Genomic DNA, 72,089 nt, shown 5'->3' with positions numbered 1-72,089 from the left:
TGGATATATCCACCCTTGCCAAGACTCTAAGGTTCATCACCCCAGGGGTCCCTGGCACTGCCCTTTTATAACCACATAGACCATTCTCCTCCCCCAGTTAATTTCATAACATTTCATTAAAACAAAAATCTTGCTTGGAATATAAAAATGGGGCAGCAGTGGAGCCTTTTCTCATCAGACTAAATGTGTGACTCCCAAATCGAATCCAGCAATGGTGCTCTTGTGTGTTCATCCTAGAGAACCAGACACTCACTTTTATACAAAATCCGGTGACAGGGATCCCTGGCCCCGAATCCATGCAGCCTGTGCATTGATCCCTACCAAGAAGCAGCAGCAGCACAGCAGAGCTGTGGAGCCGGGAGCATGGACCCGGGTGGCTGAGGTGCAGGTGGCAGCAGGGGCCAGGGACTCACAGGTCCCACCAAGCCTGTGTGGGCCTGGCAGGTGAGCCAAAGCATGCTGACCTATCATCCCGCCACAGCTGGGCCAGGCCCTATGCACACACCTGCTCCACACAGCACTGCAGCTCCAGACCCCAGGAACCCCTCCACGCCTGCACGATGCATGACCTCACCCTCCTGGTTCCCAAGAAGCAGGGAGAAAATGGAAGTAAAGCAAACCTGAATGGGACTCGGGGCTGATCAATAGTGTTGGTACGTCACAAACCCTAATTAGCATGATTCTGGGCCAATAACATTGGTACTTTTTTTTCAAACCCTAATTAGCCTAAGTTTGGACCAATCACCTTGACCCCAGTGCTATATAGACCCCTAGACTGCCACTCTCCAAGGGCAGCCCTGTCTGTCCCCTTTCGTCCTGTGGGAGTTCTGCTTCTATGCACAGTTGAATAAAAACCGACTCCATATTCTTACACCACTCAGCCTGGTCTCTGGATTTCTTTCTTCAAATTCATGAGACAGGATGCTCCAATCCTGGAGGACAACGTCCACCATTAATTGCTGACCGCTCCTTGGCTGCAGAGGTTGCAGCTTGTGCAGACCCCACCTGCCAGCAGAAGGGGAGAAACTCCAGCTTCACTGACACCTGGGTTTCCCAGAAGCTTTATTTGTAATAGTCAAAAACTAGAGACAGCTCAGGTGTGCTTCAGTGGGTGCAAACTGTGGCATGCCCTCTCATGAAATGCTACTCAACAATCACAAGAAATGAACCACTGTACATAAAATAACTCACAGGAAGCTCAAGGATATTTTTTCCAATTGAGAAAAATCAACCCCAAAATATTACATACTTTCTGATTCCATTTCTATATCATTCTTGGAAAATGGATCTTAGAAATGTACACGGAGCAGTTTTTGATGATTTTTTACCCTGGCTTTGGAAAAGGTTAGACCTTCACAGCTACAGCCATCAACCTGTGGGTCCAGCATGGCCTGCAAAAGCATCTCATTGGCCACCTTAACCTATTTCCTCTCTATCATCCCAAAGCTATCTAATTTATGCCTACTCTGGGTGAGATACGAAAGAGCTACAAAGAAATTCAAGATCCAACTGTGGAAGTTTTAGTTTTATGCAATTTGTCTGGATTCAACATGAGTTAGCTAGAATTGTCTTTCATGTGCCCCTTCCACGTATACAGCTGGCCAAAAGAGGGATTCTGCCTGGGATGTGCAAAGCAGAGAGTCATTGTGGTTCTCTGTGGATACAAGCAAACACAGAACTGTTCTCCGTCCCTCTGCATCCACCTCTTCTTGCTGACCTCCAGAGGCCGCAGGCCAGCAGAGGCTCCAGTTAAACTCTTCCGTCTTGACCACATGGTCTGTCTACGTTCCCATGGGTAGGCCAGGAGGGGAGATCACTTCCACATTTTAACTCTGTGAATCTGTGCATCAATCTCTGCCATGACTCCTACTGCTGCCCCTGAGGGCACTGGGGACCTTTGGCTGGACTTCACCTCAGAAATGGTGACCCTCCACACTTTCCCACCTGGGCACTCCACCGACCTTCCCAGTGCCCTGCGCTGACCTGCCCCTATGGCATTCAGCAGCCTCTTCAGCCTCCCAATTCCCCACCCACTTCCACCCAGCTCCTCCCTCCACGCCGCCAGACCAGGTCGCTGGAGTGACTCTCTCCTTCCACACTGTGGTTCTGCTCTCCTGAAGGGACTCTGCCCTGCAAACCTCATTAGGAAGAAAACCCCATGACCGCCAAAGGACCACAGAGGACAAGACCCAAGAGGGGGCAATTTCTGAGGACAGGAGACAGATGATCCCAGGAGTCGCTGAGATGGACATGCACGGACTGGATGTGAGCAGGGGATTCTGGAAGTCGGGGGGGAAGGAAGGGGTGACATACAGATACGGAGACTTTACGTTGTTATGTTGTTCACTCGGTTACTCAGCAGTCACCTGCTGTGTCCTCCCTACACAAAGCCCACAACCCTCCAGGACTAGTGACTGCACAGGAAGCCCCCAGGATGCCCGCGGGAAAGCAGAGAGACCACGTGGTCCAGAGGGAAGAATGAAATCCAAGCCTCTGGAGCCAGCAGCTGGTTTTCCTGGGACAAGGGAGGGTATTGAGCCCATGAAAATTCATGGTCAAAGTCATGGCTGAAGGCTCCCAGAAGGCCTCCCAGAGTATCCTGGAGGAGGCTGGCCCTTCCATGGGCTCTTGTCCTTGTATTGACAAGGGTCCTCCAGGGATATTGCAACCTGCATTTTGCCCTGTGTTGCAGGCAGGACATCTGTGGGGTGAATGCTCCATCAGTCACTCTCTCAGGTAGTCTTGAGAAAACCCCTCACCCTGCACCAGGGGAAGGAATATAGCTGCCCAGAAACCCTGGGGAACCCCTTAGACCTGCCCTGGGGAACTTGCCTTTGGCCTTTCGATTGCATTGCCTTACCACCGGAGCTCCACAATCCCAAGATCTGCTGGATGGACCAGCAAGATGCAGATCTAAGAGCGGAGAGGGAATCCATTCCAAGAAGCTGGCAGGCGGGACCCAGAGGTGCCACTGGTGTGAGTTATACCCTGAAGTCTGGCAGAACTGAGAACCAGAAAGAGCTCACCTTTCCATCAATTCTGAAGGCAGGAGAAAGCACTCAAGCCCCAGCATAAAGAAGTGATCAGGCAAAAAGAGTATTTCATTTATTTTTTTATTTTACTTGGGCATGGGTCAGGCCTTCTGTTCTAGTCTGGCCTTTAACTCACTGGATAAGACCCACCCACATTAGTAAAGGGTGAACTTGCCTTACTCAGTCTACCAAATAAAATATCACTGGCATATACCTTCACAGAAACACTCAGAATGATGTTTGAGCACGTATCTGGGTACCCCATGGCCGATCAAGGTGACACATAGAAGAAACTAACAAAACTTGAATTTCACTGTAATTTATAATCTACCATAATCCGATTTTCCAGTAATCCTGTGTTCTGGTTTTCTATTGCTAAATCACAATACACACCCCTCCTCCAAAAAGAACAGCAGCAACACCATGAAAACAATAGAAACAAGCTTAGTGTCCTCAAATAATCATTTTATACTGCCTGTAATTTTGTGGATCAGGAAACAAAGGGCCTCTCAGCTGGACAGCTGGGTCCTGAACTACATGGCTTTAGCAGGCTGAGTGGACAGGCAGGCCCCTGCAGACTGCTCACTCAGTGTTCCCAGCACCGTGGTCTCACCTGTGCAGGAGAAGGAAGGAGGAGGCCAGGCGCTAGATCCCGGGCTGCCAACCCTTCACTTCTTCCTAATCCTCTTGGTTCAGGTTTTACCAGTGTTGCCAAAATCTGAGGAGGTGGAGAAATGGACTCTGTGGGAGGGAACTGAAGAAGATCATGTGGTCCAGGAGACCCTGCCCTCACCTATAGAAAGTGGAATCCGCCACCTCTGTTTTGTGAATTAGAAACCTCATCTGACCAGGCAGCCACAGGTTTGCCACCCGAGCCAACAGGTCACCAGAGGGGGGGGGGGGGGTGTGTGGCACAGCAATGACAACAAACATTGAATGAGTGTGGAGCAATTGGCAGATCTGTTGGAGGGATTTAGAGAATCAGTTAGACTTTTAATTTGAGTCAACACCAATGGGTAGCCTGGCAGACCTATCAACAGGTTTGTTTTCTAAACTCACATTAGGAATTGTATTGCATTATCTTTACAAACCTCAGTCAACACTTAGCTGCAAAGAGGGCTAGTCTATAGGCTCTGCAGTAACATGGCGTTAGACCTCCTTCCCACATGGGAGTGGACATGCTGCTGACTGGGCTGCCGTGCCCCTCTCATGGCCATATGGGAATGCAGGTGATAGTCTCTGCCTAGAGGAGAGGTGGGACCCCAGCAGGGGCACTACCCTGTGGTTTGCTAAAAGAAATAAACAAATAAATAAATAAAAATTTAAAAAAGTTACAGCCAACATCCAGGACGTGTCACCTGCCCCAGCTGGCTTCCTCGGGATCACCTGAGCTTCCTCTCAATATGGATGCCTGCTGCAGACACCTGATACCTGAGTCAGACTTGCCCACCCTTCCAGAGGACATGGTGGGCCAAGAGGGCCCCTGCCTCACTTGCTGTCCCTGTAACACAGAATGGAAGGGGTCCTGTCACTGTCTAAGAAGGGGATTTTTACTTTTTCTGGCTGCTTGCTCTGTGAGACACCGGACTCAGGAAGGAGGGGCAGGTTTTATTTCTCACCTCCCCTGTGGGCACTGTGTCACGGGGGCGGGAATAGGCAGAGGGACTTGGGACCCTGCCTCCTTGACGGGGTGAGTGAGTCACCAGCCAGGGGGGTCAATCATGGGTTCAGAAATTAGTCATCAGCTCTGAAAACAAGAGGACGGCGGGTTCCATCCCTGGGTGGACAGGGGCACAAAAAGTTGGCGAAAACAACCACAGGCACAAGCAGACTCCGAGGTCAACTCCACGGGGCCCCGGCTCAAGTTCAAACTTTCAACATCAGAAAGGAGCGAGGCCTGCAGGCAGAGGAGGAAAGAAGACGTTTGGAGGGAGACAGGAGGACGGACGCAGCCGCCCCGGTTCCCACACAGAACGTGATCAGCTGTCTCTTCCCTGCAGAGCCCCAGTGACCAAAAGCCGCACTCAGGCCTCTGACCACACCTGACTGAGCACCCAGGAATCTCAACCCAGTGGCTCCAATTCACCCCAGTTGGAGGGCGAATGACTTTTGGATCCCTTCTCCTGGGATCAGCCAGGGTGCTGTGAGGTCACTGGGGAGGGCCACCCAGCCCCCGGCAATGGAGCCTTTCCCTTAAGACATGAGGACCAGCCGGGCTGAGCTCTGCTGTGTCGCTGGGGTATTTTTAATCCTCTGCACTTAATCTGATTTTCAGTTGGCATGCTTTCAGGCAGAAGTTTCCTATTAAAATATGCTAAAATTGTGTCTGAAAGGCATGATCACTGTCCATAGAAAACTCTTCTCCAAGGCCCTGTGACCCCTCAGGCTGCCCAAGACTCCACAAGCACAGGAGTCTGGCCCAGTGGGTGAGAAGCTCTGGCAGAGAAAAGAGGAACAGAAGGAGAGCAGGCCGTCCTTCTTCCCTCCTTTGGGCCAGGCAGGTGCAGGGGATGGTGGACATTCCAACTGACCCTAACGCTGCAGGTTCTACCCATTCTTTGAAGGACATTAAAAGAAAATGCTGGAGTTTGGATGCGACCCAGCTGGACAAGCCATTCTTTTAAAGCTCCCTGCTGAAACGTACAAAGGGAAGGGGATTACCATGGTGCTGGATCAAAGCAATGAAGTGAAAAGAAACAGACACTCTGTGCTCAGAGAGAGGTTCCTCATCCAAACTCTGCTTCTCTGGCCAGCAAGAGAGCTGCCCCCAAGTGAAGGGCAGTTCTCAGCTCACCTGAGTGCAGGCGGTTCTCCGTTATCCAGGTAATGGATGATTCCCAACCACCCAGGCTACAGGTGCTTCTCAGTCACCCAGGTAACAGCGTGGAGCTATCATGTCAGGTGGGGGAGCCAAACTCTCAGGCAGGAGGGATCTGATAGCAGCCCAGCTCTCTCTGCCCTGCACAGGATCACTATGCTCAATCTCTAATTTCAGAGCTCGGCATTTAAAAGGTCAAGTGCTTTCTAAAGTGTTTATTTTCTCTGCAGTGCTTGCGACCTGATTGAAGTGACAGCCCTGCGCTGTTCCCTGTGCCCACACCAAGCCTGCTGCACTCTGCAGAGGTTATTTTTTACCTGCCTTGAAAAGGAAGTCTGAAATTAATAGCATTCGAGAACTTATTCTTTCATAATCTGGTTTCAACCTTGACTTCTGGAACCATGAAAATATGTAGCCACTCAGGAAAAAGCACAGGTGTCCCCTTCTGTGCCAGGCCTTGGCGGCCGTGGGAGTCACCTCTTAAACATTTCGTAAGAGACACCCGGCTCTCCCCACCTGCGTGCCATCAACCCCCAGGGCACAGCCTTCCCAGGGCTCTGAATTCTGAGCCCATCCTGCAGGACTCTCAGGCCACCTCTGTCCTATCTCTTGTTAGCTCCTGCTCTTGGCTTTCCTCAAAACTCCAGGACCCCCTACCTTCTGCTGTAGCTCTCTAGGATCTCCCAAGGGCAGGGCTGAAACCCACCTTTTGTTCCCCAAACAGAGGATTCTGGGGCCTAGTGTTCAACAGAGCCTTACTCGGGGTTGTAGAAAATATGGAATTGCAGCTTCTGAAAGGAAGATCAGCCACTGCTCAGCAGAGCGCTCTAGTCCACCCTCAGGGCCCAGCCCTGGGCACCCTCCAGTCCTGCTCCTTCTAGTGGCCTTACTGTCAGGATCCCCTGAACCTCCTCCTTGGTGAGAACCTTGAACCTGACATGTCTGTCCAGGTGCTGTACATCCAGATTTTGCAACTCTACACTCCAGGAGCAGGTGGAGAGGGAATCCAGCCACATGCTCTTCTAGCAAGGCCCTTGAATTCCTGGACCACAAAACCAAAACATTTCTCCCAGGGGGGCCATGGGCTTCCCACCCTAGACCCCATGGAGCCATTGACATGGTCAAGCCGGGCTCCTCACGTCCAGGCTGCTTTTAGGTCATTCCCTCAACTTTCTGCCTCCCAAAAGCAGAGGCAAAGCCTCATGTCAAAGGAAGTCCCACCTCTGTCCATGACAGATGCTCTGGAGGGGTACTTGATGATAGTATGTTTTCATAAAGTGACAATAGCACTAGCAATAGGAGACATGGGAAGACATTTTGTCACAGGTCAGCTGTTTGGGAATGGGGGTGGGGCAGGAGTCCCATGGTCTATCCTCAGGGCACATGGCCCACCTCAACAAGATGGGACTTCCATGGAGAAGGCCACCAAGCCACCATGTCAGGCCTTTCTCACCCTGCTTAACGTTGGTCTTCTTGGCACTCTCCTCCTTCCCCCCAGGGGTGTCCCTGGTTGGCCACCCATCCCCCATCCTTGCCTCCTTTGGTGGCTTCCTGCCTGTCCTCTCTGGGGCCTGCTGCAGCGTGATGGCACCTTGGTGGATCCCACCCCAGGGCCAACCGCAGCCCCACCCCAGGGCCAACCCCAGCCCCATGACAATAGGGCAAAGACAGATGGCAGCACTGCTATCTACAGGCGCCTCCCCTGAGACCCCAGACCCACAAAGGACATTGAACGGATGGAGCATCCCTCATCCCAGAATCCAAAATCCAAAATCTTTCAAGCACAGCCATGGTGCTACAAGTGGAAAATTCACACCTCACCTCCCATGACAGGGCGCAGCCGAACCATACAGAATGACCTTTTCACTCTGTGTATACGGTATATAGAAGACATGAAGGAATGTCACGTTCAGACCTGGGTCCTGTCCCCAGAATGTCTCATTCTGTATATTCAAATATTCCAGAATCCCAAAATACAGAAAATCTGAAACAGTTCTGTTCTTCAGCGCTTCAGATAAGGGCCACTCCACCCAGAGGCACGTCACTGTCTCTGCCCACAGACTCACATAGCCCTCCACCACTGGGTCTCCTCTAAGCCCCTGGGCAGTGTCTCCCTCGTCCGTCACCATCTCCAGTTTCAGACTGCTGCCCCACGTGTGCTGTGGCGCCTCTGAAAACAATTCAGCAAAACTGACTGCCCCTGGAGGCTGGCCCCACCTACCTGTCCAGAGGCCTCGCCCCCCTGTACTCTTTATTCTCCTCCCCACGAGGCCATTCCCAGCGTCTCCCATTCAGCTGGTAAGTGGATGCAAAATGCATTTGATGTAAGGGTTTGTTCTGTGTGGAGGGCAAGGAAATGAGCCATCAAGGACCAGGGCTGGGTGTTAGGCTTGAGTATTCCTTGAACTGGGAAAGATTAGGAAGGAACCATTTGGGGAGCATGTGGGGAAGTGAAGATTCTGTTGGGCCACATTAAGTATGTGATCGTGGTTGGGTCCATGTTTTCTTTCCTTCATGGAGAGTGAACTCAGCATCTCATGCGTGCTACACATCCTCCCACTGAGCTACACCCTCAGCTGTGGATTTCCAAATAGAGGTACAAACAAGCAATTCATCCATGTGTGAGCTGTTCAAGGGAGAGGCTGACGTGCAAGTACGTATTTGAAGTTACAGACATTCAGATGACATTGAGGGACTGGAGGGGATTCCCTGGGGAGCCCAAGACCAAAGCCTCCCAGAGTTCACAACTGTGGGCAGAATGGACCACAGAGGAGGAGGAGGCCAGAGCTGGAGTGAATCACTGATGAGGAAAACTGAGGGCTTGTTATCCTGGAGTCCATGAAAGAGCCAGCTCAGATGCTATGAAGACATGAAGTCACTCAGAGGAGGTCTTCTGTATCAGTCAACAGGGCCACGATAGCTGCGACCTTCCCAAGCAGGGGCCAAGTACAGTGTCTAAGAACATTTTGTGCTGCTATAACAGAATAACACAGATTAAATAATGGTTAATGAGCAGAAATGTATTGGCTCATTCTAGAGGCTGGAAAGCCTGAGATCTAAAGACCAGTTTGGGGTGAGGACTTTCATGCTGCCCAATCCCATGGTAGAAGGCAGAAGGGCAAGACTTTCATGCTGCCCATCCCATGGTAGAAGGCAGAAGGGCAAGACTTTCATGCTGCCCATCCCATGGTAGAAGGCAGAAGGGCAATACAGGGAGATGGAGAGAGAATGAGGGAGGGACATGGGGGTGTTTTAGTCAGCCTTTTCACTGCTGTGACTAAAGGATCTGACCAGCACAACTGTAGGGGAGGAAAAGTTTATTTGAGGGCTCAGAGGTCTTAGTCCAGAAAAGGCCAGCTCCATTCCTCAGGGCTCGAGGTGAGGTGAGAGATGACAGGAGAGAGTGGTGGAGGAAAGCACTTCACATTGGTGATCAGAAAGCAGAGAGAGATTCCAGCTCCAGACACAAAACATGTCCCCCATAGCCACGCCCCCGGTTAACCACTTCCTCCAGCCACACCCCACCTGCCTCTAGTTACCACCCAGTTAACCCCATCAGGGATGGATTAACTGATTGGGTCACGACTCTCACAACCCGATCATTTCTCCTGAAACGTCTTGCGTTGTCTCACATGTGAGCTTTAGGGGGACACCTCATATCCAAACCATAACAGGGGGACTCACTCTTTTCTATGAAACCCACTCCCATGGTATCAGCATCAGCCATTCACTGTGCCCTGTGGCCACTCACTTCTCCTTAGGCCCATGGCCCACCCTGTTGCATGGGGGTTAAGTTCCCAACACATTAAGCTTTCTGCATGGGGTGGAGTTGGGTGGTGCACATTCAAGCCATAGCATATGGGATGGAAGTGGGCCCTATCCCCCAGGAAAAGAATGAACTATCGCTATTTCCATGCAGAGGTAAACCTCCCAACTGACCTGGAAGATGGAATGAAAGCCAGAGGAGGAGCCTGTGTGGAGCCCACATCTGCATCTGCAGGTTCTAGGCCTTCATTTCCTGAACCTAACAATAGCATGGAGATCCCTGGCAAAGAATTAACTTCCCTTTTATTTCCAAGAAGTTCCACCCTTTGAGGGGAATCTTTGGAGTTTGAAATATGCACAGTTTGCCCCAAACCTTCTTAGCCAAACCTCTTCTGTCACTCCCAGAGCACTGTAGACTGCTAGACACGTGCATATCCAGATCCTGAAGGTGGCTGGCTCTCTGTTATTGTTTTCTCTTTTAATGAGGAAAACAGTGCTATGCTTTCTGGGCCTGGGGCATTATTATTTTATAGCAACCAATGGCCAGAGTTTCCAGGTTTGCTCACAGTCACTTTTAAAAATATCATAAAACAGCCCCAAGCCGTGGTGCACACCTGTAATCCCAGGAACTCAGGAGGCTGAGGCAGGAGGATCACACATTCGATGCAAGCCTCAGCAACTTAGTGAGGCTATAAGCAACCTAGTGAGATCCTGTCTCAAATAAAATATAAAAGGGGCTGGGGATGTGACTCAGTGGCTAAATACCCTTGGGTTCACTCCCTGGTATCCCCTCCCCCCCCAAAAAAAAAACAACCAACAGTTATAAAACACATCATTTTGTAGGTTCCTTATCTGTTTCACCTCACCAGGATAACACGGAATTCTACCAATATTTTAAGTTCCTGGTACAGTTACAAGACCAACAAGATCAACCAGACTTCTAGAAGGCTCCTGGGAATGTCAAGTGCTCTTGTTAGCTTTGTAGAAGTGGCATACGAGTCCCATTTCAAGTCGCAGTGGCTGCGACCCTCTGAGAACATCATTCACTCCCAGGAGAGGACAGGCTGCAGGAAACCTGCTCCCTCAGCATGGCCACTGTGGCTCTGTCTCACTACCTCTTTGAGTGACACTGTGTATCTCTGGGGTGCCTCTGTTTCTGTCTATAGCAGAAGGAGCGTATTCATTCAGCCTCCAGTTTCATTGGTGGGACTGAATTATTTATGGCCAGAGCCAGAGATGCCAAAGCAATTCACCATGTGTCATTCATTCCTCTGTGGTCCCACCCAGACTGGGGGTGCAGGCGAGAAGACACAGCGAGGCAAAGATGTTCCACATGTCCTCACGCTACAGCCGAAAGGGGGTGCATAAGAACCATCTGAGATGTGTGTTCATTGCAGGTGACCTCCAAGATCTGCTGAATCAGGTGGGAACAAGAGAAGTGCTGTCAGTCCCCACCGGGTGGGCCACTAGCCACAGCTGGAGAATCACAACCCAGCAGAGGGACAGGGAGCATCCCTCCCCACAGCCTGGATCATCCGGGGACAGTGCTGGATAATAGTGCCAGGAATCCCACATGTCTGTTTCCCAAGGGTGCTGGAATCTCTAAGGCCCCTGACATGATCTCAGAGGCTCTTCCAATTGGTCCCATACCCCACCAATAAATGACGAGGAATGATATAAAGTCAATGTCTGTGGGACTCAGCTGGCCTCCCAATGGAATTACCTATTTTATAAAAACAGATGACAAATTTAGGAACGGGCAAAAAATCAATGGGAGCTTCAGAAATGTCAGAGTGTGGGATTGTATAGGATTCATTGCAATCATAGGTGTTGCTCAGATGAGAAATGGGGAAAGATCGCAAGAAACTGTGTTAGTCAGTTTTCGTCACTATGACAAACACCTGAGGAAAGCAACTGAGAAGAGAAAAAATTGATCTTGGTTGATGAGTTTGGAAGCTTCAGTTCTTGGTCAGCTGGCTCTAAGGCAGAAGCATCATGGTGGAAGGGCATGGCAGGGGAATGCTCCTCAGTTCATGGCAGCTGGGAAGCAGAGCGGGGTTGCGGGGAGAGGTCAGATCAGGAACAAGACATACTCCCCAAGAGTACAGCCATCATGACCTGCTTCCTCCAGCCACATCCCATCTGCCTACAGTCTCCACTGGCTCCCAGTGGCCCACTCAAATTATTAATCCATCAGGGGGTTGATCCACGGAGGAGGTGACAGTCCTCAGGGTTCAATCACTTCCCAAAAGCTGTGCCCCTGGACATTGCTGCACTGGGGACCATGTCTTCAACACATGAGTCTTGGGGGGACATTCCACATCTAAACCCTAAGAGGAGGCATGTCCTTGGTCCTTCCTGGCAAGTGAGCACAAGGGCATCTGTGCTGGACCACATCTGGGGTTAACAGTAGCTGTCAGGGAGATGAGGTCACCAACTGGTGGACACTGCCCTTCATCCTGCTGGTCCAGCAGGGCCTGTTCGCAGGCAGCTTGCTCAGCCCACTGGCCAGGATCGCTCAGCCAAAGACGGGTCGAGTTGGAGCAGAGGAGCTTGTCTCCTGTGCTACTCACCTGCCCTGATGCGTTGGTCCTGTCTTGATGCTGAAATCAACAACAAACATTTATCCTCTCGCACTGATGTGAGCGAGGCAGGCAGGTGCCACTTGCCTGGAGGGCTCTGAGTCAGGGTCTCAACTGTGGTTTCAGGCTAGCTATTAGCTGGATTTCTTTTTTGGAGGGGGGTACTGGATTGAACTCAGGGGCACTCAACTACAGAGCCACACCCCCAGTCCTTTTTTGTATTTTATTTAGAGACAGGGTCTCCCTGAGTTGCTTAGTGCCTCATTTTTGCTGAGGCTGGCTTTGAATTCTCGGTCCTCCTGCCTCAGCCTCCTGAGCCACTGGGATTAAGGTATACACCACCACCCACAGCTGTGAGCTGGATTTTAACTAACAGCCAGTGATACTGCAATTGAAAATAAGAAAAATGTATGTGAGTAAAAAGAAATACGTATGAGTAAGAAAAACCCTTTGTGTTTTCCCGTTTATCAGGCACACAAATACTGTATTCTTCCATTCATATGAAATTTCCAGAAAAATCAAATCTGTTAGAGACAGAAAGTCGCGATTGCCTGGTGCTCCCAGGGTGTGGGGGAGGTGATTATTCCAATGGGTAGAGGGCTTCCTTTTGGGACAGAAGCATTCTAAAGTTAGATCCTAGTGATGGTTGCACAACTCCATAAATTCACCAGAAATCATAGAATTATGCACTTGAAATGAGTGAAGCTTATGGGAAATAAAATATATCTTGTAAAAACAATTAAGAGAAAGAAGAAGAAAGGGTTGTTCGCCAGGCTATAGGCATCTGGGGCCCTCACTGGAACTACGTGATCTGCGTCCAAGACAGCACTGTCTAGCTGGCCTGAGGACCCTGACTGTTGGCAGGAGGCCTCCGCTCCCTGCCCTGTGGGCCTCTGTGTAGGGTTGCGTGAGTGTCCCCACAATACAGCAGCTGGCCTCGCCAAGAGCAAGGGATCCAAGAGAGAGACCACGCTGGAGACGGCAATGTCTTTAGTAATCTCATCTAGGAAATCACACGCCATCACTGTTCACAAATAATTAAACTCAGAATTATCCGCGGCTCTCCAGAGAAACAGAAGCTATGGAATGTGTTCCTATAGAAAGGGATTTATTTGAAAAAAAATTGGCTCACATAATTTGGAGGTGGGCCAGCCCCACAATCTGCAGGATGAGTCAGCAAGAGGGAGACCGGATAGTCAATGATGTACCCCAGACCATCTGTGAAGGCCGAGAACTGGAGGAGCCAGTGACACAGGTCAGCCCAACAGTCAGCAGGCTCTAGACCTGCCTTCAAGTTGGGACACTGGTGTTTTTCATTTTTTTTTTCATTTTTTTAGGAAGAACTGATAGTTCAGTTCAAATAAAAGAACTGATGTTTCCGTTTAAATTAAAGAAAGAAAGAAAGAAAGAAAAGAAAAACACCAACGTCCCAACTTGAAGGCAGCCAGACAGGAGGGATTTCCTTTCACTCATGAGGAGGTCAACCTTTTGGTTTTATTCTGGCCTGCAACTGATTGGACAAGACCCAACCCCACCTTGGAGAGGGCCCTAGGCTTCCCTCAATGTACCCTTGAAATGTTATTCAAAAATGTCATCCAAAAACCACCCTCACAGGCACCCAGAATAACGTTTCACCAAATACCTGGGCTCCTATTAGCCCATGCAAGTGGACCCCTAAATCAACTATCAACCCTCTCCTTCTCTATCATTACATCAGCATGGACTGATAACAACTCCACGCTCCCACACAGGTGTTTACCCACCCATCCTCCCCCATGTCAACGTGTGAGTTCCCAGAGGCCTTGTCACTCTGCCTGTGGTTACCTGGAACCCGCCCCCCAACCCTTAGCTGTCCTTCCTACCACCACACACAACAGTAGAGCCCTACTGGGTTTTGCTGAGATGTTTAAAGATTTTAAATAGTAAAAAACATCATGCTTTCCCTTCCAGAATGTTCTGTGTCAAGAACCCTAGCCAACACTCAGACATTTGCTGTCTGTTATCGGTGATCTACTTGGACATCACAGCTACAGGGCCAAGTTCATGCCTCTCAGTGGGGCCAGAACTCTTCACCATCACAAGCTCAATTACAGCATTTTCTCATACTATCCTCAGAGAGTGGACATAGTTATGCTTTCTGAGGCTACACAGGTCCAAAATAACATTTCATACTGGACCTTGAGTTCCATTTTTTCTTAATATGATTTATTTGAATAACAATTTATTTTTAAGGGAAAACAAAGAAATTGTCATTTTTTTTTATTTTCCAATGTTATTGATGAAGATTCTGATGTGAATCTTCTCCATTTTTTTCTTGTAGGTAAACCTGCTTTTTAAAAAGGTTCTGAGGTTTTATAGGTTATTTACTTTATTTTACCAGGGAATCACTGGAATCCGTGTAAAGATGGGCCTTGACTCAGTGAGACTGTTGGGGTCAGGTCTCTCTTGCATGGGTTCCTCGATGACCCCCTTGTCCATCGGACCCTCTCGCCACGTCAGACTCCTGCTCCTCGGAGCTGGCATCTGGAACCTGGCACCTCTCGTCTTCCTGTTCATAATTCCCACTGGCTCTTTCTGGCTTCTGCTTTGTGAGAGGTTTGGTCCATTTCTCTTTCAACCCAGAGACTTGGGCTTCATTCCTCTGCCAAAGTCTTCAAACTCAGAATCCATGTGTTTGGGGCTCATAAAATCCTTTTGTGATATAAACTCATCTCCTCTTGTTCTTACCCAAGTTTGCAAACTGTCCCTTCTGTTCTGCCTGGAGAGATACCACAAATCTTCATCTCTCTCCCCCAACTTCATCCTTCAGTGCTAAATCTACCCAGCACCATTGCAATTGCTTTGCCCGCCCAAAGCAGTAAGGTGCCTGTAGAAGAGGGCGTGGAGAGCCCCAGCTGGGTGACCAACCAGGAGCGGTCCAGAGAGGGGCTGCTGTGGCAGGCAGAAGGGCGAGACACGCCCCTCACAGCCCACGTGAAATCCTTGGGCCAAATTTAGGGCTAGCCTCTTCCCCTGTCTCCTTGGAGGACATGACCAGGTGCTACTTTCTTCTTCTTTGTTTTTTATTCCTTTTTAAAATCTCCTTTTTGGTTCTTTTTAGTTATACATAACAATAGGACTTATTTTGACATCATGATAAAAGCAAGGAATAGGTTTTGTTGTAATTCAGTCCTCAGTTCTTTGCCTTTCCCTCCTGCCTCCCTCCCCGATTTCCTTCCCTCTACTGATCTTTTTGCTATTTATAGGTTTCTTAGATCAGTGTGTTGTGGATATCCAAGGGTGATGAGATTCATTGTGGTATATTTATATGTGAACATACAATAAGTCAAGTCAGATCCATTCCACTGTCTTTCCTTATCCCATCTTGCACCCTTCCCTCATTCCCCTTATCCACTCCACTAATCTTTCTTCTATTCTTTTTTTTTTTTTTACATCCACCCACCTCCATTGTGAATTAGCTTCCACATATCAGAGAAAACAGTTGACTTTAGACTTTTAGGGCTTGCTTATTTCATTTAGCATGGTAGTCTCCGGTTCCATCCATTTACCAGCAAATGCCATGATTTCATTCATCTTTATGGCTGAGTAATGTTCCATTATGTATATATATACACACCACATTTTCTTTATCTCTCTGTTGGAGGGCACCTTGATTGGTTCTATAGCTTGGCTATTGTGAATCATGCTTCTATAAACACTGATGTGGCTGTGTCCCTGTAGTATGCCGATTTTAAATCCTTTGGGTATTCACCAAGGAATAAGATCACTGGGTCATATGGTGGTTCTATTCCTAGTTTTTTGAGGAATTTTTGTACTGCTTTGCAGAGTGGTTGCACCAATTTGCAGTCACACCAGTAATGGATGAGTGTACCCAGTTCCCCACATTCTCACCTACATTTATTGCTACTTGCATTCTTGATAACTGCCATTCTGGACACCTTCTTCTAAGTGGACCCTGGGTGTTCCACTTTATTGTGAACAGGAATAAAACGTACCATTTGGTGACAGCTTCACAGGGAAGTGACCATTCTACTCTTCAGAGTGCCAGTATTTGAAGGGATTTGATAAATTTAGCCTTTGGTAGGAAAATCTCATAAGCCTCAGTTTTCCACATTTTCCCAGAATACTTTGGCTTCTGAAGAAAAGCCTCCGCAGTCCCAGACCCCAGAAGCCACCCCATGAATTAGTGTGATTGAGTGTCATTCTCTCTGATTTGGATCAGACTCCTGCAGGGCTCTGATTACACGAGGAAGGAAAATGTCACAGAAGACAGTCCTTCTGGGAAGCCAGGGCCCATGGGAGAAGGAGGAGCTCTCCTCGGGGCTCTGCAGGGGAGAGAGGCCCCTCTAAGCCCTCCCACCATGTTAGGTTACAGGGTGGGCCACCCCAGGACAGGGTGTGCTTCAAAAAGCAGAGGAGGTCTGTGATGCCATGCTCTGGGCTCCATGGGGTGAATAGTGGTATTTTGCTGTCCTTTTTCTGATGTTCACAAACAAATAAAATAGAGGGTCAATTTGTAGCTTAGCCAGAATAAAACCACATCCCCGCCCCCCCAGAAGATACTGTTGACCCTGTTCATCTGATTATCATCCCACTAGAGGGGTTTGTTGAAAATCTGACAATAAGTGAATCACACTGTACATTCTCTGGACTTCCAGCCAACCCTCAATCCTCTCCCAGAGGAGGGGATGTTTTGGGGCATGTGCCACACCAACACTGTGCACATTGTCACAATCCTTGGAGAATGGAGGCAGACAGAGCCAGGTTGTTCATAAGGCGTGAAACGTGTCCTGAGCCCTCCCAAAGCAGTCAGTTCCTATGGAGGTCTGTGTCCACTTATCCTTCTGCCTGTGCAAATCGATGGTCATTGAGAAACTTGAAGCCACTTAGAAGCCCCTGTGGGGCCTTCAAGAAGCTGACCACAAGGTGTGTGTTGTTAATCAGGCCTCAGGGGATCTGCAGGCCACAGGTTCACATCCTGATGTTAAACCAGGCACAATGGCGCACATCTGTGATTCTAGCAATTCAGAAGGCTGAGCCAGAAGAATCACAAGTCTGAGATCAGCCTCAGCAATTTGGTGAGACCCTGTCTTAAAATAAAAAATAAAAAGTGGTAGGGATGTAGCTCAGTGGTGGAGTACCCCTGGGTTCACTCCCCGTGTGCTGCAGGGGTTCAGACTCTGGGAAACAGATTCGGGACCCTGACATTTGGAAGAAGATACAAGGAACAGTTGGGGTGGTGGTCCTGCTTTATTTGAAGGTGGCAACAGCCCCCTGAGTCTAATAGGCCTTTTTTAGGTGCAGGGAAAACAAGGAAGGACCGATGCCAAGGGGTTGTATAAATCAGCGCATGCTCACCAGCAGATATTTATGACCTGGAGTCCAGATGTTGAATCAGGGTGTGTATGACTTGACTCCATAGCTGGCCAGACATCTCAGTGAGGGAGGCTAACCATACCCATCTCGGGCCTGCCCCATACATTGGCACTGCAAAATAAATAAGCAAACATCCCCATGTTACGAACTTCAGTAGAGTCAGGACTGTGAACATCCTGTCGTGAATTGGGGTGCATCTCTCGCCTGCTGCTGGCCGTGCATGCGAAGCTCTCAAAGTTCATGAAGAATGCATTTCAGGCGGTTTGGTTTGGAAAAGTTGACCTCTCTGGGAAGTAAGAGCTTTTCCAGTACCTCACTCTGGCCCAGGTGTTCAAAAGTCCACTGGGAAGTTCCATGTCTACTTCAAAACTGGGCATGCTTAGTTTGATTGTTTGACAGAGATAAATAAGCTTGCCCTGCCTTCGCCTGCTGTAGTCCAGGGGACGGTGGTGTCCACCAGGGTCTGCTGGTGCACTCAAGTGGAACGTGGTCTGCAGATTCACCTTTGCACCTGTGTGTGCACAGGCAAGGAGTGTGTGCAGAGCTGGAGGTAAGTGGATGTCCTCCAAGTGCGAACCATCATGTGACTGGTGTCACAGCTGAGACCATTTTTGTATTTGCACAAAAGAGAAGGAAGAAAAAAGAGGAACAAGCAAGAGCCTCACTCACCTGACCACTCAGCTAAGGGGACTTGGGGGACCCCGTGCTTTTCCAGCAGGCTCTCTCCACCAGTTACCTTCTGATTCTGGTGGAGGAACACAGGATGGAGTGGTTTCTGAGTGAACAGATGACGTAGGAGGGCTGGTGCTCAGTTAAACTGCATTGGGCCTGAGTGGGCCTCCACACTTGAGCCTTGGGCCAACAGGAGGATCTGCTGCCTAATTAGTGTGTCAGCTAACTGGAAGCCTGACCTAGGAGTACAGAGAGGTCCCGACTTTGACTTTGGTGGGTCGACTTCTCTTGGCCGAGGCATGATGTAAGGACTGTTGGGTGTCGTGTCTGAATATAAGATTTTGGGGATGGATTAATCCAGTGTATCCCACTAAGTAGCAGTCCACAGACCCTTCCACATGGCAGGAAGCTCAGAGAGGATCACCTACCCCAGTGGCCTGGGCTTCCCACACAAATCTAGGTTCTCCCTGAAGACTATCAATGGGAAATCTCCGACTCTGCAAAAAAGGACAGGTTCCCCCTACTCTGACAACCAGCAGTCAACACAGGAGAGATCTACAACCAAGTGTGTGCATGTGTGTGTGGTGTATGCGGTGGAGGGTGATCTTTCACATGAAGCATGAAATCAGTTGTGCAGAGGACACCATCTGGGCGTGACACCATCTGGGCATCTCATCCAATTCTGACACCATCTACTGAAATATAGCATCAGACGCTGCAGGTTTGGGGGCTCAGTTCCCAAGACCCCCACCCTCCACTTCAGACGTCAGTCCCAAATCCCTACCTGTGACGCATGCTGCAAATTGGGGTTCCCACAGCCCTCTGCTCAGGTTCGATTAATTTGCTACGGAAGCTCATGAAACTAGGGAAACACTTCCTCACCTTTACCACTTTATTATAAAGGGTGCTGATGAACATAAAGCATATTGATGAACACCAGGTGAGGAGATGCCTAGGGCAAGGAACAGGAAGAGGAAGAGCCCGTGTGCCGCCTGAGAGCCGTTGTCCCCCAAACCTGAATGCATGTGTGGAACTTTCATTACTCAGACATGATTCATTACATCATGGGCCACTGATAGAATTTCTTAGGACCAGCTCCCATTGTGAAGCCACCTACAGACCCTTGGTCACTGGTCAAGTCAGTATCATATAAAAAGACACATCACTTTGAAGATTTCCAGGCATTTGAAAGAATGGGTTTTAGAACATGACAGAAGAACAATTCTGAGATGTCCTCAATTTAATGACAAAGGCCAGAGGATGGAAGGGGAAGAGATAAGGGGAATTAATGAGTTAGAGACTCAGGCCCAACCAAGCTGGATAAAACCTTGACTTAAAGCCTCAGGTGGCCGTCCAGCCACCAGGTGCCACCAGTGTCCTGCTGACAGAGGAAGTGTCCAGACCATTAACCCCAACCAATCCAGAAGCACCAGAACTTCACCCGGGACTGTGCTCCTGTCCAGAGCCACTTTGCATCACCATGCCCATCTTACCCGCAGGTTTAACATGAACGATTATGTCCCCCCACTGGTATCTCCATTATAAAAGTGCTCTGGGTGGCCTTGGTTCAGGCCACCCAGTGACCTGCCCCTTTTCTGGCAAGCATCTGTGGTGGCTCAATAAACCCTCTCATTTCTGGGAAGCCTCACTCTCAACAATTTGAGACCAAAAAAACAAACAAACAAAAAAAAACAGTGCTTTTACCATTATGTAATAAATGCAGGGGGGAGAGGGAGTTGATCACCTGCCCCTCGAGCTGTGCACCATCTTATTCTGGTTTGGTCTGCGGAAGGCTTTGCAGCTTTAGCCTAAACCGTGACCAAGGAGTCAGAAGAATGGCCACCTGGTCATGGAGTCATTAACACAGAAGACTCTCTTCTCTAATCTAAAGTGACCCTCCTGCCCCTCCCCCGCTCTCCTGCTGTGTGATTTGCTCAGGACAGAGTCTCATATGTGCAGCTGGCTCTGGACGGGCACATGGACACTTGTCTTCACTCTCACGGCATGAAGACCACCCAGCCCTGAGGCCACATCCCCACAAACCCGTGTCCCCTGCAAACCCGTGTCCCCTGCAAACCTGTGCTGGAAATCAAACGCCTTCCCCAGCATGGAACTCAAGAAAATTACAAAAAGAGTAATTTAAGTAGGTTTAATGTTTGCGTAGGAAATCAAATGTTCTGTTCCTACCAAGCCACTGATGTCCCAGCCTGGAGGAGAGGAATAGCTCTGATATTTCCACAGCACCTAGAAGCTGGTCTGACCTGTCCTCATGTGAGGTTGGTTAAATTAGTGTCATTCTGGCCACTTTGTTACAACAGCTTACTGTCTCTTTTAAAGAGAACTTTCTTCTGGATTTCTTTTTCTTTTCTTTTGGTACCGGGGATTGAACTCAGGGGCTCTCAACCACTGAGCCACATCCCCAGCCCTAGTTTGTTTAGAGACAGGGTCTCACTGAGTTGCTTAGCACCTCACTTTTGCTGAGGCTGGCTTTGAACTCACAATCCTTCTTCTCAGCCTCCTGAGCTGCTGGGATTACGGGCGTGCACCACCACACCTGGCTCTTCTGGATATCTTAAGGCACCTTATATTCATTAAAGGCACCACTCCCTGGTGAGGTACTTAGCATCCTGCTCTTCAGATTAATGCAGACGATGATTATAGCTGAAGGGAGGCTGTAAGCAAGATTTGCCGGCAGTGATACCCACAGGCATCCTGAGATTGGCTTCCTTCCCCATCAAACTGTGAACTAGTAGCCCAGCCAGGTTGAAGCCCCAATCCCAGGATGGAGGAGGTTTTAAGCAAGCAGTAGTTATGCCTCTCAAGAAGTTTGAAGAAATGAAAGAGATCCTCCAGGCCTGGAGGAGAAAGGCTGGTGGCTAGAGGCCCATCCAGGAGGCCGGTGCACCTCTGCGAGTCTTGCCCGTCTTCCTGTCTTGCAGCATTACCTGAAAAGTTCAGAAGATGGAGATCTTAAAGCCACATGACTGACTGTTTTATAGCTAGAAAGGAAGCCAACCAGGGCAAGGCAACAGGAGTCGGTGGCAGAGGGCTGCGTGTGACACAGGGGCCCCTTCTGATGAGCCAGGAAGATGGGAATGAAGGAAATCTGGCAATTCAGATGAAAAGCCAGACAGCAGAAGAGGCAGAAGACATTACCTAATAAACTACGGGGGAGGAGGAGGCCCGTCAGAATCCTCCCTGCTCCTCCTTAGCATCTCAGCTGCTCGCTCCATAAGTGGAAATAAAAGCCCTCTGAGAAGGCAGTGATTTGCTTAGAAAACATTCATTTAAAACATCTTGCAATTATTGACACTATCATTACATCTTGGCAGTGCCCGTGTATTATCACCTCCCCTGTGTGTTTGCCGTGAGAAGTGTCTCATTGTTCAGGAGGGAAAATAAAAGTCCCAGGATTATGTGCATGGAATACACGCCTGGTGATATGAAGTTGATTTCCCAGGAATAAGGAAGCCTGGATGTCTATTGTCATCTACCTTGGTGGCCTGAATGTTCCAATCTCTCTCTCTCTCTCTCTCTCTCTCTCTCTCTCTCTCTCCCCTCTGGGCAGCCATCCAAATGATTCATATTAAATTCTAGCTATATTCAGCACAAAAGTCATCTAGCATCAGAGGATCAAAGTTGCATCAACCAACAAGCACTGGGGAATTGATAAGCAGTTAAAATTAGGTCATGGCATAGCAGTGGCTTTTGATGGATGAAGTGAAATTTAGCCGCGGGTTTGCTATTTAAAGATCAGTTACAGCACCCTTTCCTGTAGCCGCAATGAACACACAACAAAGTATCATGTGTCTGATTAAATGTTTAATCATCGCTGTTGGCCCCGCCGACTGTGGCGGAGACTCACGGGTTCCTTGGAGCGGGTTCAGCTCTCAGACAGAGCAGGAGAAGGCCTCTGAATTCCCACCTTCCCACCTCCAGAGCCTCTCGAAGGCTCTTTCTCCCCCCGCCGTTCAGGCAAATTCTGTAAAGTTATTTTAATCACTTTTATAAGCATTCCATCCATGAAGCACTTCAGTCTCCAAATTCTGACCCGGCTCAACATTTCCAAATTCTTCACCGACTTAGAACAAACACTGCTTCTAAGTGCCAAATGTGTTCGTCAGCTGACCCAGTGGCCTCCTTCTCATTTGCTTGCTCTTTCCTGCAATTTTAGAAGCATAGCCCTCAGCGATGTCTGACATGGCTCCCTTCTCCTGGTCTGTGGTGACACTTGTCAATACCAGAATGGAAACTCAGCAGCCCTAAGAAGATGGGGTCGGAAGCCCATAGAGGACGATCTCTCATGCACACGTGCTTGCAATAAAAACTATTACCAGTGGTCTCTGAAGACCACAGCCCTGCACAGAGGCCACCACAACCTTATGCAAAGAGCACTTCAATAGGACAGCCACCCAGCAGCCACCTGTTAAACTTTGGACTGACTCCACCCTTGTTATTGAGCCTCGCTGCCAAGGATAATTTTTTCAAAACAACTTACATAACCTCCCCTGTTTTACCTTTGGAAGCCCTTGCCTTCCTCCTCTGCCTCTCGGAAAATGCCTACGACCCGTCCCGACACACACGTTCCAGATTGCAATCTGCTCATTCCCAAACAGAACCATTCCACTTTTGAGACCCACTTCTTCCGTGGTTCTTCAAGTTGACCATTTCCCCATGAGCTAGAGACTTGTTTTTTATTAGATTTGGGGTGGTTGTGGCTGAGCCCCTGACCTTTGTGCCTAGTGGTCATCAATTCTGTTTACCTCCCCTCTGTGTCCAGACTCGGAGCTGCCCATGAAGCCAAAGAGGATCCGTGTGTTCTGCCTGGACAGAGCTGGGGGGTGACCATGGGCCCACAGGTGTCCCCCTCAGTCCCATCGGGCAGCCAAGCTCACCCCACACAGACTGATGGATTGTGAGTTCGCAGTGTCCAGAACTGAGAATCCACAATGGGAGATAAGTCAGCAGAGGAAACATCGAAAACCAGTCGGGAGGAAAGTCTAACCCAAGTTCAACACAAAGTGCACAGTGGTAAACACACCCTGGGTGGGGAGAAAGGAGGAGCCCTTGGTGGAGACACCAGCCAGGGGTACAGCTGGGTCTGAGCTTGGGGAAGGCAGGGGGAATAAGGCTGCCCCATGGACAGGAGTCAGCTCAAGCCAGGCAGGGCCAGCCAGTGGGGCTGCCCGCTTTCTCCAGAAGGGGGCCATGCTGGGCTCCAGGGAGAGCCAGTGTTTGCACAAGGACAGGGTACCCTAAATTGTCCCTCTCTGTGGCCCCAGGAGCAGCTTGAATTTATCAGCAAAACCAGAGAGGAGCCCCAGGGGAGTTGTCCCCATTCCTCCCCATGCACTCGGAGCTCAAGGACATTCGCAGGCTGAGAATCACCAGAATGCAGGTGTCATCCAAAAACACCAGCTGACCAATCACCGGATGCTGCCACAACAGGACACCAGGACAGGAGTGGGAATGACTTTCCATATGCAGACTTCACACCATTTGCTTCCTATTCTGGGTAAACAGTCATGCTGGGCTTGGTCAGGAAGGCAAAGGTAATCAACAAGCACCCTGTTGCCAGGGTGTGGAACGATACTCTGAACAGACCCACATCTGTGACTCTGCAGGTCCCCACTAAAGAGGATGACTTAGTTGGCCTCCCTTGTGTGGCTTCCTGTGACACAGTCCGAGCAGCAGTGCTGCAGGGCTCAGACAAAGTGGGGAGCTCCTGAGGGGCTCCAGCTGATTTGGGGAGCCTGGGCGTTTGCTCAGGTTCAGATGAGACAAAGATAACTCAAAAGACAATTTCAGACCTGAGAGGGACTCAGTGACCTTCCCTTGGCTGTCTTGCTGCATTCTCTACATATCATCCGCCATCACCTGTGCTGGATTGATTCCTCCAGAGACAAGTCCTGAAATAACATCCAAGTGCAGGCAGCAGATTTGGGAGTTTATCCGAGGAGCCCTGTGTGGGGTGGGTATAAGAAGGGCAGCAGTAAATCTAGTTGCCCTCATGGTCAACCAGAGAGGGACCCCACTTGGGAACACTTGAGTTTCAGTGTGCAAGCAACAGGGCAGGTAGCAGGGCATGGGGACATATAGGCCATTCCCATGGTGGCTGGTGGAAGGCACTGGCTGCAGGTAGGGCATTCATTCTCTCTACATTCCAGTCTGAATGGTTGGGCAAATCAGATACTGGAGGCCAGAAAGAACCCAGCCCAGAGGTGCAGGTGCTAGAGGTCGACAGTAAGGAGGCTGGCACTCACAAGGCACCTCAAGCTCCAGCACCCAAGATTTTATTAGCAAGAGGTGCTTTTTAAAGGTCTAGATGTGTACCCTCCATCAGGAGAAATAGGAACAAAAACCTGGATTGGAGTCAGAGGTTGTTTTCAAGGTCCATTCAAAAAGTCACTTCTATTCATGCTCAAAATCCCAGCCATGTACATCCTACACATGGTAAGTACTCAGATGATCCTCCTGGGTAATGACAGGTGCCCAGGAACGTGCAGGACCTTTAATCAGAGGCCTGTTCCTGGACTGCAATAAGTTACTGCCCTGTTAGGACAGAACGCGCTATGTCATTATTCACCCCCATCCAGGTTAGATTGCATTATGATGACCTGTAAGTTGCATTAGACCACTGGTCTGACCATCTGCAAATGTTTCTTACAGCGTGATCCTAACCTTCTCTCAAGAAGTAGGATCGACATTCTGTCCTCTTGTGAGCTGAGCTGTGCTCCAAGCCCCAAATCCATACGTTGAAATTCTAACCCTGAAGATCTCAGAATGGGACTGTATTTGAAGTCGGGTCTTTAAATGAAGGTTAAGCAACCTTAAACTGGTATAACCGGTGTCCTTATAAGAGGAGATTAGGACCCAGATACGCATGGAGGGATGACAGGGAGAAGACAGTTGTCTACAAACCAAGAAGAGAGGTCTCAGAAAGAACCAACCCTGTTCACTCGTAATCTCCAGAACTGTGAGAACATTAGTTCTTTTTGTTTAAGTCACCTGTTATATGGCACTTAGCAGCCCTGGAAAACTACTATGCCTCCCCTTAAGCCTGAGCAGAACTTTGTCACCAATTACCTAAACCAACAGAATGCAATTTCCAAAGATAGCTGGGGAAAAATATCATAGTTTCCCCTGGTTTGCCATCTCTCCTGGATACTTGCAGCCAGAAGTTGGCTGCCATGCTGAGGAAGCCCCAGCTAGCCAACAGGGAGAGATGGCATGTACAAGAACCGAGCCATCAGCCACCAGCCAGGTCCAATCACCAGACACATGCATGAGTGAGGCCACAGGAGATCCCAGCCCCTTCCCCAGTGTCATTTAGTTGAGGTCCCTTCTGAATTCCAAACTCACCAAATCCATGAACATAAATAAACAGTTGTTGCATGATGCTGTGTCTTTGGGTGATCAGTTATGCAATGCATGGTAACTGGAGCAGTCCTGAATAGGAAAGAGTACAATTTTCAACTTGCTAATGAGATAACCAAGATGAGAAACTCAAGGTCTTCCAAGGTCATACAGCTTGAAATGGTAAAAGAAAAGTAATTTCACTGTAATGATTTGTTATCAAATGCAAATCACAAGAAAGGTAATATGGTAAGTCACCAGGGACATAAAGATGTCCCTGGGGGGAGCCTCTTTGTATCTGTGCCTATGGTGACCACATGTCATGGGCATTTTTGCCCAAGTTCTGTGTAAGTAGATATATGGATACATTCCAAGAAGTAGCATATTTATTTAAAATTTCACGAGGTAGTACATCATTTCCCCCACAAAGAGATGTCAACAATCCACTCTGCCCTCAGCACCTGTGTAGACGTGGGCAACAATATGGGGCATATGTGTTTTTCCTTTCCCATAATTGCAAAGTTTTCAGATCTAAAACATCATATAATATACTTAACAAGGAAATGTTGAATTATAACTTCAAAACCTGCTTTATTCTCCTCACACCATGGAAGGCTAGGAAAACAGCAATTATGCCAACTTCCTTTTTCTTCTTCTTTTCTCTTTATCTCCAAATTCTTGCTAACTACACAATTACAGTCAGTCCTCTGTATCCACGAGCTCTGCATTTGAGGATTTGACCAACTCAGATTGAAAATATTTGGAAAAATGATTTTCATTTATATTGAACATGTGCAGACTTTTTCTTATCATTATTCCCCAGATAATGCGGGAGAACAGCTATTACACAGCACTTACGTTATATTATGCACTACAAGCAATCTAGAGATGATCTAAAGTCTGCAAAAGGATGTCAAATGTTTTGTGAAATTACTACATCATTGTTTGCCAGTTTTTAATTATTTTAATTGTTCAAATTTATGGGGTATGGTGTGATAATTGGTCATACATGTATAATGTGCACTGATCAAATCAGGGAAATTAACATTTCTGTTTCCTTGTCATTACTTTATGTTTGAGCTTTTGAGCTCCTCTTTTGTAGATATCTTTTAAGTGCATAGCATGCACTTTTGAAAATCCATGGATTCTTGGTACTGGAGAAGGGAATCCTGGAACCAACTTTCCATGGATACTAAGGAATGGCTGTATCTCTAAATTGTCATGTGACAGCTTTTGCATTCTGCTCCGTATTTGGAATTTCCACACAATCCAGCACTCATTGGACACTCACATGAATTCTGTACCCACCTCTCAATTTCCCAGTTCATCCCTTCAGTTAGCACCAGTCCTTCTCCAGGTGCTTGGTCAGCAGGACTCTGGTAGGGCACACCATGGGTCCTTGTTTGCTGTTCTCCTAATCCTGACCAGCTGACGCTCTCCATGCTGCCACATCATGCCTGCAGGCCTTTCCTTGGAGAGCTAGCTCCCCAGGAGCCATTCATTTCCTTGTCTTTGCCTTTCATGGAGAAGCATGCATTTGATATTTTCTTCAATCTCAAGCACGACTCTGTGTATGTGTTCTTCACCTGTCTCTTGTTGATCAATTAATTCCCAATTTTACTTTTGCCTGGGTCTTTTGTTGGCACTTTTTTGATTATTAATAGTCTTTATGTGGAGTATCAACCACAGTAGACCAGATGTGGCTGAGGAACATTGTTGAGAAGGACCTAGGCAGTGAGTCAGGTTCATGTGAATCCTGGATCGTGGACATTTTGCCAAATTTCCCACCCTGGGGGTTGTCTCGGCAAATCACAGCACTGCCTGGTCACCAGCCCTCAGGATGGCCACAGGGGCATTCACTCTACTCTGGAGCCGTGGTAGAGCTATCCACCCACCACAGAGCAGCCTGCCTCCTCCAGAGATGTCTGTCTGTCTTGGCTCCACCCAGTCCTGGCTCCTTCATCTCTCCTGTTCCCAGGGCCACACGAGCCCAGGTACCCTGTTAGGTCTGCCTGGTCTCTTCCACCTCCCCTGTGCCCTCCACCTTAGACAGCTCTTCTCTTCAGCTGTGAGTTGGAGACGTGGCAACATGGTAGTGTCATGGAAAATGGAGTTCTCTCTACTTAGAGTTCAGTTCTCCTTTGGAGGTCTCTTTATTGCTTGTGGTTGGTTTTACCTGATTCTACCACCCTCAACTGACAGATCAGGACCCACCCCTCTTTATTCTCCAGGTCACTGAGTTTTCAGTGTCAAACATTACTTTTTAAACCTTTTTGCAATTGAAATGTAATGTGATGTAGGAAACCAAACATCTGTGCAACTTGATGCATTTTTTCAAACTGATGATATTCATGCAACCAGCATCTTGAACACAAAACAGAACTTCACTAGCACTCCAGTTCCCATCCCCCTTCATCCAGAGCCTTTTAGATATTCAAATTGTCCACAGACACATACCCCATGTGATAGCATGTATATTCTTACTATTCCGTAATGGAGAAAACACATAATGACCCAAACTCAATATATTTAGTAAACACTGCTATACTTTATGTGTCACAGCCTCGAATCCATACATGTAGTAGTTGGTTGTCGCATGGTTAGTATTTAGGATGCCCACAGACAATGCCTGGTACCTGAATGGATTCCATTATCTACAGCTTCCAATACAACTAGATAGACAGATGTTCACTTCACCATAGCAGCAAACTATCACAGAAAAGCCAGGGATGACAGAAATCGGAGAAGTCAAATGACCACTCCTTGATTTACAATGGGGCTACATCCAGATAACCCCTTGGTAAGTTGGAAGTATCACAAGTTGAAAGTGCTGTTTTATTTGTTTGTTTATGTTGGCAGTGCTGAAGACAGAGCCCAGGGCTTTATGCATGTTAGGTAAGTGCTCAACACTGAGCTACATCCCAGGATTTCATGCAGCATTAAATGTTTTAATGCACCTAACCTACCCAATGCCATGGCTCTGCTTAACCTCCCTTAAACATGCTCAGAACACACACCTTAGCCTCCAGTTGAGCAAAATCAACTAACACAAAGCCTATTTTATAGCAAAGTGTTGAATGTATCATGTAATTTGTTAACTGCTGAATTAAAAATGAAAGACCAGAACAATGGAATGAGTATGCCTTTGACCATGGTAGTTAGTAAGGTGAGAACTCCCAAGTGAAGCAGCTCAGGTCACTCAGCAGAGGAGGTGGGTAAATTCAGCATCACTCTGTCACACTAGACTAGGTCTGTGTTTGGGAGAGTGAAGGAGCAGGCAGCAGAGAACGTGCTTATGCACCTACAGTGTCTTCTGATGCCACCGGCTCAGTGCTCTCTCCCATCACCAGAAGGGAAGGAGCCAGGGAAGGGAAAGAGAAAGAAGGAAGGAATGTCAGATGGGGACATTTAAATACTCAGCCCAAGAAAGCTCCCGACAGCCCAGCCCACACACCATGAGGAATTCCAGACCAGAGACACTGCTGTTGGATTTCAGGGGTAGGTGGGGAACTTTCCACATCCTAACTCATTCTGCTCCCACTCACAGCTCCCAAGTCCTGGGGAGTCTCAGCTGGGCATTGCTACTAATAAACCATCGGGATGTCCTGGGACTTAGATTCAGTGGCGAACATCAGATACATGGCTTTATTCTCAGATGCCAGGGGACATTCAGGGAGGCCAGGGTGCAGTCCAGCGGTGTGTGCAGATGCTTGACAGCCATGGCACGGAAAATACCTGAGGCTTCCTAGAACCCCCGTCTCTGAGGTGAGGTCCGAGTGGCAGTAGAAGCCAAGCAGACGATGCAGGCAGATAGCAGAAGTCTGGAATGTGCCACACAGAGAGAACATAGTGCAAAGGCAGGAGGGAGCAAGCCATGTTTTCAGAACCACAGAATTTCAAAAATGCCTGGAATGCAGAAATGTAGAAAATAGGCTTTATCCTGTGTGGGTTCCATCAGAATAGAAACAGAAAGCACACACTGTTCTAAATGGAATGATGAAATGAAGACATTTCTAGTTTAGAATGGTCACAGGAAGGTTAGTGGCTGGGAGGCTAGAAGCAGGGGCACCACATAGGAGGGTGGAGCAGCATCCAAAGAGGCAGCGGTTTACCTGGGCAGAGAGAGGGCACAGACTGGTGTTGGAAGTACTGCTGGCAGGACCCGGGACCTGGCCAAATGAGGCGAGAAGGAGAGGTCTCCTGGCTCCTGCTTTGGAGCTCTGGGGGGACCTGTTGGGCTGAAACTGGAAAGTCAGCAAGGGAGATGGGACTGTCAGGGTCGAGCACCACTGTGGTTGTGGATAAATGAAGGATGTAAGGGTCAGAGCTTAAGACCCACAAGCGCAAGCCACAGGCTGATTGCTGACCCTTGAAGCCACAAGCATGGGGCAGGGTGACAGCCCCAGGTACACGGTGACCTGAGGAGACAAGCAGCCCAGGGTGGAGCCTAGGAGAGCACCCACGTTTAAGGAATGGAAAGAAGATAGAAGCTTCCAGCAGAATGAGAGGGAGGAGGAGATGCTAGGGTCTGGGGTTAAGGGGCATCTTCTATCCTGCCCCTCATGGGCTTCCCTGAATCATACCCCATCTACCTTCCACCAGCCTCACTGGGTTGGACCAGGGGGTTCCAGCATAGTGTTTGTAGGGCAGAACCAAGACGGCTGTAGTTAGGCTCCCTCTCTGAGACTTCTGGCCAGCTGTTTTAGTACTTGGTCAAGGTTATAAACACCCTGATTCAGCATTTGGACTCAAGGTCACAAGCATCTGCTTGTGAGTATGCTCTCATTTATGTGACCTGTTGCCAATGAGCCTTCTTTGTTGGCCTGCATATTAAAAAGTCCTAGGAATGTGTCATTCAGCAGTTTCCTTGTGATGGATTAGTCAGAGTGTACTCACACCAACCTCGATGGTGTACCCTACTACACACCCAGGCTGCATGATAAACCATGGCTCCCCAGCTGCAAACCACAGCACGTTACTGCAGTGAATACTATAGGCTGTTTAACACAATGGTGAGTACTTGTGTATCCAAACATAGAAAAGAGCAGAAATACTAGGTGATAGAAATATTTCAGCTCCATTATAATCTTGTGGGACAAACATGTATGCAGTCCATTGTTAACAGAGACATCATAAACAGGACGTGGTGATAACACTACTAACAATGGGGCATATGGAATGGGCCCAGGAGATCTGAGGTGGGAAGGGAGATTCGTATCCACAACAAACTCAATCCTACTGTTAGGACTTTTAGATTTCCATATCCATGCATTATTTCTTATACACAGGAGAACCTAATTAGTATTAAAATGTGTTCTTAGACTTCAAAAATTCATAGGCTTTTGCACAAAAAAAGAAAGGTTCAGGCACGTATAATCCAGCCCTCGAGCTAAGCACCCATTAAAACACAATGTTCTACTGTATCATCAGTGATGTTAGAAACACCAATCTAACTACTAAAAGTGAACAGAAGCAGTTTATGTCTTTATCGAGGTTTAAGGATGACAGAGAATGTTCCACTTCAGAATACCCACTTCTGTAGTTTAGATCTGGAATATCCCCTCAAGGCCCAGTTGTTGAAAGCTTGATCCCCAACCTGTGGCACTATTGGCAGGTAGTGGAACTTTTAAGAGGCGGAGCCTAGTGGGAGGAAGTTAGGTAACTGGGGGTGTCCTTAAAGGGGATGCTCAATATGGGATCCTGGTCCCTTGCATTTTTTGCTTGCCGGACACCATGAGGTGAACAGTCTCTTCCACCCTGTGATTCCACCATGATGTTCTGTGCGGCCACAGACCCAAAGCAACAGGGCCGATGACTGAGGACTGAAACCTCTGAAACAGTGAACCAAAATAAGCTTTCCTTCTGTAGGTTGGTTATCTCAGGTATTCTGTCACAGTGATGGCAAGCTGACTACCACACCTACCAACAGTCCTTGTAATAGTGTGACGCCAAAGGTCCTGCTGCTGTGCTGCATCCCTCTCCTGAGGCCGCTCTCTTACGCCCTCTTCCTCCCAGAGCCTCCATAGACCTCCACTGCCCACACTGGTAAGTCGGCCTCTGCGCAGATGACCTCCCACTCTCCTGTCCATCATCCTGGATTATGAACCATAGAGACCAGCGCTGAACACTCAGTCCAAACAGTTGAGCAACAAGCAAGCAAAACTCCCGCCTTCTCCAGTGGTAAGTGGACTGTGGACAGTGACAGTTTCTTCTCACGTGCCACCGATTCATTCCACTTTTCTGTGCCACTCTTTCTCCTACAACGAGAATGGCTTTGCTGAATGATCTCCTGGGGATAATCTTTTAACTCTTGCAATTAAACCAATTATCAACTTAAGGGCCAATGTTTACTTACTATAATATAGAAGCTTACTTAATTAAAAAAAAATTACCCTTGGGTAGAAACATAGCCTGAATTTATGCAAATTATATGAAATAGTGACTCACATAGGGATGAGAGATAGTTACACCCTGCAAAGGCTGACAGAACTTAGCTAACCTCTGGGGGCATGTGTCACCCCAGACTGCCACATCAGGGCTTCAGGAGGTAGGACAGGAGGCTGGAACTTTCCACATCTCCCCAGGCACTCTAGCAAGTGAGTGCAGTCAAGACGGCAGTATAGAGCCCTTAGCTGTCAATCATAGCCTTCTTTCTTCCCAAAGTGAATATTTTAGAGGCTACTTCAGACTGAGTCAAACCTACATTTCCCCAACAATCACAGGTGCTAACAAACAGTAAGGAATTAGGGGGGAAATAATCTTATTTGGGAAGAGTTCTCAAAAAAGTGTGTTTTTTGAGTCTCTTTATCTCCTTCTAGCTAAAGTGGTATTCATTCAGCATTAGCTACTTCTGGGCTTACTCTGAGAGCAAAAAAGAATCTTCACCCAGCATTCACCTCTGAGGTCCTCCTTAAAGGTTAGGTGAAGCCTGAAACTCCCCCAGGGGATATCATGAGCAGAACCTCAGCCTCAAAACACTCGTGTTGACCCAGGGGAACAGAGTCACTCTGGGTTCCATGCTGGTTCTAACAGATGATAGCAGGACATTTTCTGTTGCTATAACAAAATACCACAGACTGGGTAATTTAAAAAGAGTAGAGGTTTATTTAGCTCTTGGTTCTGGAGGCTGAGAAGTCCCATATCATGGTGCTTCCTTCTTACTGCATTATAGCATGGTGCAAGGCATCCTATGGTAGAGAAGAGCAACAATCATCACTCAAGTTTCTCTTCCTCTTCTTAGAAAACTAATAATGATGACATCATGGGCACCCTCTCTTACCACCTCATCTAATCCTCTGTATCCCCCAAAGACCCGGTCCCATGAATTTATGAATTGGGGGTTTAAGTTTCTAACACACAGGGTGGGGATGTGGCTCAGTGCTAGAGCATTTGCCTAGCATTTCTGGGGCCCTGGGTTCAATCCCCAGCACCACCAGAAATAAAGAAAGAAGTTTCCAACACGTGAGTTCTGGTGGACATATTCAAACCACAGCGTAATCCCACTGCCCCTGTGCTATGTAGGACGGTGAGGGGCAAAAACACAATGGCCATTCAAAAATCAAATGGATTCATCCATCCAAATAGTCACTGAAGTCTGACTGTGTGTTGAGCACCCTGCTAGGAGCTGGGAATGAGACTGTGAATAACGAAAACACTCTTCCAGTCTCCTAGGCATATATGTATATATATTTAATATTTTTTAGTTGTCAATGGACCTTTATTTTATTTATTTATATGGGGTGCTGAGAATCAAACCCAGTGCCTGACCCATGCTAGACAAGCGCTCTAACACTGAGCCACCACCCCAGCCCCCTCACTATATTTTTATATTGTTATATGACTATTTTAAAGTCCTCACTACAGACCTGTAAACAAAGTAATCACTCATAGTAAGACATGTTGTGAGAGGAGCAAACGGACCATTGAGATACACAGTAACTGGAGGGGCCCTGCCTCTGACCAAGCAAGAGTCACCAGCGGAAGGCAGGGTGTCCTGGGCAGAGAGAAGCAAGGTGAGAGGTGAGATCCTAAAAGGACTGTGACTTCACTTGGGGCACACACTTGCCCTTTCTTGGCTTGCTCATATTGAGGCCAAGCCCCTAGGAGGTAAGCTGTTGTATGGAGAAGCCACCCAGCAGGGACCCATGTCCCCAGGCAACAGCCAGTGAGGACCTGCCAGCAGCTCAAGATGAACTTCAAAGTGGACCCTTCTCCGGGCAAGCTGACGCCTCGTCATACGTACGCAGCCTTGGGGGTGACCCTGAGTCAGTCGGCCCAGCTAGGAGCACCCAAACTCCGGAGCCTCGGAATCGGTGAGACCATGTTTGTTGCCTAAGCTGCTAAGTTTTGCAGTGACTGACTATACAACCAGAGAAGCCTATCCAATGACATTCTGTTTCCTTTTATCTTCGTCCCTTTCTCTTCAAGTTGGCTTCATTGTCCCTTGGGCATAGAGTCTTTTGGACTGCTCTCATCGGGAGACTGTGTTTCCACTTGCTGTGACCTCAGGTGAGGCTCCTGCACTCACCTGGGGTGGTCTGGTGGTGGGTCCCCTGCATCACCTGGTGTCATCTCAGGGGGGCCACCCGCTCACTCAGCAGGATGCTGCTGTTCTCCGCTTGGCCTAGGGGGGTCTCTTGTCCTGGGTCACTGAGCCCTACCTACCGCATGATTATTTGCTCCTTCCTAACCTCACGGATGCCAAGGCCAAGAATTCTGTGGTTGTTGGTGATCTGTCACCACCTGTGCATTTTGGGGTCTGTGGGAATGGCTTGTCACCAGGTTTTGGTGCCCGAGTTGGCCACGGATTCTTGATTTTGCTACCTCATCCCTCTCTTGTTAAATGCATGTGTGAAATCTTGAGGAATCACCTCTGTGGGTGTCCCCGGGCCCACCCTGAGCCACTGGAATTGAAGCTCACCTGGCCCCTCTTCTGGGAGACCATACAAAGTCATTGAGAAAAGATCAGGGTGACTTCAAAAAGCTCTTTCTAAGAAGGAAAGGAAGGCTACACTATGGTTCATAAATATTTGGTGCTTCATTTTTATAAATGAAATGTCGTGCTTACCGTGTGGAATTACTCTGCCTCCCATGTCCCTGAATACATGTAGGTAAGTGTCTATGTCTTTCTGTAATTCAAAGGTGGGGTTTCATGGTTGCTGGTTGAGAATGTTACTTATCAAAAATTAAATGGGTGGAGAGCCAGTCTCAGGACTGGTGTACACACAGGCAGATCAGAGTCCATTTTGTCAAAGGTGTTGGTGCTGGAAATCAGAAGCAGCTGGTGCTCTATCCTAACTCACAGTTGTGGGGGGTGAGCACATAGAGCCGGACCCTGGGCAGGGCCGAAGTCTGAAGGAGCCCGTTCAGAGCTGACACGCATGCTGTGTTTAGTTGTTTATTTTGTGTTGTCACAATTCCTTGCTTCTCTTTCCTGGTGAGGCTTCATCCTACTATGCTTGGGCAGTCCTTCCCCACACCTCTCTGTTCATGAGCTTTGGGAGCTTGATTACATCATGCTGCGTTCCCTCCCCACAAGAGCTTTCCCAGTGCAAATGGATGGGCTCTGAGCCTCTGACGGCCAAGTTTCACCCGACCTCGGATTATCAGCTGACCGATATTCTGCCTGCATTTCTGAAATATTATCAGGTAAAAGAGCTTTGGAGAGCCAGAAAGATTGGGCAGGTGGCTCAAACCTTGGCAAAAGTGACAGCTTTAAAATCACACTCAAAAGCTAGTCAAGGACCCCACAGTGTCCAAGGCACAAACCAGAGCAGGATGTCTACATCTCAAAAAAGCTCCACTTGGGAAACCAGGGGTAAACATGACAAGAGAATGAGGCAAACATTCTCAAAAGCCACGAGATTATTATTATTTTTTTATAATATGCACACATATTAGGGTTTTTTCTGTTGTTATAACAAAATACCTGAGGCAGGATATACTCTAAAAAGAAAAGAGGTTTATTCAGCTCACAGTTTTCAGGGACGAAAGTTCAAACAACTTTGCACTGACTCTGGCGAGGGCCCCTCTGGCTACATAACAACATGGTGGAGAACAACATAGTAGAATAACATGCAGAAGAGATCGCATGGTGGGATAGGAAGTCAGAGACCAGGGAGAAGCCAGTCTTTCTTTTTTAAATAACAACTCACTGTCACCATAACTGACTCATTCTGTGACACCAGTATTAATCTCTTCTAAGGGCAGTGCCCCCATGACCTACTTACCTCCCACTAGGCCCACCTCTTTAAGGTCCCACCACCTCAACACCACCACTGAGGACCAACCTTGGGGGATGCTGAAGCCATATTCAAATCATAAATCATATGTTTTGCTTTTTAAAATGTTTGTGCCTTTTTGAAATTATTTACATAGATGAATTGGGGGTGTTTGCATTAAATGAATATTAAAAGTAACTATGCCTTTAGAAATCGATGGGGAGAGTTCAAAGAGGCAGATAAACAAGACAGCGCCCCCCCCAGGAGGCAACACATAAAAGACAGAAGGAGTTAACCTGAAAGTGTGGTGCTGTCATCTTGTGACTTGTCAAATGCTTGCTCCCTGGCCACATTTTGCTTGCTCATGGAAAATCAGATATTTAGCAAGAAGTGTTTGGAGATGGAACATTTCAAAGTCTCCATCAAGATAGATGGATGGATGGGTGGATGGATGGTTGTGAAAGTGGATGAGTGGGGTTGAGGAGATAGGTGGATGAGCAGGTAGATGGATGGATGTATAAGTGGGTAGATGGATGGTTGGATAGACAGATGGGCAGATGAGTGGACACAGAGATGGATGGATTGACGTGTGAAAAAGAGATATGACAAAGCGTTAGTTGCAGAATCTGGATGGTAGGGATATTGGTGGTGCCTACGCAGTTCTTTCAACATTTTTGCATATCTGAAATTTTCACAAGAAGATGTCAGGGAGAACACCCGTGACTGAATGTCCCACGTGGCATGGCCCTGGAGAGACCCAAGGGACTCATTAAAAAGAAAGACTCCTAAGATTCACCCCAGGCCCACTTCAGAGTTTCTGAGAGTTGGACCTGGGAAATGGCACTTATAAAGCTCTCCCTGGGCTTCCTGAGAAACCTGCAGTTTTAAAGCCACAATGCAGACGTCACCCTGGGGAAGCTCATCATGACTTAACCAGGAACAGCTCTGCCTCTCACCACACAAACCCACAGCAACTGCGTCAAGAGTGGCTCCAGGTCTGACACTCTGACCACAGGCTCAAATCCAGACCATCTGCCTCCGGATTAGCAGAAACAGAGTGGGTGTCTGGTAATGAGTGGGTGAAAGCAGTCACAGGTGGGAGTTAGAGCTGTGAGTGGCCTTGATGTGGAGCTCCCTAGAAAACTCAAGACCACTTCAAGGGAGCCTGTGGCTGAGCCTCCACAAAAGATGCATAAAGACATTAAATGCCAGGTTTGGGTCCCTACTCAGGAACGTCACCCTGTGTCACTTGCAGGATCAGCTGTCTAATTTTTTTTTCCAGGTGCAAAGTGAAAATATGGGACCTCTTTTTTTAAAAAAAAAAAAAGAATTTAGTTGAGATGGACCACAGTACTTTTATTTTGATGTATTTATTTTTATGTGGTGCTGAGGATTGAACCTGGTGCTCACATGTGGTAGGCAAGCGCTCCACCGCTGAGCCATAGCCCCAGCCCCAATATGGGACCTCTTGTCATTACAAAATTTCAAAATGTTGAAAGCACAAGATCTTCCTGAGCAGGAACACTGGGCTGCTCGCTGACTCTATCCTATGCCCTGGAACTGACTCTGGTCACCTGAGTTACAGAAATTGGCATTTGCCAAGCCAGTTAGTGGTGGCCTAAGTCATACAATGCATATTTTTTTACATCAAAACGATATGTAAAGCTGTGCACAGTGGCGCACGCCTGTAATCCCTGTGGTTCAGGAGGCTGAGGCAGGAGGATCGCGAGTTCAAATCCAGCCTCAGCAACAGCGAGGCACTAAGCAACTCAGTGAGACCCTGTCTCTAAATAAAATACAAAATAGGGCTGGGGATGTGGCTCAGTGGTCAAGTGCCCCTGAGTTCAGTCCCCAGTAGCCCCCCCAAAAAAATATAATATGTAAAAATATATATAATCACACATTCTGTCTAAAATCTCCAAAAATAAAACTAGTTTTCTTAAGTCTCTGGGTTTGTGGACAGCTTGTTTTTTAAGCTAAGCATGATAGATGTTGGCATCTTAGTATCCATTCAGTACAACTTTATTCAACACCAAGGATGTTTCTAGACTGTGGAGGTATGGTGAAAAGAAAGCAGACGTTGTCTAGGGAAGTCAACAGAGAAAGCACACTCACACACTCACACACACATGTCCATTTATCAAACAAGTCTCTGGGGGCAGTTGAGGGTCAAAGGAAATCCAGCGTAGGCCACAAAACATGGTCACCAGGGGTTGGCATCAGGACTGTCCAGGCACAGAAACGGATCATTGGCTCTGTTGCTGTTGTCACGGTTACTGTTTGGGATTTCACGTATTTACTTCAAGCCAGGGTCTTACTATATTTCTCAGACTGGCCTCAAACTCCTGGGCTCAAGCAAACTTCCTGCCTCAGCCTGCTGAGCCGCTGGGATTATGGATGTCTGGCCTCATCACTGCCTTCAGATTTTATTTTGCAGTGATAATATCATAGGCAGTCGCCCCAGGGGTGTGCAAAATTGTACAAATCCCTGTCTCCCTGGCCCTTGTCATTTCAGCCAGAGTGACATCCACCTGCATTTCTGTCTAAAGATGTGATCTGGCCCCAGAGACTGGCAGAATTTGGTGGATGAATACCCCCAGCTCACTCCCTTCTTCAGAAGTAATTGCCCCGAGAATAGATGATGCTTGATTCTTAAGATTTATGGAAGGATGTGGTTCCAGACCCCCGTGGTCTGACCTGGGTCTCCACTCTTCTTCACCTCCCACCCATCTCACTTCCCACACTCGCTCTCCACATTGCTGATTGTTAAATATCCATGGAGACATGGTATTCATACATGTTTACGAGGTACCGTTTAGTGATTCGATACAGTGTGTGATGATCAAATCAGAACACTTAGCACTTCTGTCTCATCGACTGTTGATCATTTCTGTGTTGGGAACTTTCATGCTCTTCTATTAATTTGAAAGATATCAAGGATTGCTGCAGCCGGAACTTGCAGAGAACCCTAACTAACGTCCTGCTTTGTGCCCTTCGTCTGACTTCTTTCCATTCTCCCTCCTCTCTGCCCTGAGGGATGGAACTGGAGGTCCTTAGGAGTCTCTGGGATTGCCTCTCCAATACACGACTACTTTCAAATCCTATCACAGGGTCCACTTCTGGGGAAGATGAAACAAGACGTGGTTCCTGAAGCACTCTGTGGCAAGGACAGGGGGAAGAGGCTGAGGAGAAGAAGACATTGGGGGGGAAAGACCAGGAAATGGCGCCCTGGGAGCCAAGAAGGAAGGAATGGCCAGCCACGTGGAACCCTTCATCAAGGCCAGCCAGACAGGGGGCTGATGGGCCCAGAGGTCTGATTGGAGAAGTTTACATCAAGAACATGGGTCAACAGGAACCGCAGATGGCAAGTCAGGCGGAGATGACTTTTGGAAGAAGTTGTCTTGACCATGGAGGACAGAGACAGGCAGTGGCTTTGAGGGAACATGGGGTAAAGACAGGGATTGTTAGGATGGGAGAGATCTGAGCACATTTAGGTGTGTCTTGCCAAGGAGAGGCTGGGTCCACAAGAGTGTGTGAGTGAGTGTGTCTTCTCTGTTGACCTCACACTGGTTGTGTGAAGCCTGGGGAAGGTGAGCAATGCTGGGGTCCAGAAATCGGGAGAAATGGTAAGGGTGACAGTGCAGAGGTAGCAGACTGTGGAATCAGTAACGAGGCCATGTAAACATGGCCTTCAAGTTATGCAGGAAAGAGGAAAACATGCTTAGTGCTCAGAATCCGTGGCCCATCAGACCCTGGGCCTCGTAAGTCTACAAGCATTGTAAGAAAGATTGTTGTATGTTCAATGTTTAAAAACCTAGCATTCGAAGGGGTTCCGGGACTTAGGGACAAGTACACAGCACAGATCTGGGTCCCCCCTTTTAGCCCCAGAGGCCTGTGTTCTAGGCTTAGAGGTGACCAGCTGGACCTTGGGCACAGTTCTGTTATTTCCAGCTACATGACATTGGGCCAGTCAACTCTCCCACTTGGGGCTTAGTACTGGGTTATCAGGAAGAACCAATTACAGAATCCAAAATAGTGTGCACGCACATTAACCAACATTGATTCAACTATTCACACAACCAATAAGTCCTGAGGCCTCGAGGGCTGTGCCAAGTGTCTGGCATGGAGCCACCCACCCCAGAAACCCATGAAGTCCAGCCCCTTAACTCAGTGGGGGGACAGATATACAGCACTAGTACCCATTTGGAGGCAGTGACTAAGGTCTTCCCAGGGAGTCTGCAGACCAGAGTGGTTGCTTGACTTTGCAGGAGACAGGATACACAGGAAGGGGACACGAACACTTCTGGTTATATATAAAAAAGCACCTTAACACGTGGTGGTTTAAAGTACTAGGTTTGATTATTTTATGACAATGATCATTTTATTATTCTTTCATATGGTCCTGGAGCTGACTGCATCCAGTGAGGCAGGTCTTGCTGCCTTCATGAAGTTGCAGGCACGTGGAGGCTGAGGCTAGACTCATGCAGAAAGCCCCCTCGCTCCTCTGTCCACAGATGGTTCATGCCATCGGTGGTCTGGGACCTCCAAGAGGGCTGTTGCCTATGGTATCCACACATGGCCCTCCAACATGGCCTGGGATACTCATGATCAGTTGGCTTCTTCTAAGAGTAAGCATCCCAGGTGCTAGGGGTTGAATATTTTTTCCCTCCAAAATTCATGTTGAAATTACCAATTTAACAGTATTAAGAGGTGGGACATCTGGAAAGTGTGTAATCCCTGAGGATACCACTCTCCTGATTGGGATTGGTGCCATTATAAAAGGGCAAGTTCAGCCCTCCCTTGGTGTCTGTTGCCTGTCAGCCTTATCCCATGGGGTGCCACGTCAAAGAAGCCCTCACCCGATGCCAGCACCTTAATCTTGGACTTTCCAGCCTCCAGAACTGTGAGCCAAAAACTTATGTTCATTATAAAGTACCAGGTCTTAGTAAGGCAGGAGGCAAGAACCAGGAACTATATCAGCTTTTTTGATCTCCCTGGGAGCAACAGCATCATTCCCATGTCCCTGTTTGATGGTCGCTCACCAAGGCCAGGTCACATTCAAGGGAGCACACACAGCCTCCATCACATGAAGGGAGGAGAGTCAACATGATTATGGCAGTGAACTGGAAGTCCTAGCTACAGAACTTGCAAAATTAAAATCCAGTTTGTAGAACTGGCTGCACTGAATGTGACTCTTCTGCTCCAAAGAAGGTACTCACTATGGACCTTCCCCAAAGCCCAGAAATCAATCTATTATAAGTAGCCTTGGCTAGACACCATCTTGGCTTAGGGACTGGCAGAAGCCTTGGGCCAGCGCAGGCTTAGAAAATGTGACACTTCCAAAGGAGAACAATAATTCTCAGAAGTAGATCTTAATTAGAAAGAAATCTATGAATTACCTGGAAAAGAATTTAAAATGATCCTAAGGAAATTCAGTGAGATGCAGAATACAAATTAATAATTCAAAAAAGTGAGAAAACAATTCAGGATATGAAAGAGAAATTTATCAAAAAGATATAAGTGATTTACATGAGCCAATCAGAAGTCTTGGAACTAAAACCTTAAATCAATGAAATAAAAAAATGTAGTGCAGAGCTTCACAACAGACTCGCATAATTAAAAGAAAGAATTTCTGAATCCTTACAAACAACAATAAGTGTTGGTGAGGATGTGGGGGAAAAGACACACTCACTTTGCTGGTGGGACTGCAAATAGGTGCAGCCAAAGCAGTATGGAGATTCCTCAGAAAACTTGGAATGGAACCACCATTTGACCCAGCTATCCCCACTCCTCGTCCTATACCCAAAGGACTTAAAAACAGCTTACTAGAGTGATGCAGCCACATCAATGTTTACAGCTGCACAATTCACAATAGCTAACTGTGGAACAAACCTAGATGCCTTTCAATAGATGAATGGATAAAGAAACTGTGGTGTATATACACAATGGAATATTACTCAGCATTAAAAGAGAGTAAAGTTATGGCATTTGCAGGTGAATGGGTGGAGTTGGAGAATATAATGCTCAATGAAGTAAGCCAATCCCCAAAATCCAAACCCTGAATGTTCTCTCTGAGAAGTGGATGCTGATCCATAATTGGGGTAGTGGGGGGAATGGAGGAACTTTGATTGGGCCAAGGGGGAGGGAGAGGAGGGGAGAGGACATGGGGGTAGGAAATATGGAGTAATGAGATCAACATCATTACCCTGGGTATATTTTTGACTGCACATGTGGTGCGACTCTCCATGTTGTACAACCAGAGAAATGAAAATGTGTTCTCCATTTGTGTACAATGTATCAAAAAGCTTTCTGTGGTCATGTATAACTGATTAGAACTAATAAAAATAAATTAAAAAATAATTTCTGAATTCTAGGACATATCTGTTTAATTAATCCAGTCAGGCAAAATAGGGGAAAAATATTGGAAAAAATAAAATCTATAAGACTTATGGGACAACATTAAGTGAACAAATATTCTCATTATGAAAAGTCCAGATGGTGAAGAAAAGAAGAAAGGCATCACAAACTTATCTCACAAAATAATAGATTAAAAACTGCCCAAATCTTCAAAGAAATCTAGACATCCAGTTACAAAAAATCTCAAAGAACAACAACTGGATTCAAACAAGGCACAGTATTGTTCAAATGTCAAAAGTACAAGACAAAGACAGCATCCTAATAATAGCGAGAGGAAAAACCACCAAGTCACCTACAAGAGAATGCCCATTAAACTTATAGCAGATTTATCAGCAGAAATCTCATAGACTGGAAGAGAATGGAATGATATATTCCAAATACTAAAAGAGAAAAAAATTGCCAACCAAGAATTTGTTATTTTTTTTTTTTTTTTAGGGCCTCCCAAAGGGGCTCAGGCTGGCTTTGAACTCATGATCCTCCTGCCTCAGCCTCCAGAGCCACTGGGAGTACAGGCATGAGCCATCATGTCCTGCTCAACCAAGAATATTGTACCCAGCAAAGTTATCCGTCAAAACTGAAGCAGACATAAGATTTTCCTAGATAAACAGAAACTTAGTGAGTTCCTAACCCCCAGACCATCCCTGTAGCAAATACGTAAGGGAGGCCCACACTAGAAATGAAGGGATGAGAACTAACATAATAAAAACATGAACATGCACAACTCACAGAAGAACTGGTACATTAAACAGGAAGAGAAACAAATCTTAGCGCCACAAGAAGCTACCAAATCACAAAAATAAATAGTAAGAGAGGTAGAAAGGGAAAAAAATTATAAAACAAGCAGAACACAATTAACAAAGGGACAGGAGGATATTCATACCTAACAATTATAACCTTTAATGTAAGAGGATTAAATGTGCCAATCAAAAGACATAGATATGTGTACCAAAAAAAAAAAAAGATTCAAATATATACTGCCTACAAGAATCGCCTTTCTCAGGTAAAGGTACACAAAAACTAAAAGTGAAGGGTTAAAAAAAAAAAATATATATATATATATATATATATATATATATATATATATATATATATCACTTAAATTATATATCACTTAAATAAAAACCAAAGGAGAGCAGGAGTAACTATGTTAACATCAGATAAAGTAGACTTTAACTCAAAACCTGAAAGATTGGGAGGCTGAGGCAGGAGGACAGTGAGTTCAAAGTTAGGTTCAGCAACTTAGCAAGATTCTGTCTCTGCATAAAATATAAAAAAGGGCTGTGGATGTGGCTCAGTGGTTAAGCACCTCTGGGTTCAATCATCCCTAGTATCAAAAAAAAAAAAAAACCTGTAAAAGACAAAGACTGTCCTTATGTATTGATAGAAGGATAAATTCAGCAAGAAGATATAATAAATGCAAATAAAATCATATATTCACCTGACATAGGTCCTCCCACATATATAAAGCAAATATTATTAGATCTAAAAGGAGAGGTTGACTCTAATACAATAGTAAGAGGGGGCTTGAAGACCCCACTTCCATCACTGTACAAATCATCCAGGCAGAAAATCAATAAAGATGCATCCACGTTGAACTGCACTATAGAGCAAAAGGGCCTAATTGACATTTACAAAACCTTTCTTGCAGCAGCAACAGAATGCACTTCTCCCCATCAGCACTTGCAACATTCTCCAGGACAGATCATGCATTAGGCCCAAATGAGTCTCAATTTAGAAAATTTGAAATCATCCCATGTATCTTCTCAGGCCACAACTGAATAAAACTAAAAAGCAGGCACAAGAAGCATGGAAAGTATAATGGCACATGGAAACTACATAATGTGATCCTACATGACAAATGGACAGTTGAAGAAATAAAGGGGAAATCAAGAAGCTTCTAGAAACTAATGAAACTGACAACACAACAAACTAAAGTCTGTGGGATACAGAAAAAGCAGAAGTAAGAAGGCAGTTTACAGCAATTGATGCATATGTCAAAAAATAGAAAGATCTCAAATAAACAAGTGAACAATGTACCTCAAGTACACAGAAAAGCGAGAATAAATGATGCCTAAAATTAGTAAAAGGGGAGAAATAATGAAGCTCAGAGTGGAAATAGATATCATGGAAACTAACTAAATAAAATAGTATAAAAGATCAATGAAAAAAAAGTGTTGGTTTCTTGAAAGGTAAACAAGATTGACAAGTCTACAGCTAGACTAAAAAGGAAAATGAAGACCCAAATAAATAAATTAAGAAAGAAAGACATTACAACTAATGCTACAGAGATACAAAAGATCATAAGAAACTAACATCAATTCTTATATGCTAAAAAAGGAAAACCTAGAAAAAATGGATAAACTCCAGAACATATATAACCTACCAAAATTGAATCAGAAGAAAATTTAAAGACCGATCATGAGTAATGAGATTAATGCAATAATTAAAAATCTCCAATCTAAAAAAAAAAAAAAATCCAGGATCTATGACCTCATTGCTGAATTTTACAAAGCACTGAAAGAACTAATTCCAATTCTTTTCAAATTATTCAAAAAAAATCAAAATAAAAGAAACTCTGCCAAACTCTTTTTATGAGGTCCACATTACTCAGACACCAAAACCAGAGAAGATATGTCAAAAAATAAAACTAAAGACCTGATCCCTGATGAACACAGATGTAAAAGTTCTCAAATAAATCCAACCATACATAAAAAAAAAAAAAAAAAAAAAACCACATGCCATGATCAAGTGAGATTCATCCTAGGAATGCAAAGATGGTTCAACATATGCAGATCAACAAACCCCATACAACACGTTGAGTGGAGGACAGAATCCATTTGATCATTTCAAAAGATTCGGAAAAAGCATTTGATAAAATTCAGCATCCCTTCATGATAAAAACTCTCAACAAGTATGTGTAGAAACAGCATATCACAAAACACTGCAGGCTCTCTATGAGAATGCCTCCTCCAAGATTGGGAAGAAGGTGGATGTCCCTCTTCACCACCCTTTAATATGGTACTAGATGCCTTAGCAAGAGCAATTACGCCAGAAAACGAAATACAGAGCACCAAAATTGGAAAGGAAGATATTTAACCATCCAAATTTGCAAATGACATGATTTTATATGTAAGAAAATCCAAAGAATTCATCAAAAAGCTATTAGAACTTATTAAAAAATTCAGGAAAGTTGCAAGATATAAAATCAAAATACAAAAGAGCAGGATTTTTATACACCAATAAGAAATTTGCTAAAAAAAGAAATTGACAAAGCAATCTCATTCACAATAGCTATAAGAATAAGTAAAATTTTTAGAAGAAAACATTTAACCAGGGAAGTGAAAGTTCTCTATAGTGACAATTATAAAACTGATGAAAGAAATCATAGAGGGTGCCCCCCAAAGTGCTGAGATATCCCCCCATTCATGAACAAAAAGAATCAATATCATTTGAAGGACCACCCTACCCAAAGCAATCTATAGATTTAATGCAATTCCCATCAAAATGCAATGATTTTCTTTATAGAAAGGTGTGCCAAAGTTAGCTATGCATATGGAGAAGATTGAAACTGGATCCTTTTCTCTCATTGAACACAAAAATCAACTCAGAATGGATCAAAGACCTAAATGTCAAACCTAAAACTCAAAAATTACAATAAGAAAGCCTAGAGAAAACCTTCCAAGACACTGGGACAGGCATGATTTCTCATCTAGGGCCAGAAAGGCACAGGCCACCAGAGCAAAAATAGACAAATAGGATATATATATTGTGCAGCAAAGGAAACAATCAACAGAATAAAGAGAAAAACCTTCAGAATGGGAGAAAATATTTGCAAACTCTTCATTTGAATAAAAGGTTTATATGGAGAATACCTAAGGAAGTAAAAAAGCTGGACAACAAAACAACAAACAATCCAGTTCTAAAACGGGCTAAAGAACCAAACAGACACTTTCAAAAGAAGATATGCAAATGGCCAAGTACACAAAATGCCCAAGCTCTCTAATGCATCAGGGAGGGACCTGCAAATCAAAACCACAATGAGATTTCATCTCACCCTGGTTAGAAGAGCTACCATCAAATGGACCAAAAAATAACCAATACTGGCAAAGATGCAGAGAAAAGGGTATTTTCATCCACTGAGTGTGGGAACGTAAATCAGTACAGGCCCTGTGGAAAACACCTGCAAGACTCATCAGAAAACTAAAAACGGAACCACCCGGCACTATGTTGCATAAGCATGAAGGTTTGAGAAGTCCTCACTTACCCAATGATTTGGGAATCTTAATTATGATAGTGCTCTATGAAGTATCAATGTCTGGTCATTCAAGTTCCTCTCTTTGTTCTTCATGAAGAATTCATAATTGAATTTGGGAAAAATGGGAAATTTATGATAATTGAAGTCAATCCCTCCATTTGTCATATTTCTTCACTTATTGAGGTCTTCTTTTATATTTTTCACTAAATGCTTGTAATTCTCTTCATAAAAGAGAAAAAAAAAATCTCTAAGAATTTAAGCCATCATCACTAGGCATGAAAAGTTCTCCAAGGTAAGGAACATGGTGATGAAGAAAAAAGTCTAAATGCACCAGACACAGAGCAGAGCTGCCAAGAGCTCTGTACAACACACACGCAGGCACCCAAATACCAACTTAAGTACACAAAGATCCTGTGTAAAGACATGCAGCCAATACATACATTTGTCATGATGGCAACCAATATTTGAAACTTAAAATGGGCCTGAGGTCGGCTCTGACCATTGGCTCTTCCTTTCCTGTCCAAGAGGCCATTCAGGTGGAGAGACACAAGCCCAGGGAAGGCATTAATGATGACTATGATGTCACTGATGATGCTTTTTATGAACCTACCACAAATGTCTTGCCATGAGATGACGTTTGGGGCCTCTTGTGAGACAGAGCAAGTGAAAGAAGATTTGAATACCCAGCCAGCCTTCAGCTTCACTGGAGAAACTCAGCACCCTTCTTTGCCCCATACTAAAGATCTGGCATTGAGCCATTTAATCCCCATTCTCCCCACCACCACCCCTTTTTTCTTTTGTTTGATTGTTTGTTTGTTTGAGACAGTCTCCCTATATTGCCCAGGCTGGTCTCAAACTCATGGGCTCAAGCAATCCTCCTGCCTCAGCCTCCCAGGTAGCTGGAACTACAGGCATGCACCAGCTCACCTGGCTTAAGCCCCCCAATTCTTGTGAGATGGGTGTTAGGATAGGTAGATAAATGAACATGGTAAGACACAAATAGGCCATGTGATTGGCATGGGTTCCGTGGCAGAACTGGAACTAGGCTCAGTTTCATGTAGCTCTGAGCACATGCTCTAACCCTCTCTCAAGGAACGACAAAGAAGGAAATCATTCATTCATTCCCTCACTTACCCAATTTCTCTGCAAACGTGCACTGAACATACTCGGGAGAAGACTCCCTTATTGGTTCCTGATTAAAAAAAAAAAGTACAATGTGCTTACAGGGCACAGTGGCGCATGCCTGCTGAAAGAAGGAACAAGGTTCATGGTGGGAGAAAATGCCCCTTTACTGAGGAACAGCTCTGTATATTTATAGAGCTAGGGGTTATGACAGTTGAACAGTTTAACGGTTTGACAATTGGCATGGGGTGCTTTCTGATTGGTGGGTAAGGATCATGTGAGCCAGCAGGGCTAGTCTGATTGGTGGGTAAGGATCATGTGAGCCAGCAGGGCTAGTCTGATTGGTGGGTAAGGATCAGGTGAGCCAGCAAGGCTTCTCAGGGGATGGGGAAGTTAGTCTTTGGAGCCGGGGCAACTCCCAACACCTGTAATCCCAGTGGCTAAGGAGGCTGAGCTAGGAGGATCCAGAGTTCAAAGTCAGCCTCAGCAACAACAAGGCACTAAGCAACTCAGTGAGACCCGGTCTCTAAATAAAATATAAAATAGGACTGAGGATGTGGCTCCATGTTCGAGTGCCCCTGAGTTCAATCCCTGGTACCCCCTTTCCCCAAAAAAACTACTGTGTGCTTCATTGGGAGACAAAACAAGTGACTGAAGCTTCCAACACCCAGCCAGCCAGCACTCCACTGGAGCAACAGAGCCTTCCAGACTCCTTCTGCATGCTACTGAGTTACAGAGCTGCCTCCTCCTGGAACGAATCCTTACTCTGGATGGCGACAGGACAGGGCGTGGAGAAAGCCAACAGGTTTTAATAAAGCACAGACCAATCTCTCCCCTGCAGAGAAAAACAAAAAACTGGGAATCACTCAGCCAGGAAGTCAGACATCAGTGGTTAAAAGCCTTGATAATAAGGACTGGCTGTTGTGAAGATTTACTTTTTGTCCATCTCTGGACTGAGCCCATCTAATTTTCACAACTCTGTGCAATAGGGACTATTATTATTCCCTGGTTTACCACTGAGGAAATTAGGGCTTAGCTTGTTAATCTGCCTGGGTCACACAAATAAATACAGGATTGGAACGTAGGTCTCTCTGATGGAGCTTCCCCCGGCCCCACAACATCAATGCTACACACACTTTCCCAAAGGCTGAAGAGGACCAAGTGATAATGACATCCCTGGGCCACTTAAGTCTTGGATCAGCTCGATTATTTCTAAGCCAGAGGCAATGACCCACTTATTTCAATGCATATTAAATCCACAGAATATTCAGCATGATCTAAACGAAACCAAAAAAAAAAGTGCAAGATCCTCAGCCTGTTGCAATTTATCTTAACAATGTGAATCCCAGAGTCCTGCAATCAGAACTCATTTGTTTATGGTGTTTCCATCTTCTCCTGCTGGTGTTTCTCAAAAACGCATAGGTACATGGTCACCCCAACTAGATGAATGGTTCCTGAAGCAGCAACCCACCTCCCCCACCCATTTCAGAACCCCAGAGAGTCACTTCCCTTCCTGGGAGATCCAGGTTTTGAAAGAAGAAAATGAGGAGGGACACCTAACCTGGGCTTAAGCCCTGAGGTGGTACCAGGAGAGACTGAATGTCAAGTGTCAAGTGCAGGAAATGTTCCCATGTACTACAGCTGGTGGCTGCACCCTATCACCACGCAGGATCTAAATGCATTCGTTGAGAGGAGCCTTTGATAAAATGCTTTAGTGCACAATTTTGTTCAAACTTGCCCAAGACAGTGTCTCCAGAGCTTTGAGGACAAAGGAGGAGATTCTCAGCAAACATCATCTGTGACTTTTGCACACCATGTCCTTGCGCTGCTCAAAAAACACACATTGGTGGTGCCTTATCGGGACAGGCTCTGGGACACCAGGTCTGCAGGGTCCCTTCCTAGACACCTTCCAGATCCAATTCCTGGAAACTGGTGCTCCAAGGAGCCATGAGTTCAATGGTACCTTCCTCAAGCTTTATTTACCCTGAAGCTGGACCCCCAGAAATGAAAGGGAGCTGAGGTGTGTCCCACCCAATCCTGGACAGCCCAGCATTAAACCTCTCATGTCATTGGGAGTCCTCAGTGATCTCTGGGGAAGGTGAGCAGACAGGAAAGATAGTGTGCAGGACACAGAAGAATAAAGTATAGCTTACGACCCAGAATCCCTTCTTCACCAGCAGGAGATGAGATGCTAAAAGGAAAGCCACAAGGGAGAATTAAAGTCTCCTGTTCCTACTAAGCTTCTTCCACGTGCCCTGCTTCTCATTCTGTGATTTACACCTTTTGAGGATTGTAATCAGAAAACTCGAGAGGAAGAGAAGTGAAGTGTATTAGTTCATTTGTGCTGCTGTAACAAAAATATCTGAGACTGGGTAATTTCTGAACCACAGAAATGGTTTTCTCATAGTTCTGGAGGCCAGGGAGTCTGAGAGCAAGGCACTGGCAGAATCTGGGTCTGTGACATTTGTCCTCTACTTCCAAGATGGCACCCTGAACCCTGTCACATCATGAGGTGGAAGGCAGAAGGGCCAAAAGAGACGAACACTTTATGAAGCCTGTTTGATAAAGGTCTTCACCATGTTCACTGAGGCTTTACCATTATGACTTACTCATTTTCTAAAGTCTCCATGCTTCACAGCAGCACTTGGCCTTCACTTTTCAACATGAATTGGTGGTGTGTGGGGGCGGGGGACATTCAGACTGTGGCAGGAGGTGAAATAGCAGTCGGGCCATTTTTACTGTGACTTGGCTGGTCCTTTCCAATGTGTGCACAGGAAAAGCTCAACGTGTTGTTGGTGGTAGGAACTTGAGCTGGAAATAACGTGTAACTTTTGCTGAGGGGGTGAGGGAGCGGCAGTTCTGGGTCCATCTTGAGACGCAGTTGCTGTCTCCCTGTGGGCTGACAGGGGAACGGGGAGGCCAAGTTCAGAGGGCCATGATGGCTGCTGGAACCCCAGCCCCAGGAGGGGCCATGGCAGGGTGGGATCAGGAGGGCCTCACCACTCCACATTTGCATGGTGGTCTCAGACTTTCCTGTACACAGCCCTCACTGGGCCTCACTCTACCACCATCCACCCTGCGACGTGGGCTGTTTGCGCTTCTCCCTGCAGGAAATGTGGCTGTCTGTGGCACACCCCATCTAGCAGCCATGGCACTGTGTATTCCCAAGGGATCCCAAGGTTCTTGACCCTCAAGAGGCTTGAGGTTGCTTTTTCCAGCCTTAGGTGACGGGACACCAGCTTCCCTTTCAAACAGACATTGCTGATCACCGGAAGTGCAGTTGCCTCTGGTATTTCAAAGCTGCAGAATAAAAGGACCTTGGTGGTGGGGGCAGGGAGCGAGGTACAAGACTCTCTCCAAAGTTGGCATTCCTGAGAAGGCTGTTGCTTCTAATTTAAATTCTCATTTCTTATTCTATTTCGAGGTCCTCCCTGGATTTTAGGAATGTTGAAACGTGCCAGTTGTAAAGCCCCAAGTACAGAATGGTCACGCTGGCTAGGGGCAGGCCGCTCTAATGGAAACAAATCACTTGTCAGGAGGAGCCCTGCAGGCCTTTGAACAAAAGCTTGGAGGGCGAGGGAGGCTAGTGGGTGATTGGAGCTGGCCTGATGCAGGGTACGGAGATGAAAGAGGCTTTGAGGCTCCCCAGCAACTCTATAATGCAGAGCAAAGTCAGCCTTTTAAATGAGGTTAAGTACCCCAAGAGTGACGGTAAACAGAACAGGCAGCTCTTTAAGTGGAAATAAAGTACATTCAGTATTGCCATAAAGCTGCCGACTGCAGCTTAGCTGGGCAAAGTGAATTCCATTTGGGAGACAGCAAATTAGAATAGAGGCTCAAGAGCCATTTAAGAGGGACCCTTCAACCAGGAAAGAAGAGGGACAGGGGGAGGGGGATTGAGGGACGCATTGATTATGGCCAACTCTGAGAAGCACGTTGGCACGTGGAGATTTAACAGCACCCTGAGGTTTGTCCCCTCTCACCTGCCTCGACCTTTTGCAGCAGAGCTCTGTCACGTCACTGGGACAACAGTCTGATGTTCTGGGCACGTTTACTTCTAAGGATTTTCCACACGTTTAAAGATATTTTGCAAATTGTTCTAAAAACCCCCACGAGACTCTCTCTCCTATGTTTCTACACTCTTTTTAACCTCTTAACATGTCAAAAGAGCATTTCAAACTCTAAATCTCCGGGGATCCTGTGAGGCATTTCTGAATTTGATTTTCTTTTTTTTTTTTCTTTCCAAGAGGAAAAAAAGAAAATCAGTAAATTAAAACTGTATTAAGCATCAAAGAAAATGCCATTTTTCCCCCCTTGGGTTAAAGACACACGATCAAGGCTGACTTCAGAGGCTGTCAGGGCTCCAGTTGACTTGGTCAGAAGCCAACCCCCAAAGAGGTGTGAACTGAAGTCACACCCCATCTCCTGCTCCACCGAGGTGAGGGAGGTGACAGCGTTAGCAGTTTTGTCTTCCAGGTCAGTCTTATCTTGCCCTTTGCTCCCTGGCAAAGGAGAGGAGGGAAGAACTTTCACAGGCAGCCCTACTGCCAGAACTCCCCCAGGGCAAACGGAAAGATGGTTTCTCTTCCCGAGCTTTGCAAGTTGATGAGACAATGAGCCAGGGAGGGACTGGATTTAACTTGTTTGAGGATAAAGCTGTTGGAGATTTTCAAATTGGAGTCTGATATCCTGTATGTATAAAAAAGCCACTGGCTTATATCTACTCAGAGCATAAATTCCCAAGGCAGTAGTGTCTCTCTCTCTCTCTCTCTCTCTCTCTCTCTCTCTCTCTCTCTCTCTCTCTCCTTTAAAGCAAAAGTAACTAAGTATTTAAAGGACTTTAAAAGTGGCCTGGAAATTCATAAACTCGCATTCAAAAATAAAACTCATTCCATTCTAAAATTAGAAGGGGGGGGGGGAAGTCCCTGGAATCCAAAATAATTTGTTCAAACAAGTATTCATATTGGATGGAGACTCTGTTTCCAATGTGTTTTATTGATCCTTGATGACCTCTGAGAAGAAGTGGCTCATTCAATTTCCCCTCAGTATAGGTAACAAACCAGGGCCCAGAGAGAGGGGACAGTCCTCCCAGAACATGTCACACACCGCAGGACAGGGGGCAGGGCCCTGAAGCCTCTTCCTCTCTTGGAATGCAAACTGTGATTCTGGGAATGTAAATTGCGTGGATGATAATTTCATGCTTTGGCTGTGGGAAGAAGCATTCGGGAAATGTGCCTCAGGCATATTGAGTTTGTTGAAAAATGAAGAATGTCACATGTATAGTTTGGCCACCTACTTGGCAATGGTAACTTCATATAGCATTGTTATTTTTCTATGGGACCAGAATGCTAAATTTGATAGTCAATAGTTCTTGGAGAAGTTTCAGGAAGAAACATCTATATTCTATACTGAGCCACTGTCTGAAGGGAACAAAAACAGAATATTCTTCTAGAAGGCATAGAATTTTGGCAAGGACAATTCTGTTGAAAATCTGTTAAGAGTTCCTCAGGCATGAGAGTTAAATAGCACACTAGTGTCCAGAGCAAATTGTACATGACACTGTGTCTGGTCCCCCCTCTGCCCTGCTGGGTCCCCGTTGAGAGCCCTATGGATGCATCTGGGCAGGGGGTTGGCAAGAGCCAATGCACTGACTTGGTGGGAACAAGCTCTTCTTTGTGTTTCCTTCACTAAGCCACCAGTCTTGGTATTCAGTACATTTGTGTATCTTTTTCCTTTGGAAGTAGAATACAATTTATTTATCAGCTCCTCCTTCCATTTCCAATCTGATTGCCAAAAAGCTCAACTAATCAAGTCTTATTTGAGTTTGTACTTCCCTGATTCTGGGTACTGTGAATGTTTATTATCCACCTGTGTTTCATTTCCTGTGAATTGTCTACTTATTTTGTATAATTGTCCCATCCATTGTTTGCTGCGCAGTTCTCCTGGTTTTGTTGGAATGTTTCAGACATGGGGGATACTGTGTTTCATTATTTGCCAAATGTCCTCTCCCTCTTATTCCTTGTCTTCTCCAAATGTTTCAGAGTAGCTACTCTTGTGCTCTTTCTTTTGCATGAAAATTGAGTGTCAGTTTGTTCACTCTAACTGAAGACATCTTACTTGGGTTTTGATTGTGATAAATTAATTGTGTTATTGGGAAATAACTGAAATCTTTGTAAGATTGAGATATTTCAAAAGACAGTAAGTCTTCCCATTTATTCATATTTTATATATTATATTTATCAAGTATATATTAAGAGAATAAATATATGATATCCTCTCTTTGTCCACCAAGGGAGAAAATTGTGTCAATATATTTTCTGATATTGAGCCATCCTTATATTCTAGGAAAATACCCTAATTATTTATGAAGTTTTATTTCTTTAATATACAAGTAGAATCGGCCAGTTAAAATTTTATTGGGGATTTTCCTAAGTAGGATTGTTTTAGTCAGCTTTTTCACCTCTGTGACAAACAGATCTGACAAGAGCAATTAGAGGAGGAAAAGTTCATTTGGGGGCTCACAGTTTCAGAGGTCTCAGTCCATAGGTAGCTGACTCCATTCCTTGGGATTCGAGGTGAGGAAGAACATCGTGGCTGAAGAATGTGGTGACGAAAGCAGCTCAAGATATTAAAGCAGAGAGAGACTAAGTTTAGCTCAAAAATATAGATCCCAAGGGCACGCGCCCAGCCCCACCCTACAGGCTCTCATAACCCAGTCATTTCACCTCTAAACCTCTTACATTTTCTCACACATGAGCTTTTGGGGGACACCTCACATCTAAATCATAGCAAGGTTCACAAATACAACAAGCCTGATGTTTTTGTACTGTGATCCAGTTTGGATTAAGATTATACCAGTATGTCTTATTCTCCATGAACTGGAAAACATGCATAAAATGTAAGATGGGTCTTACTTATTCTTTGCAAGTTTGGTAAGCCACACATGAGGTGCTTTGAGTGGGGGGGTAAGTACTAGGGATTGAACCAAGGGACATTCAACCACTGAGCCACATCCCCAGACTTTTTTTTTTTGTATTTTATTTAGAGACAAGGTCTCACTGAGTTGCTTAGTGCCTCGCCTTTGCTGAAGCTGGCTTTGAACTCATGATTCCTGCCTCAGACTCCTGAGCTGCTGGGATTATAGGCATGCGCCATGGCACCTGGCACTTGAAGTGATTTGAGGGGAGAATTCTCACAATAAGGTGGATATTCTCGTGGGCTTACAGGCTACTTTCTGTTATTAGTCTACCCTCCGCTTCTCTGTGTTCTGTTATTAGTCTACCCTCCACTTCTCTGTGTTCTGTTATTAGTCTACCCTCCACTTCTCTGTGTTTTGTTATTAGTCTACCCTCCACTTCTCTGTGTTCTGGTTTGGATTAAAAGTCCTCCAAAGGCCCATGGGTTGAAGACTTGGTCCCCACACAGCCAGGATGGTACTGGGAGGTGGTGAAAGCTATAAGAGGTGGGGCCAGTGGGAGGAAATTAGGTCATTGGGGGTGTGGCCTTCATTAGGGGTGTGGCCTTCATTGGGGGTGTGGCCTTCATTGGGGGTGTGGCCTTTATTAGGGGTGTGGCCTTCATTAGGGGTGTGGCCTTCATTGGGGGTGTGGCCTTCGTTGGGGTGTGGCCTTCATTAGGGGTGTGGCCTTCATTGGGGGTGTGGCCTTCATTGGGGTGTGGCCTTCATTAGGGGTGTGGCCTTCATTGGGGGTGTGGCCTTCATTAGGGGTGTGGTCTTTGTTGGGGGTGTGGCCTTCGTTGGGGGTGTGGCCTTTATTAGGGGTGTGGCCTTCAAGGAGGTATTGGACCACAGCTCCTTTCTGTCTCTCTCTTTGCTATCACCAGATGAGTGGCTTTGCACCACCACATGCTCCCCACCAAGATGCTCTGCCTCATGGCCACAGGTCCAAAGGCAATGCAGCCAGCCAAACACAAATCTCTGAAACCATGAGTCAAAATAAATCTTTCCTCCTTCTAATGGATTGATCTCGGGTATTTGTTACCAAGACAGAAGGTAAATGCTTACCAGCTTCCAGTTGTGTTTGTTCCTGAATCTATTTATGACAGGTTCACCTGTCATAATCATTTAACTTAATGCTGTATCATGTAAACCATGGAATAAGTGGAGGAGAGTTTTTATTTCTGTGAAGACTAAGTTGAAAGCTTTAGTAGGAATAGATAGGGCTGAACCACCAAGATCAATGACTTAGAATTAAATGGGCTGATAGTGGGTGGTGCCAGGAATCATAAACATCTATGTGCTGCTACTCAAAGCGTGGTCCATGGACCAGGAGCCCCAGCATCACCTGGAAGTCTGATGGAAATGCCAAATGTCAGAGTCCCCTCCACATCTACGGATCAGAGTCTGCCCTGTGACAAGATCCCCAAGAGATTTACACACACTTTAAAATTAAAGAAGCTCTGGTCAAGAGGGTCCCACAATCAGATTACAGTAAATGTCTTAGTATTCTCCCTCTGTGGAAATTGTTGACAGTGAGTTATAGGTATGCCTATATAAGAAAGATGATCCAATTGACAAGCCTGTTTTCAAATAAAAAATTCTGACACTACATTAAAAGACTGGTGAGTGGATGTATGTTTTGTCTTTTTTTTATAGAGAGAGAGAGAATTTTTTTATATCTATTTTTTAGTTTTCGGTGGACACAACATCTTTATTTTATTTTTATATGGTGCTGAGGATCCAATTCAGCACCCCGCGCATACCAGGCGAGCGCGTTACCGCTCGAGCCACATCCCCAGCCCCTGTTTTTGTGTTTTCAATGAAAGTAAAATGTAATAACATTGTATTATAATTTCTCCCCTTAATGAACTTTTTTTCATTTTTCATTATTGGATGCAGGTCTGGACTGTGTTACGTGAGAGAGATTCTTCTCTCCTTCCTATTTCCTTGGATTAGCACCATTTTTCATCTGAAGTTTTAAAAGTACTAGCATAGAGTTATGTTCAATTCTAATCAGATATGGACAGTTTTTAATTTCTGATGCTTTCATTTGTGTCTTATTGCTGTTTTGTATTTTGGGTGTTGTTTTATACTTGTTCAGAGTAGTCACAGATTTGTTTAAATTATGTTTTTTTCTCAAAGTACTATCTTTTGTTGTTTTTGTTTCTGTTTCACTGATTTTTACTTTTACTTTATCATTTCCTTACTTCCACTATCTTTGGGTTTCTTTTCTTCTTATTTTTTCTGCCTCTCTTATTTTCTAACACCAGGATTGAAGGCTACAAGGGTTCCTCTAATGATTGCTTTGTCCACATCCTCCACCATGTGGGACTCACACGGGCATTTATTTCCAGATCCACAATGCATAGAGTTAGTTTTAGATTTCTTTTGATTTCAAAGGATTTGCCTGTTGCTATAACAGTTTATATAAGACTGGGCAATTTATAAAGAAAAGAGGTTTATTTTAGCTCCCAGTTCTAGAGACTGGGAAGTCCAAGAATGTGGTGCCAGTAAGGGCTTTATGCTGCTATAACTCATGGTGGAAAGTGGAAGGGCAAGTGGGCATGCGTGAAACAGAGAGGCCATGAGGGGCAGCCTCCCTCTATAGCAACCTGCTCTCCTGGTAGCTAATCCAGCCCCACAAGAGCTCACACACTCAAGAAAGGCATTCACCTGCTCATGAGGACTCTTCCCATAACCCAGGCATCTCTCAGGAGACCCCAGGACCTTGCAACACACTTATACAGGGGACCGAATTTCTTTTTTTTCCTTCCTATTTTTGTATTATACATACTGAGAAATGTGCACACGCTATAGCAATATGATCTGGCCACTATCGTTCCCTAGTACCTACCCCTCCTCCCTTTCTTTCTCCCCACAGGGCCCTTTCCTCTACTAAGGAACCAAATTGCAACAAGAGTTTTGTCAGAGGCAAACAGCATTTGAAACCATAGAATGTGTATTTTTAAATCTTGAAATGAACAATTTTCTAGCCTCTCAATATCATCCTTTTTTCCTCCTTTTTTGCAGTGTCTTCGGAATGTGACTAATATGATTTTTGAATTTTGAAGTTCACCAAGATGTCCTACTTTAGCAACAATTTTAGTAAATGTTCTATTGGTGTTTGAAAAGCAGATACGGTTTCCTTTGGCATAAAATAAATGAGTCTGCATATATGTATTTACACATATGTATATATCAAGCTTGTTGATCATGCTATTCCAGTTTTATCATGCTTTGGTGTCTCACGGCAGATACCGTTAACTTCGATCCCAACAGTCATTCTACACCACTGCTCTTTGAGCACACGCCCTAATTATTTTAGGGTGGGTAGCAACATCCCTAATCTAGGAGATAAGTCAAGATTAAATCTAGTCCAGCATTTACCAACAGAAACAAAGCTGTCTTTTCCCCCTTCTGCTTGTGATGCTACAATATAGAAGATCTAGAGCTATGGCAACCACCTTGTGACCTCGAGGCATCTTTACTCATTTTGAAAGTTCATTCACTCACCCCTCTTTGGTGCATTCTTTTGTTTTTGTTTTTGTTTTAAGAATCCATCCTAGATGATCCAGGAGTGATACAGTGCCTGAGTCCTTGCCAATACCTACTGCTTCCCCACTCCTACTCTCCATTCCACTGACCTTGGACCTGACCTTCCCAACCCTCCTGCCTTCCGGGCATCTTCTGCATTTATTTTGTTCCAGATTGTTTCTGGTGGGATCTGATCTCCGTCTGCCTCCTGTCTTTCAGAAATCATTCCAAAGCTCTGATGTCAATCACTGAATTTTTCATTTCTCTGCAACATTAAGGATTTATTCTTTTTCATTTTTTTTCTCTTTTGTCTTTTTTGTTGTGTGGGAAATAAGACTGAAATAATGGTAGATTTATGAACTCAATCACTCATCATAATTCAATTTTAAAAAATGTTAACAGTAAAATCAGTAATTCATTCTTTAGACATGTATGGGGCAATAATGGTCTCCAAATGATCCCGTTCAGGTTCAGGAATATACTGATTGCATTTCTGCCCTTGTCCCCTCCCTCCCTTGGCTGTTTACATTCCTTAACATGTTAGACCTTTTGCTGAACTATTTAAAATATGCATGATCTTCTAAGAAGGTCCCCAGCCAAAAACAGAGGAAAAAGTAGAAATATGCGCTGCACCAGAGGCTCCAGCCAGTGGGGCATCCAATTGCTGCTCAACCTGGGTTTGCATGATTGCCCAGGGGGTGCCTTACTCCCCAGCAACCTTGTCCCAATTCCTAGACAACATTTTATACAAATAAAAATTTGGTCTCACAGGTACATACCAGGCAGGTTTGTTTAAAGTAGAGGATGTACCAAAACTAAATGACAGAGCCACAGGAGTCTGTACCCCCGGCTCAGGCCCATGAGGTCAGCTTCTGGGCTCCTGAACAAAATCCCCCCCCAGATCCTACAGGATCAGGGCTCCGCAGCAGCCCAGCTAAATGATTCAGGAGCTCAGAGCCAGGGTCCACCCTCCCATGTGACCCAGTGCAAGCCCTTGAGCTTCTACAGATGCCATGTCCTTGACCATGAGATGGTGAACTAGCACCGTCAGCTTCCTAGTGCTGTTTTGATGACTGAATGACATGCACAGGGATGGCACTCTTCAGGCTGTGATCTTTGTTCTCATTGTGACCCTGGAGGACCTGTCTCTGCCACCAGCCTCACATTCTGAAATGAAGCCTAGAAGAGTTCTGCCTCTTCTCAGGCCCAGAGCTAGGAAGTTATGGAGTTTCCTAATCATGGCCTGAACCTCTGAACTCACGGTTTTCCTCCTCTAAGTGGCTCTTGTCAGGTGGTCGCAGCTTACACGGGTGTGTTTCTGCTGTACCATCTGTTTGTGCATACAGGTGGTCCCCCACTTACAATTGCTCTACTCAACCATTTTTTGATGAAGGTGTACCCACAAGACCATTCTGTTTTTCACTTTCAGGACAGTCATTTGAGAAATCATATGAGATCCTCCACACTCTGCTCTAGAATGGGCTTTGTGGTAGATTGTCTTGATCAACTGTAGGCTAAGAATCCTTAGCAAGTTCAAGGTAGGCAAGGCTGAGCCGTGATGTTCCGGAGTTTCATTGTAGTGAATGCACTTTTGACTTTGGATATTTTCGATACACTATGGATTTATTGGGATGTGGCCCCATGATAAGTGGAACAATATTTCTGTATCTATATATACGGAGGCAAGTATGGACGCAGGTATTTCTATGTGTGTATGTGTGTTCATGTTTTGTATGAAGACGTACCTGTGCATATGTGTGTGTGAATATGTGTATATCTGTAGGTAAGTAATGTGTGTAAGGGTGTATGATGTGCACTTGGTCCTGTATGTATTTATATCTGTCTTGGGGTCACAGTCATCAGGGAAGACATCAGGGCAGAAAGATGAGTGTCTTATTCCTCCAGTCTGTACTAACTCTCACAAATTTGTCAGTTAACAACAACAACAAAAAAAAATCAGCAGAAATCATTGTCAAATACAGCTATGCTGAGACTCATCCCACAATGTCCAAGGGGATGTTCCAACTGGCTTCAGAGGGTTTGCATTAGCATAAATATTACATTAACAGGACTGCTTAGCATGTGCTTATCTCTCAAGAGACTCCAACACAATCCTTGAAACACACAGGCTTGACAAACGTGGATCACATTTAAATAAAATATCAAGACAACTCAGTTCAGTGACTGACAGCCAGAGGGGGAGGGAGGCACAGACTATAATTTATTCTTAAAGAATTTATTACTAAAATATTTATGGACCAGTTTCCTAAATTGCTTTATAATCTATATGGGAAATTATCCTTTAAACATATTCCATAAAATGAATGTCCTTTTAAAGCCATAATCAATTTTCTTTCCATCTCTTTCATCAATTCTCCAAGTTGGCATGAGTTATAGACTCTTCCCTAAGCTCTTCTTTCCTCCCAAATTACTATAAAATTCAATTATGACCTAATATTTGGTACTTCGTGTAATTGGAGAAGCTGCCTAGAGCAAGCTAAGCAGAAATGTATTTATTTATCATTATATTTATTAACAATTTGGTGGCAAAGGCTTGCTAAGCCAAGGAGGCATATTTTAACTGTAAGTGTGTCCAAGATCCTCATACACAATAGGCAGGTTTCGTGGAATGTCATTGTCTTGTCAGTATTTTCACAGACCTGTTCACTTGGTGTGCAGATATGTAGCAAAGGTGGTTTCCAATCCATCACGGTATCCATTCTTGTTCACCTGAACAAAAACAGAATCCAATTGAGCCCCATCAGGTAGGATGCACAAGAGGCATTGAAAGGGCTTGGGATATCTTTCAGAAGCCAGCTGCCTACTCCCCTCTCCCCAGTGAAGTCCATACATGGACGAGGTGATCTGCACCCACATTGCCATAGAAAACCAATTTCATGTATGTTGGCCAGCAAAAACAACAGTTTCCCCTCACCTCTGCCTTCCAGATGCTGCCAGGGAGCCTCTGAACCTCAGGCACATCGGTCACCAGGATGATGCTGGTGTCAGCCTCCCAACCTCAGGAGGAGGCAAGATACGTCAGATGCTGCCCATTCTACCCACCTTGATCTCATAGTAGGTGCCACAGCCAAAGCTTCCTGTGTTAGCAGGAAGTGCCCACCGGGAGACCACACTCTCACAAGGACACTAGCGTCACCCCTAGGAGGCAATGCTAATTCTAGGCAATCTAGGACCTTGGGTGTCCAAAGTGGTAGTCCCCAGCCACAGATGGCTACTGCATAGCTGAACTGGCTGATTCTGGATTGAGACATATTCTAGGTATAAAATGCACACCAGACCCCAAAGCTTGGGTACAAAAGCACCTCAGTTGTTACACTGATTACACATTGGAATTATAATATGTGGGGTTTACAGGATTAAATAAAGTACATTATTACAATCAACTTTATATCAGCAGAACTGATAGATAAAATGTAGTATGGATGTAACAGTGAAATATTATTTGTCTTTAAAAAGGAAAGAAATTCTGACATATATTACAATATGACTGACCCTTGATGATATTGTGCTAAATGGAATAAGTCAATACTCAAAAAAAAAAAAATACTGAATGATTCTATTTATGTGAGATCCCCAGAGTCCCCAACCCTAATCCTCGACCTGATTTAGAAGAGGTGTGTGTGTGTGTGCGTGAACAAATTAGAATTAACAATACACATGTCAAATGGCAGGTGTCTTCCCACTGCGTGCCAGCTAAACAAAATGTTGCTTTTGATGCATAATCTTTTTAAACTAAAATTGTACTTATTTTTGCTAAATAAGTAGATTTTACTGCTCATGTCCCGAAAGTAATTATGTGAGATTATGTGATAATCGGCTTCACTACAGTAATGATTTTACTTTTTATATGTATCCCATAGCATCATTTGCTAAGCCACAAATGTACACAATAAAACATTTTTACAATGTTGGGTTGAACATATATTAGATTTCTGTACACATTTGGACCTATCTCAAGTCAACTGATCTGTTTCATTTTTTTCCTGCCAATTCTATTCTGTCGGGTTACAGTAGTATCATATCGTTTCTGTCATATTTTATATTATTTTTTTATATTATATTATCTTACATTATATTGTTTTACCTTGTTATATTGTTTTACTTTAGATAGAGCAAGATACCCAACTCTATATTCCTTGTCTAAAATTTTCTTAGCGATTTTTAGATATTTATTTTTCTTTACTAAATTTAAAATACTTTCTGCTAATTCAAATAAAACCTATTAAAATTATACTGGGAATTGCATCACCTCTGTAAAATAATATATAAAAATTATTAATGTTTTCAGTATATTATACATATAAATAATAAATGTAAAATTTAATTAGATATAAGATGTTTGCACATGTATTTATCAAAGATTTGTGTTTTTAGGCTCTAAGCACTACTCTTCATAAGCCCAGGATGCCTCTCCATGTATTCAGTAACTAGTTTACACCCTACAAAGATATTTTATATCTTTCTTCTGGTGTGTTTTGCATATTTTTGGTGAAAAAAAGACGTTTTTAGAAATTTTATGTTTGGGGAGATATTTTATTCTCATGAAAAAACTAGTTGTTATTTAAAAAGAATGTCATTTTTTTTTTGGTATGCTGAATTTGTTTCCAGCCACTTCTTTCTGTTTTTTAATTCTGTTGTTTATTTTAGCAAAAGCCCTGAAGTTTTCTTAACATATGTTCTTGTCATCAGTAAAATAGAAGATCAAATTCCCTGGACTTCTGATGTTTACTTCACAAGATGTAAGCTCCTTAAAGGCGGGATTTTTATTTGGTTCTTCATTGACATATCTCAATCTGGCAAGCTGGGCACATACTAAACACTGAGTACTCAGAAAACTCACTAAGTACTATTCATAAGGAAGAAAGGAAGGAAGGAAGAGATGGAGAGGAGAGAAAGGAAGAGAGGGAGGGAACGAAAGAGAGAGGGGCTCCATGTTTCACTGTCCACAGCCATGTTCATCTTTGGGTTTTAGCAAGTCTCTTGATCATACATAGACAACAAGCCATGGGGCCATCTTGGTGCCTGGCCCTTGACGTCCAACCTGGATTAAGGACCCTCATGACAGCCTCTGGCATCTCCAGCTGTTACCACTAACAAAATAGGTCCCTGCCCCCAAATCCCTAGGCCTGTGCCTTCCTCCTTCAGCAATAAGATGGAACAGGAGCTGGCACCTGCTGAGCACCACTCTGTGCCACCCAATGCTGGGTGAATGCCCTGGATTCTCTGTCCTGCAAACGTCCTCAGAGCCTGGGGTGGGACTTACTCTGGTTCTTAGGCCTGTCTCCCTCTCAGTCCTGTTAACATTTTTATTGGAACTAACGGTCCCACAGAGGAAGCACTGCTTCTTTAACTAGGAAGCACACCACAAAAGCAGATTTTGTTCCACTGTCACATTCTCCAAGTTAGCCCGCTTCACCAAAACTGCTTATTTATTTATTTATTTATTTTCTTTAGGCAGAAAAACTAGCCTCAGGAAGACAAAAATTTCTTCTGTTGAGTGCAACCCAAAGTAACACTGTCAGTTCTGAAATCATTTTCAAAAGTGACATTTTAAAACTCTGAGAATTCCTCAAAAAATTAAGCATAGAATTTACCACATGATCCAGCTAAGAATTGAAAGCAAGGACTTGAGCAACTATTTGCACACTTAGCCTCACAGCAGTATCATTCACAATAGCCGAGAAGTGGAAATAAAACATGCCCATTGACCAATGAGTGGATAAATGAAGTGTGACATATACATACATGGAATATTATTCAGTCTTGAAAAAGGGATTGGAACTTGGATGGATGCCACAATGCCGATGAACGTGGAAGATACGACTGTAAGTGAATGAAACTAGTCACAGTAGGAGAAATACTGTGTGATTTCATTTAAATGAGATAACTAGAGTCGTTAAATCTATAGAGACAGAAAATAGAATGGTGAGTACCAGGGACTGGGGGAGAGATGGGGAGTTTGTGTTTCACAGGAGCAGAGCTTCAGTTTGAGAAGACGGAAAGTGCTGGAGAAACATGGCAATGGAGTAACAATGAAATAAAATGTACTCAGGGCCACTGCTTTGTCTGCTTCCAATGATTCAAATGGCAAGTTTTATGTCATGTCTATTTTACCACATCGAAGAAATGTTTTGACCAGGGCAGTGTGCCTGGCACCTCCCAGTGACTCCTGCAGGTCAGCGTTAGTTCAGAAGGAAGCAGTGGAAAGCAGAGGTTCTAGACCCAGGCAGCCTTCGAGCTCTGATCCCAGAGTTTCTCAGCTGTGTGACCACGGGAAAGTCACCTCACCTCCTGAGCACAGCATATCTCCAGGTGCCCAGCAGGGAGCCTCTCCCATGGCCAGGGGGTGGTAAGTGGGCATGGTGACAAGACACAGAGTAACCCCTGGGATCTCAAGTCCTGGGGATTACTGACAGCTGGTTCTCATTAGATAAGAGAGACCCACTTCTCTGATTGTTCTGTATCTAATTTCCTTTGAACTTTTAGATGCAACAACTAATACAACCTTGGATACTTCATGCCTTTCTCAAAAGCTACAGTAACCAAGAGAATGAGTACTGGTGTGAAGAGAGACAAGTAATTTCATGAAATAAAATGGAGAGTCTTCACAGGTATAGTCAAAGGGTTTCCAACGAGAGCATCAAGACAACCCACTGCAGGTGTCGCAGGATGATCAGAATGAAGTGGAGCCTCCTACCTCCCCCATTTACAAAAGCAACTCAAAGTGGATCATCTAACAAGGGGGAGAACCCAAGCCACAAGACTCTGAAAACACTGGAGGAATAAATCTTCATGATGGTGGGTTAGACCATCGTTTCTTAGCTATCACCAAAAGCATAGCAATGAGAGAGAAAAAAGTATAAATTGGAGCTTGCCCGACCACAAACTCTTGTGCTACAAACAACAGCATCAAGGAACTGAAAAGACCGTGATGAGAGTAAGATAAGATGTCTCGGAGACACACAGGACTGATACCTGGAATACAGGGAGAGCTGAGATCCGTACGTGTACACACGTCTATTTAGCATATGCAGCACATATGTATTGTATATATGGGTCTGGCACTTCAGAGAAAGAGAAAGGTGGGATGACAACCAAGAGATGAGTCATGGGGGTCAACTGTGCGTGTCACTAGGATGAGCAGGCAAAGCTGAACGCCTCAGAGGAGGAGGCCTGAGAACCCAGCATTTAAAGAATCAGCGGAAAAGCAGCTGGCTACTGTGAGGTCCAGGAAGAAGAAACAGAAAGAAAGGCAGCCGTCACAGACAGTGAAAGGCGAGCATCCAGAGACGCCCGAAGCCTCCCAGCAGGATGGGTCCCCATGAAGTGTGCATCGGGGCAGAGTAAGGTACATACCATGATGGAGAAAGGGGACACCTTAGAAGGTAAAGAAGCTTACCATGATGTACGCTATTTTTAAAACCTTGCTCCATTTTGTTTTAAATGCCAGTTACATCTCAATAGATTATTATTTTTTTTTGTACCAGGGATTGAACCCAAGGGTGCTCAACCTCTAAGCCACATCCCCAGCCCTCTTTCTTTTTTATTGAGAAACAGGATTTTGCTAAGTTGCTGAGGCTAGCTTTGAACTCACGATCTTCCGGCCTCAGTCTTCCAAGCGTCTGGGGTTACAGATGTCTACCACCACGCCCAGCTCACTACATCATGTCCCACTTGTGGGTCCTAATGACATTTTGAAAAAACTCACTGTAACAGGTCGCCTACCATGTCCGCAAACCACGCGTGCAGCCACCTCCTGCCCGGGGGGCTTCTGGGAGCACTGACCCTGTGGGCAGGAAAATCTCCAGAAAGGCAGGTTGCATTCTCTGGCTGCATCTGGTGGAAGAAGAGAAGGGCACATGCAGAAGGTTAGTGGACATAGAGGGTATGCCCAGGGAGCAGTGGCTCCATGGGAAAGGCCATGTGTGTTCAGGCTGTGCCCTCAAAGGACAGGGACCCTTTGTGGTGTTCCCCCATTCAGAGAGTCCTATGACCTATGTCCCATAGGGGTGCCTGAGTCTTTGCAGGAAGGGAACATTGCTGCCACTAGGGCATATTTACCCCTGCCATCCCCAGCCTGGGGATGATATAGGAGTCTGGAGGCAGATGTCCCTCCATCCTAGAGAGCTCTGAGTCCCTTCTGTGCCTTGGTGCTCTCTGCTTCAGTCCAGGCACCAGCTCAGGGCAGAGAGGGAGGCAGCTTTGGTCAAACCTCATCACATACAAAACCAAACCAACAGAACAGGATGAGGAAGAACATGAGTGCACTCTCGTCCCACGTAAAAGGGCCATTTACCACCTGCACAGAGGAAGGCCAAACTGCTCCTGGCCATCTGCCTTTCTGGATCTCTTTTTTTTTTTAAGGTGAGAGAACTTTTTAATGATCCATTGAGAAAGTTTTTTTGGGAAATTGAAGAGCGGTGGGTACAGGCACCCTTCGATGCTGACTTGATGGTTTACAGGTCACATACACACACACACACGCACGCACACACACATAAACGTCCTAAGTAGAAATGAGAGCAAACAACTTGGGGACATATTTCAGAAACGGTTCTACCAGGTTCAGCATTGCTCACAGGCAAAAGATGAATCATTAGGATCAGAGAACATCACTTTTAATTTTCAGTTATATTTTATGGACTCTGTGAAAGTCAGAGTGTTCTAGCAAGTTCACATGGAAATGTGTTTCTGGGGCATCCAGGAAACAGTTCCAGGAAACATCACAGCATGCTTGCCTTCCTCCCTTCCTCCCTCCCTCCCTCCCTCCCTCCCTCCCTCCCTCCCTTCCTTCCGTCCTTCCTTCCTTCCAGGAAGAAGCAATTGATCCAACTAAAGCGAATGGGGAAGGGTTTCCTGGAGGAGGGGATTCGCATTGGGATCTGCAAGATCACCTTCATGGGGAAGGGAGTTGCAGGGTGTGTGTGGGGGGGGATCATCTCAGGCCTAGAATAAACAGGAGAAAGCAGGAGGACTCCAAGGACAAAAGTACAACCATTGATGAAAGATCTTAATTGGTTTATTTTCAATTCTAGAATCAAGCAATGCTTCGTTCTGCAAAATACAGTCCTGATGGGTTGTGCAGAAGAGTTTGGTTTTATAGATAGAAAAGAGGTGAAGAAAATAAAAATTAAAAAAAGAAAAAGAAAACTCAGGAGGTGGAATCTTCATTTCAAAATTACTTTCCTGGTAAGCCAGGGACAGGGGGAGAGAACAATAGGAAAATAACTGGTCTGTCCACATCAGGTTATTTCAGGTGGATTTTCGTGTAAGGATTAAGGCACAGAGAACTTCAGTATCATGCCAATTGAAACTGCTGGTCTGGGGAATTTGGCTGTTATCTCTCTAATCCTGAGTTCTTGGAAAGTCAGAGAACAGCTGAGTTTCAGCCTGGTGACAGGGAACTTTAGCATGAGTGACACCATTTTGATTTTTTGACTGGTCTGATGGGGCCCAGGGCAGGAGCCTCATCCAAAACAACGGCCTCCTGTTATTTTTATGTAACAGGCTCCTATGGGATTGTGGAGGAGGTTCCTGGCAGTGTCCTGGGTGGGCAGGAGAAGCTGCATCACAGATAATGCCTCTGCCTGCAGGTACTGAAGCACACCTTTATCAGGGCAGTAGCCCTGGGCTCCTGGGTAACAGGAAAACCAAGAAACATGGACTGCAAAGCCAGTCCAACCCCAACATGGCGTGTTTCACGTTGGCCGGGAACTACATCCCTGCCTCCTCATTGTCACATGACATCTCTGTTTCCTGTATTTAGAAGTAAAAACAATGAAAGAGAGGCGACAGATGTCCCTCCACTGAATCCTTGGAATGAGGCTTTTCTCCACCTTGGTGGAGTAGCAGAAGCAGAAAGCAACTGAGCCCTGGTACTGTCATTCTAGCAGCTCACGAGTGAAATGTACCTCAAGCTTGTAAAATGTCCATTTCAAAAGGTGAATTCTGTTCCTTGGTTGAAATAAGAACGCATGCACTAATGTCTCCTTCAAGACCGATACAAAAGCCAAGTGGAATCTGATATCTCTCACTCCCCCGTAGGAGTGTTTCCCCAAGGACAGCCCCGGTGAACCCCCAAATCCTCATAACCCCTTCTCTGGAACTGCTGATAGGGGGTCAGGACTTGCCGCCCCAGAATATACCACTTTGTTAAAACGGCCAAGAAGGTGTCAGATCTAACTGCTTCTTGGGGTTTTCATTTCTTTTTCTGTGATATCTCTGATAAGTAGAATTAAACTATTAACATCAAATGTGATTTAATTTTTTAATATATATTTGTTGATAAAATATTAACTTCAAGTAAAATTCTCTCTGGTTTATCTCTTACCGATTTAATTGACAGGGTCACAGACACAGAACCTAAGAGGGTAGAGGAAATGCTTTCCTCCCCCACACCCATCCCCCTGCTCCCCCAGTGTCGCATCTGGAATGAACCTGTAACCTACTTTAGCCAGCCGAGTGCGCTGGTGACTCTGCCTGGACTGTGCTGGGTGCTCACAGAGGGGGTGACTGCTCTTGTGCCCTTGAGACTCTGGAGCCACCCTGGAAGCAGGCCAAATCTAGCCCACTGCCTGTTGTTGTGAATAAAGTGTCATCCTGGCCGGCCATGACCACCTTCTTGCACTGTGTATGGCTGTGTCACAATAAGAGAGAGAGAAACGTGGGTGACAAGACCACATGACCTACAAAGCTCAAATAGTTGGCTCTTGACAGAAAAGTTTGACAATTCCTGATTTGAAAAGTCGTTCTACCTGCTAGAGAGACTGCACAGAGAGGCCTTAGGACTACAGAGGGAAAGAGAGGCACAGCATTTCCCTGGTGATCAGCCCTGTTGCCATTGAACCACTAACAGGGAGGATCCCAAGGGGGACCAGCAGAGTTGTCTGACTAGTCCCACAAAACTCATGGAGCTCAGAACAATGAAATGGTGTCTGTACATCACTACATCTTGGGCAATTTATTACACAGCAGTGGCTAACAGGGTGTCTTTTGGGGAGGAGGAGGACTAGAAATGGAGCCCACATGCTAGGCAAGCCCTCAACCACTGAGCTGTACCCACAGCCTGTAGTGGATAACTGGAAGATACTCCCCAAACACACACACACACACACCACTGGGCTGTGACCTTGAACTTGGAACAGAAAGTCAGCACATCCCTGAAGTCAGGTGCCAGGCCACGGTGGCATTGAAGCTGTGCACCATCATGGCATAACGGATTGCAGTTTTTCTAGAGAAATATCATCACTCATCATGAAACCAGCTACGGAACCACAAGACTTCTGTTTCCTTCACCTCGTACGTCACCCCTGCTCTCTGCAGCAGTTTGACCACACGTGGAGCTTGTGGGTTCTGAGCCTTTTTAAAGTGAATCTTATCAAAACGAACACACTGAAGACTGGGATGCTTCCCCAGGGTGAGCACCTCTCATTCCTCTTCACATAGAACGTCCACTCGGGTGTTCTCGCAGATCCGTGACTTTACTCTGGGTTTCTAGGATATCTTAAGGAAAGGTGCCTGTCATTTCAAAATGACCATTTTTTTGAAGACATGGTGCACTAGGGATCTAGCCCATGGTCTTAGTGGTATTTTCACTGAAAAATCCATCCGATTATGTCCATTCTTCAGGGACAGCACAAATCAAAACAAGCGCTGTTAGTCACAGTTCCTCCATCACATCTGGAGAGCAGGCTCCATGGAGGGCCCTCCTTCCCCCTGCAGTGGAAGGTGCCGGGGCTCCTGCAGAAGCTGTGGTGGTTTGGGCTCCCTGTCCCCAACAAATGCTCTCTCTCCCCAGTCTGAGGTGGCATGCCCCAAAGATGCCCACGCCCTGGGACCTGGGACCTGGAACCTGGAATGTGTTCTATTGGATGGCAGAAGAGACTCTGCAGGTGTAACCGGGGCAGGGACTTGAAAATAGGGACATTATCCTGGGTCATCCAGGCAAGTCCAGTCAATTATGTGAACCCACAAAAGCACAGAACGGTCCCTGGCTAGAGGCCTGGAGAGGGTAGGAGGGGAGGTCAGTCTGTTCAGGCTGCTACAGCAGAACAATGGAAAGGTATTTCTCACAGTTCTGGAAGCTGAGAAATCTAAGGACAAGGTGTCAGCACGTTCCACATCAGGTGAGAATCTGCTTCCTGATTCAAAGACGGTGTCTACTCACTGAGTCTTCTCATGACGGAAGAGACCAGGCCGCTCTGGGGCTACCTCTTACATGGACACTGATCCCACCTGTGGGCCTCCACCCTCCACCTGAGGACCTCCCAAAGCCTCCACCTGCTCATACTATCATGCTGGGGGTTTAGATTTCAACACCTGAATTTGGGGGTGGGGGGATACAAACATTCAGGCCACAGCAGGTGGCTTCAGAGAACAAGGATGCCTGTGACATCATAGGTTTCAGGATTCAGGATGGCACTGAGGAGGGAGCCAAGGTAGGCCCCTGCTGGCAGCCAGAGCTGGGGCAAGGACACCCTCAGTGGGGCCAGAGGACCTCACGTGCACTTTCCAGCCACACTGGTCAGACATGCAAAGATCAATCAGCTCTTCTTCTGGGGAATCAAAGTCTCCCCATCCCTCTGTGGGGACATCCTCTCCTTCCAAGTAAAGCCAGGACTTCATGGTGATTCAGGAAGCCCCTTGTTCCTGGTTTGCATACAGTTATCTCTAAGAATGAATGAGTTTGTTGAGAAAAGATACAAAAGTAGTCCCGACCTCTCCTTTCCAAGGACGCCCACATTTGGAGTGCCGGCCCACACTGACCTGCTCACCAAGCTGTTCACCATTCTGGAAGTTTCCATTCTATGCTGTATGAAGGCTTCAGCATTTGGTCTGTGGTGTGGTGGCTGCACTGTGGTCTAAGGAAAGGGCCCTTGTGCATGGACTGGGTGCTGATTCCGACGGCTCGATCACGGAAGGGTATTCAGCATAACCCAAGCCTGGTCTGCTGGTGTCTGAGCACCCAGAAGGACTGTGACCAACAGGAGATGCATTCTCCCTGTCCTCCTAGCCCCCAGCCCTCTCGGTTTCCTGCCCACTGCCTCCCACACAGCTCGGCCACCACGCGCTGCCCCGTGAGCCCTGCAGCAGGTGCCTCTGCCCTCCACAGTGTGTCTTCCTCCCTCCTTCCTCCCCTCTGTTGCCCCAAGAACCTGGGCAGAGCACAGGGCCACATGGTCTGAGGAAAGCCAGGACCCAGCCAGGCACACATGTGGACCATCTTTCCCCATCACGCCCCGTTGGTCAGGGTTCTCCAGAAACACAGAACCAGAACCGAGAGGACGTACAGAGAGCAAGGAGTGAGTGCTGGGGACCCGACTGCTCTATTAAGGAGAAGTCCCAAGATCCGCTGCCTCGGAGCCATGGGAGACCCAGAGAAGCCTGTGGTGGTGTTTGGCTCAAGTCAAAGGCCTAGAACCAAGGGTGCTGGAGAGGTGGACCTCAGTCCAAGGGTGGGAAGAGGAAATGCAGCATCTCTGCTCAGAAAAGGAGGCGGGAAAGAAAGGAGCAGAATCCCTCGGACTTTTCTCCCCTTTCTCCATTGAGGCCTCAATGGATGAAGTGAGGTCTCCACCCAGGAGGCCCATCTGCTTTGCTTAGTCTGTGAGTCAAATGCTAATCTCATCCAGAAACACCCTCCAGCATGCCCAGAATGTTTCAGCTAGGCACCCCTCGCCCACACAGAGCGACACATGGATTTATCCACAGGTGAGGTCCCTTCTTGGGTGGGGAAGCCACCCAGGTAGCTCTCGTGCCCTGTTTGACATTTACCTAACAGCTGCTCTCAGGCTGATCCTGAGCTGCAGATTCCAAGTACACTATTTCCACTCCTTATAGTGGCCCAGCAAAAGGTCCCCAAGTACCAAGGCAGAGGAAAAAACGGGGGGGGGGGTGATCAGGGAGAGGTAAAGGGTTTCTGGCAAATTATTTGCTGGAGGACACACAGTTGATGAGTG

General features: G+C 46.0%; 1 long non-coding RNA gene across 1 annotated transcript; it reads right to left on the bottom strand.

Moving 5' to 3' along the window:
* Positions 1–60,622: 60,622 nt before the first annotated feature.
* LOC124098988 (uncharacterized) lies at positions 60,623–71,184 on the bottom strand. Its single transcript, XR_006853792.2, has 3 exons — positions 70,897–71,184; positions 65,857–65,967; positions 60,623–60,840 (listed from the first exon to the last, which is right to left on the bottom strand). It is a non-coding gene; the product is annotated as an uncharacterized LOC124098988 (long non-coding RNA).
* Positions 71,185–72,089: the final 905 nt, after the last annotated feature.

This window comes from Marmota monax, unplaced genomic scaffold (assembly GCF_021218885.2).
Source record: "Marmota monax isolate L192 unplaced genomic scaffold, Marmota_monax_Labrador192_F-V1.1 WCK01_AAM20220418_F8-fsc00217, whole genome shotgun sequence".
In the NCBI taxonomy this organism is placed as follows: Eukaryota; Metazoa; Chordata; class Mammalia; order Rodentia; family Sciuridae; genus Marmota; species Marmota monax.
Note: the sequence above shows the minus strand (reverse complement) of the source record. Positions and strands in the feature narration are given on the sequence as shown.